The 61,784-nt window shown below is 36.6% G+C and overlaps 2 protein-coding genes across 7 annotated transcripts; one reads left to right on the plus strand and one right to left on the minus strand.

The window, feature by feature from the left end:
* Nucleotides 1-17,804: 17,804 nt before the first annotated feature.
* LOC109155056 (salutaridinol 7-O-acetyltransferase-like) lies at nucleotides 17,805-19,130 on the plus strand. Its single transcript, XM_019302786.1, has one exon. It carries the CDS (start codon nucleotides 17,805-17,807, stop codon nucleotides 19,128-19,130), a length of 1,326 nt encoding a protein of 441 aa, XP_019158331.1.
* A 6,593-nt stretch (nucleotides 19,131-25,723) lies between these two features.
* Nucleotides 25,724-59,877, minus strand: LOC109155094 (sacsin). Of its 6 annotated transcripts, none has more exons than XM_019302823.1 (13): nucleotides 59,396-59,873; nucleotides 56,799-57,522; nucleotides 48,662-54,645; nucleotides 41,166-42,664; nucleotides 40,523-40,786; nucleotides 35,472-35,692; nucleotides 34,924-35,195; nucleotides 31,221-34,257; nucleotides 31,014-31,146; nucleotides 29,512-30,026; nucleotides 28,371-29,261; nucleotides 26,591-26,779; nucleotides 25,724-26,208 (listed from the first exon to the last, which is right to left on the minus strand). In XM_019302823.1, the coding sequence occupies exons 1-13, from the start codon at nucleotides 59,737-59,739 to the stop codon at nucleotides 26,011-26,013; spliced, it is 14,271 nt and encodes a 4,756-aa protein (XP_019158368.1). In that variant the 5' UTR covers nucleotides 59,740-59,873; the 3' UTR covers nucleotides 25,724-26,010. The 6 variants fall into 6 exon arrangements, with proteins under 6 accessions (XP_019158368.1, XP_019158366.1, XP_019158367.1 ...); XM_019302821.1 differs by having other exon boundaries at nucleotides 31,221-34,269; XM_019302822.1 differs by having other exon boundaries at nucleotides 26,591-26,785; nucleotides 59,396-59,871.
* Nucleotides 59,878-61,784: the final 1,907 nt, after the last annotated feature.

Here is a 61,784-nt window from a genome sequence, read left to right on the forward strand (position 1 = left end):
ACAGTTTGGTTTGGCAAGCGGGGTGTGCACTTGACGGAGAGGGGTTTTAATTCGACAATGAGCACAATTCGGGCTGTTGATGAGGCGGCGTACAATTATCTGAACGAAATACCACCGCGGTATTGGACTCTTAGCCATGATGGTGGTTTTCGACATGGTTTAATGACAACTAACAATTCGGAATCTTTCAACAACACGTTAAAAGGTGTTCGATTCCTTCCCGTGTCGGCCATTGTCAAGGTGACGTTAGAGAAATTGGCGTTGCAGTTTGCGGAACGCCGAACAAAGGGATTGATGATGCTTCAAGGCGGCTTGCAATGGCCAAGGAAAATTATCGACGAAATGTTGAAAAGGGATTCACACAAGTTTCGCGCAAAAGTCAAACGTCACGATGACGTTCAGGGGGTTTACGCAATTGCAATACAAGGCGTTGTTACACCTTCGGGCATGCCAAAGTTCGAAACCATTAACATGCATGCGGGATACTGTAGTTGCGGTCAATGGGCAGTTGATGGATTTCCGTGTGTGCACGCTCACGCCGCTTCCCATTATGTAGGAAGAGTCCCTGATAGTATGGTTCTGGAAAAGTATTCCCTTCAAAATTATATTAAATGCTACGAAGGAACAATAATGCCTCTGTTGTCTGAAGAGTATTGGCCGGTGGTGCCGTACAAAGTGTTGCCACCGCAAGGTGTTCCCCAAAGACGGGGTAGGCGTCCCAGTAGAAGAATTCGAAACGAAATGGATCTGGAAGGAAGAAGATGTGGCATTTGCCGATCAGCCAATCATGATGTTAAATTATGTATTCACGTATCGAGCGACGGTCGTGAATAGGAAGCTTATGGTCGTGACTAGGACTACGTTCTCCATTTTCATTTACTTGTAGTAGACCGGTTTGGTTTGTATTTTTTTCGTGCCTTTATTTTTCGCCCGCCATTGCCTTTGTGTAATTTGCGTGTTATTAAATATTATGTTTGTGTTTGTTTAAGAGAATTGCGTTACTATTAAACTAATTTTTCCAAACATTGAAAGTCCTAAGGTGGTGTCATGGATGACACCGTGACAAATGTGACAGCCGATTTCAGTGTCATAATTATGGTGGCACGCCCCCCACATGTGACAGCTAGTACCCGCAGCTTTTTGTACTCTTTTTTTTTTTATTTTTTTTAGTTTTTTATTTAGTTTATTTAAGGAAAAAATATTAATTTTTTAAAGTGATGTGAAATTGGGGCCCACTTCTGAAGGTTGATTGGATTTGCAGGGATGTAGTGTGAATAGTAGATAATTTGCAAATGGGATGATGTGGAAGTGGGACTCATTTTTTAGAGTGGAAGATGTTTGCAGGGATAAGGACAGCCTAAGGAAAATTAATTTTTTAAAATTTTGGGTTTCGCACAGTTCGTTATGATATTTTTTTGGAGTGTCCTTTAATTTTTGGGGGCTTTATGGTAATAAACCACTAGTATATAAGAAAGATTTATGATCGGCAAATGTACAATACATTTACGTTCCACAAGGGGGGCGCCTAGTAGTGCGAGATGGCCTCCGGCGTTGATACTGGACGACTGTTGGTTCGTTGTCTTGCGTAGGATTAACCACTTGAGATTGATCCAGCAGTGCGTCAGCGCTAAACAACTCATGTATTGAAGTGTGGAAAAATGGCTCGTTAGACAACACATGAGCGGAGCCGGGCATTTGACGACCACCGTGTACAGGCATTTGATGGGAGGATTCTCCGACCTCAGAATAAGGCAATGGCATATACGGAGTAAGCATCCTGTTGGGGGAATGTGGTATGGGAAAATGTTGTACTTGAAGTTGTGTGTTGTCGTCCATATATTGGTGTCCAAAAACATTTTCCTCCTGTCCGCCCTCTTGATGTTCATCCTGTTCCTCGGCGGGGACATCATCGCCGTTGTTGTGTAAGTATTTTCCCTAATATAATATATTACAATATATTGTATTAATTAAGTGGTTGTGGTGCAAGTGGAAGATTAAGTCAGTTAGTGGCTTAATCTGTTAGGCAACTCAGGATATTCAGTTTAGGATTAACTGAATATCTGCCTAAGGATATTCAGTTTAGGATTAACTGAATATCTGCCTGATGGCATGTAGGCTTCTAAGCAAAATAGTCCTCCCACAGCTCCCGAGTTCAGAATACACGCACCATCGAGTATTCGGGAGAGAAGTGGTAGACAAAACATTTTCTACAGGTTTACCATTCCAGAGGCAATTTCCACAACTATGGCTAGGGATGTTCAAAGGTCCTAAAGCTTCCGCTGTAACGAGTCAGGTTACTCGTTTATTTCAGTTCGTATTAGACTAAATTTATTATCTAACATTTGATATCAGAGCCCAAATAATCTCTGGCTAGTTATCAATTATATTAAGTTGTAATATAATTTCCTATACGTATACTTGCTTCGTATATGGTATAGGTTTTCAAAATGCTTAAGTTTTTTTTATTCTTTTGATTTTGAATTACGCGATGCTCCTTTGTTGCCGATTACGAGACTGTCTCCCGTTGCCGGATTATTAACGGAGTCCAGGGCAGTGTGCAGCGTCGGTGACCACTGCTGCAGCGAGGCGAGATGGCGAAGGTGACACGAATTTCCGGCAGAAGACGTCTTCTCACTCTCCTCATTCAAGCAGCGCCATGGCGGTGACGTGATTATAGCCGTCGGCGGTGGTGACGTCGCGATGAAGACGACGGCGATGGTGCTCTACATGTTTCGGACGGCGGCCGTTGCGATGCAGATGTGGCGTGACGTTGCACCATTATGTTTTTAGGAAGAGGCTGGAGACGCCATGCGATGATCTTGTGTCTCCGGCTGGGTGTCGCCATGGAAAAGGAACAGCTAGCGATTTTTATTTTCTCTCGCTGTTGTTTTTTTTGTCTCAGCGCCGCATTGAGGGAGGTAGATGGTTGGCGGCATTTATGGATGGTCGCCGGTATCTCTTCCACTTCCGATGTGTAGCAGGCTAGCAGCAGCGCCGTGGGACGCTGTGGGGTGGCAACTTCTCCTCCTAAGCTACGTACAGCATCGATGAAGAAATCAACAGCTTGTTCGTCCGGTGGGTTTGGACGCCGATGAACGGCGCAAGGGAAAGAGATGGTGGCGTCGGCGAACCACGGATTTCCAGTGGTTGTTGGCGTCGCACCTAGGCGGAGGTGCGCTGGGTTCCCTGCTTCTTCGCGTCTCTTCCCTGATTTTCGGAAGATTCTTTGGAAGATGACGGAACAGAGAGTTGCCATCTCCCTCCCTCTTCCTGGTACGTCTCCTTTTTTTTTTTTAAAGGATAAGGAGCAATTGATTTTCTTTACCACATATTTTATTTGCCTTATATGTTTATACTTATATTAATTTTGGTAAATGGTGATTATTTGGACTAATATTATCATATTAATATTACCTTAATTAATATTGTAAATTGCTTAGGCAAATGGTAAATATTAATAATTGCTTAATTTTGAAATAATAATGCTCTTTAGTTATTCTTTAATTTTGGCATTAAAAATTTCAAATTTGTGTTCAGATGTAACATTATTTGTGACTGAATTATTGCCATTATAATAATTATTGTCACAATTAAATTATTATTCAATTTTGAGCAAATATTAAGTATTAAATTTGCTACTTGAATTTTAATTTAGTATTGATGTGCATATTAAATTGTTTGAATTATTGCAATTTATTTAGTATTTATGAGTTAATAATATATTAATTTGCAAAAATTCAAACATGCTCTGTATATTTTTTAAATTATTTTATTATAATTGTACATTTAGAAAAGCATATATTAAGGTTGGATATAGCATATTATTAACTCATAGATTTTATGTTAAATATCGTTCAATTTTGGATCATTAGGTTAATTTTGGACATTATAACCTATTAAGAGAGCTTGTTTGGTTTCTCATTTAATTTTGAGCATATTTTAGTCCTAATTTTTCACTTGGGACTTTAAAACCTATTTTGAACAAGCTATTTAGGACCTATCTTGGTCAGGATGGATCCTACTATTATTTGATTGATATTTTAATAATAATTGTAGCACATTCCTTTTATTTTGATTATAACATGTTTATTAAGTTTTAATTATTACTAACTACCGTATTTTGTTAACGGTATTTATCGTTGGTAATAACATAAAATTTGAATCTATTTCAACACTAGACCATTTATTATTCATGTTATAATTAACTTGGGTCATTAAGGTTCATGGACCTGACTTAAGCAATTTTGTGCTATAATTATTATCATTGCGTGATTTTGAGTCATTAAGGGTTTAAGGATTACAATTACCATTTGAAGTCATTAAGAATTATAATTATTGTCTTGGCCATTAAGAATTATAACTATTGTTTATGTTGATTATGTTTTAATCTATTAATAGTTTTAAGGGCCTTAACAATAATATTATGTTTTCTTAATGGTAAGCAATGTACATAGTTATGTTGCCTTTACATTTTTTGGTAATTTGGTTATACCTTAATTTTTATCTCCGACTCATTACAGTATTGATTAATTATTATGTGGTAAATTGAGATTAGTATTTAGCATCCCTTAATTACAGTTTTACATTTATTGTGGTTATTGTTAATTTACATTAATGATTACTGTTATATTAAGTTGAGGGGCTAATCTCATTTATTACCTTTTATAATAATTATTAATTCATGGTAATCCACTATTTTGGTACATTGGTAAGATTACCCATGTCACTTCATTTTCTTACCAATAAACTGTTGCGTACCATTGGGCGATTCAACTAAACTCTCCGTGAAGATGGGAGATTTTGGAGGCATTCTTCGCTATCGCTGTTAGTGCTATCGATAGATGCAGTTTGCATCATTAAGGTACGCAAATCATTAATTACAGTTTATAATTATTGGTAACTACTGTTATAGCTGTTAACCATTTTGAAATAGTCACATTTTATCCTTGAGAATATGGAAATATTAAGTTTACTATGTTTGTCATTATTAAATGTTAATGGTGATTATAATGCTCCTTATTACTATCAAAATTTTAATTAATGATAACATCATTTTTATGGTATTAAGTCATGAATTGTTTTCAAATTGATTTATGTGACATTTATTTTCGGACTTAAGTTTTATTAAATTTTGAAGTGATATCCGAAAATGTTTTAAAGGTTAACAAGTTTTAACTATTGTTTTTTCATATTTAGTCTCCAAATTAACATAATACTATTATTATGGCTATTTATTGCCTTTTTGGTTTATTTGCAATTTTATGCCATTAATAATACTATTAATTGAGTTTTGGAGTGTGGTTTTGAATCAATTCAGATTTTGGAAAAACATGTTTTCTTGGCAATCTATCACATAATTTATTTAGTATTTGAACTATGATTTTAGATGTCATTGCCCACATTTAGTTAAGTATGAATAATTGAATACACATTTGGTGTCTTTCATACTCTTTAAATTGTTTTATGCTTTTAATCAAAAGTGCATAATATTAAGTTTAATTATGCAACTAGAATTTGTGAGATTTTTTATTTATTAATAAAACATATACTATGGCTTGATATTTGTGAATTTAGCCTGTTTCTCACAAAGTTGATTTTATGCAATTAAAACTTTTCCACGTGGGCTTATAGTTTTTAACCTTTCAAAGTATATATCTATTATATTATTATTCAAATTTTGGATTTCTTTTGGTTAGAAGTCATACTTGTTTTGAATATTAATTGTATACTTGAGGTTATTGCTCATATTAAAATTGTTTTCAGTTATGCAATTTATTTGGAATATATGATTTTATTATTTAATTTTATGCATATCTGTTCTAAGCATAATATTTTATTTTAGATTATGCGATTTATTATGCCTTTAGAAAGCATAGTTTGAGAATGGATTTAGTTCCTTATTAAGTTGAACTTTATGCATAAAATTAACTGCGGTAGTGCCTGAATTTAAGCACGTTTAGTCCGTTGATTTAGTTCATCGATTTAAAGCCTTATCCATAAGTGAATCTACAATTTTATAGATCTCCCAAACGATTTTACTTCAAACATGAGAACGCATGACTTAGGGAAGTTTCTTGGGAGGAATACTAGTTCTATGGCCCTAGCTTAAAAGCCTTGTTGCTACTAGTCCCCTTGCGACGCTGCTCTGTCTAAGGAGTTGGTATTTAACCGAGCTTCGTCTCGACCAACTTTCCTGGGAGTATACCTAATAATTGTATATCATGTGTTGGTTTAATTTGTTTGTTAATTAGGCTTTAAATTCCCCTTTTGCCAAGTGATAACAATTTTAGATTAATTAAAGAGTAGCCACAGCATCTTTAATTTACTAAAAATTGTCTAAAGTTCAAATCACATAAAGATGGCAATGATAAATGCCTAGTGATCCTATAATTTTAATTAGTTGGGGAGTAGCCACAGCATCCTTAATCAGTTAAAATTATATATTGAGTTGTTAGGTCACATAAAATTTGATAAATGTCTAGTGATCTTATAATTCTAATTAGTTGGGGAGTAGCCACAGCATCCTTAATCAGTTAAAATTATATATTGAGTTGTTAAGGTCACATAAAGTTTTAGACATATCAATTGTGATTAATTGTATGTAATATGATGGAATTTAGCCCACAGGCAATTTTGTTATATTTGTATGATTAATTAGGATGAAATATTGAACTATGATCATAATTTAGCCCACAGGCAATTATGTATCGGAATGTACTTTAGTAGTTTTATCAGTGATGATATGAATAAAGAATTTTAATTACTTTATGAATAATTCTCATCTCTATCATGAAGCTTAATTTTATGATGTAAACTTTAGGTCATATATCTTAATTTGCCCACAGGGATTAAGATAAGGAACATGATCTCTTAAGTTTTTTTGTCATAATGGTTGTAATGAATCTAATTGAATTAAAACTTCAGCCCACAGGCAAGTTTTTATGTCACTTGATTCTTTAACTCATTTGATAATTGTTTCATCATAAAATTTCAGTTGGATCTTATTGAGTAAAACTTTAGCCCACAGGCAAGTTTTATGTCACTAGATTCTTCTGGCCATTTAGTAATTGAGATAAAATACTATCATAAGTGATTAATTGAATTTAATAGAATTAAAACTTTAGCCCACAAGCAAGTTTTATGTCAATAAATTCATCAACCCATTAGATAATAACTTTATCCCAATTTCTTAGAATTTATAAATTTAGTTCAATTATAATTCTAAGTTTCATGGTGTGCATTGGCAAAACATGTATTTAGTCACTTCCCAAAATTCAGATACGCCTTTTATTAATTATTTTTCACGAAGCTTACTTGGTTATTTGGACTAACTATAGTAAGTTGCGTGGTATGATATACCTCTTATGGATTCCAATAATAAAATATATCTTCTGAGCCGAATTCCAACTTGGTTTTGGAGGGCGTATTTTATTATTTTAGTATGTCCAACTATGGTGGAGAATCGTGTCCTCATTAATCATTCATTTAGTTGGACTATAATTGGAACCAAATATTGATTATTTAGTGTGCCCAACTAATGGTGGAGAATTATATCTTCATTATTTAGTTGGTCAAATCAATTATGAGTGTTATATCATTAATTTGGCTAAAGAATATCTTAATCAGTGGGAGTGATCATTAAAATACTCCATTAAAGCTGATGGATTTAATTGTTTTCATACATTCCAAATTGGATTGTGCGTCTAGCAATAAGTCCAAAAGTTTTCACAAGTATTAATTTAGTCTTTTGTTCTTATAATTCATAAGTTCATTTCATTGAACGTTTGGTTGTACAACATATTTATGAAAATGTTGTAACAATATTAATGAATTTATTAGAACGAAAACATTTAATTTGTGGTGCATTGCCAATTAATAAATTCTTTAGCAATTAATAGAGTCTTTAGGTTCTTCAAAATTGATCCTGGGCCTTTTTGATTTGTAAGGCTCAAAACAATTTTGCAAGACCTATAAGTGAGACTCGTTATGTTCAATTAATTTCGAGGTGAACCTTGAGACTATTTGGGAAGTTGGTGTATGTTTAAGATTCCAAATTATGGACTTAGACTTTTTTGGTTTGTTGTTTAAGTTATTGGAATGTTTCTATGACTTGACTATCCTTTGGCTATCTTAATGAGTGGGAGTGACAAACGTGTCAACTCCAAGCTCTTAGTCGTTAGAGGTAGTGTTTATGTTAACTTATAAACAAGTCATAGAATATAGTTAGCATTATGCTAACATTAAGAGAACTCTACTTAAGGCATGTTTCTAAGATTTTGGAGATCATACAGTGAATTTGGATGGTTTCTTCATTCAGTTGTGCACATAATATATTTTGAGAAACATCCATTAAGGGACTAAGAATAAACGTAGGGTTTGTTCATAAAGAACCTAAGTTAGGGAATTTAAAATACATGTGATCATAAAAGATATTACTCACTTGATTAGTAGATGATGTATTACTATGGTTCATGTATTTTGTTCTTTAATGAAGGTTGTGCCAGTACTTGCACCAAGTGGGAGAATGTAAGTATTTTCCCTAATATAATATATTACAATATATTGTATTAATTAAGTGGTTGTGGTGCAAGTGGAAGATTAAGTCAGTTAGTGGCTTAATCTGTTAGGCAACTCAGGATATTCAGTTTAGGATTAACTGAATATCTGCCTACATTGATGGCATGTAGGCTTCTAAGCAAAATAGTCCTCCCACAGCTCCCGGGTTCAGAATACGCGCACCATCGAGTATTCGGGAGAGAAGTGGTAGACAAAACACTTTCTACAGGTTTACCATTCCAGAGGCAATTTCCACAACTATGGCTAGGGATGTTCAAAGGTCCTAAAGCTTCCGCTGTAACGAGTCAGGTTACTCGTTTATTTTAGTTCATGTTAGACTAAATTTATTATCTAACATGTTGTTCATCGAGGGAACCTCCTAACGACGATGACCACCCTGAGGTCGATGTCCGCGCCTGTTCACGTTCCTTCTTCGGTCAGCGTGTCGCACTTGCTGAACCGGGTGGTAAAATATTTCCTCGTAATTCTCCGGGCGAGGAAAATCCATTAGGTAGCCATCGTTTAGACGATTCAGTTCTAACCGGGCAGTTTGTTAGACTTCATTCATAAATCGTTCGTATTCTCCGTGCTCAGTCGCCATTTCTCCACATATGTGGATGTGGCGCAAAGCTTCCACCTACGAATAATGTTTTTCATTGGGTAAGAAAGTGACAAACATAAACCCAGATTATTAAAAATATAATGCTAGGATATTTTCAGTGTCACCGTAGCCGCGTATGACGGTGATGCGTGAATGTATCATTCCGGATGTTGATGATCGGGATTTCCAATCAAACGTCTTCCGACCCTATAGAACCAATGTTCGTAGGCCAAACTACAGTATGGACCTAACGGGCCATGTGGGGCAATTGCAATGACGTTGTTGTAACGGTTTTCCCAGACAGCAACATGTACATGGTGGTGAGTTGCCCAATCATTAATCCTGGAACGACCGTCGAAATTGTGCAAATTGGGGTCGTACATAACATGGTCAGGAATGTCTTGGTACCCGCCAAACTGTCTGAGAACCCTATCCGGATAATGCCACTCGATGGCAAAAAAAAAATAGTAACAGAACACGTGCGGTCCATATTTGCCGTCCGGCCCGAGAACAAAGGGGCAACGTCTCTACATTGTACGGCATCCAAACAAACTACAATCAAAATAAATCAGTTACAAATTACGTACATACACACAGGTGTAACCTGTATGTTTATATATTTAAACAAATATACGTATATATGTACATATATACATACGTATACACATATATGTATATATATACGGGTATACGTATATTTATATACATATAACTTTTGATTTACATACGTTATCAGTTTGACATCTATCAAACAAATCCCGGTATGTCCTCAGCGTGTGGGTTGATGTAAATGTCCACCTGTGTCGGCAATGCCACCTACAGACGAAAATTGAGGTTATTATGTATTTTACGCATTTACTAATTCGATAAAATGCATACCGTGCACCATACGGTCCATCGTTTAGGTTGGCGGCTGGAATAACGTTACAGGGGCGTGTACAAGGCAAACGCTCCCATGCTCACAACTGCAACAAAGTAAGGCATCCCTCAGCGATAGAATGCTCAAAATTAGCTGCGCGGCAAAGTGATCTGTATAGGAATGCAAGCACTGCGGATCCCCAACTATATTGACCGGCAGTAGGAAGGTCTTCTAACATATCTAGTAGATATAATTTTATTTTGTTTTTAGTAGTTTCAGGAAATAAGACCCCGCCCATAAATAACAAAATAATGCCGCGCACATATTGTTGTAACGCTTCATCAGTTGCCTCGTCAATGTTTATGGTTGCCACGTGTTGTTCTAAGACCACCTTATTTAAAAGGCTACCGGAGAAAGCATCCTCGCTGAGTGGAGTAAAACCTAAAAACTCTTGGATTTGAAAAAAACGTTCAGGTACAGTTCTTTCAGTTTTACCAACTACTGGCCTCCCATCAATATTTAGTCCTAATAGGACTTCCACATCTTGTAGAGTAATTGATACCTCGCCAAAAGGCATATGGAACGCATGTACCTCGGGCCTCCACCTCTCGATTAATGCTGTGATGAGGTGGTGGTCGAGTTTCAAGTTACCAAAGCGTGTCATAATGTGGAAAAAACCAGCTTCCCGTAACAAATTATGAACGCGTGGGTTGACACGAAAGTTTCTAAACACACCACCAGCATTACGCACACACGTCAATTGCGCTGGGTATTGTTGATTTACCCATACCGACTCCGATCGGTGCAACTGTTGGTATGTTAACAAGGTGGGATCAATGGGACCAGGATGTAGATAATTGCGAGCCATTTTTTATCTGACTGAGAATTCAAATTCGAAATTTAGAGATTAAAAAGTGCAGAAGAAGATTGTTGTGGTTAAAGATTACACAAGTTGTAGTCCAACAATATTTATATATGCACCAAAATATCTGGTCTTAAATGCTAACTGACGTGACCATTTAAAATGTCACGTCAGTCAGCTTCGTCATAATGGCATGCCTACTTACGCATGCCATTACAGTCCATGGCGCCGACTGCCGTGTTGACTGACACGCTGCGTCAGTCAACACGGCAGTCTATGCGGTTTGACTGATGCAGCGACTGACACGCTGCGTCAGTCGATGTGACCAGACGCTGTGAACGGCGCTGGTCACATCTCTTCTTTAACAGCGTGACTCAGTCACGCTGTTATAATGTTAATTTTGTTTTTTTTTTTTAATTTCGTATTACTTATTATTGAATGCGTACACGGTTAAAAATACTACTCTAATTTATTTGATTTATTTGTCCACAATTTCGATACAAATTCAATTTTAAGAGGCACAACAAAGATGTAACACACTACACATAATAAATGTTCGTTTATTATATTAGTATAAATTATGTTTACAATTAACAATGTTTACAATTAACTACGTAAGGTACAGTATATGAAAGACAACAATGTTGGGTTGTTACCAAACACCATATTTGACGTTATCTAACTCAGGAACGACCAACGTCTATTCCATAAGCTATAATATAAAAAATGTTTTTAGCAAACAACAAGCAAGCAATTGACCCCCCGTTGATTTGCTAACAAGGTTTAATTCTCACGACATATTTAATACACATAAAAAAATGTCGCGAGAATTAAATGGGACTCATTCTTCATTCGCGAGAGTTAAATGAGACTCATTTCACGTACTCTTTACCTACATTCAAAACCAAACACATCACCACAAAGAAATACTCACATACATTTATGCACAGGGATACTTAGAAAGTATGTGTACTAACCATGTTTTTTTTTTTTGTTTTGCAAGGAGGGGGTTGGAATATGAATAAGCTGAAGTGATTGATACATATGCGATGTGAAGTCCGAAAATTTGCCATCAACCCATTACAACCCAACATCAATGTTATTCAAGTGATATAGGGTTGATGTAGTGTTTGCTCCCACTTACTTATAGGGGTGTCTAGCAAAACGCAGGTGGGGACTGCGTTTCTTTTTCTTCTTCGGAGAACGTAATGTAAAAAAATGATGTGAGTTTTGTTATTCAATTTACCTTTAATTTTTTACCAAAGGTGGCTACAAACCGTGCAACAACTAGAACGTTCCAACCGTGGAAAACGGTGCCACGCATGGTCTCTTTTTTACTACACAATCAACTTTGTTTTTTTGTTTTTTTTTTATAATATAATATCAAACTGGGACCATTTATAAAAGTTAAAAAATATCGCCATTAGGATTACAATTCACGCGTTTCTAAAATGACAACTAATTTTTATATTCACATAAAAAATTCGCAAGACACACAACATTTATACATGTTCATCACTTTTTGGGTTCAGTTGTGACTATCAATAAATTAAAGAAACAAATGTTTACATATGACATTGCATCCCATCAACACACACGCACATTTTGTGGCTCCTTCAATTGTACAGCAAGAAGTACTGCATTACACACTACGTCGAACAATATAACATAATGGCAAAAAATGTCTACAACAATAGGTAATGGGTTCAGTTGTGACTACAATTGACACCCATTTCCAAATTTGATAAATATGAATACTGGCTAGAATAATTGGTGCAAAAGAAGACCAATCAACCTAACCAGCCTCATTTACATATAAATTTTTTAAATGACAATTTCGCGACAATTTTCCAATTTAACAATTGAATTATGTCGCGAAATTTAGTTGGAATTCGTCTACATATCGCGAGGCTTAATTGTGGACCTTTGAAACGCTACTCCGGCATGGAATTATCGCTACAAATTACAACACAAAAAATTATGTACATTAAATTCAAAATAGACAACCACATTTTATATATACATATGTATACGTTTGCGGTGTGTGCGTGAGTTTATACATGTATATATATATATATATATATATATATATATATATATATATATATATATATATATATATATACATAAACAACATTCTTACCATAAACTTTTTCCTTTTTTCCTTCCACAATGATGATACAACACATAACACTAACTTTAACATGTTTTCGTATTCTTTTTTGTGGGTGTTTGGCATACTGTACGTACATTTCAACATCAATGCACTATAAAAAGTTGTAAACCGAACATTAGGAAACCATATTTATAGGACAAAAGGGAAAAATGCAAATATGCGTTTTCCACAAAAACGCATGTCATACTTGCGTTTATCCCCGACCTCAAAATCAAGTGCAAAAACCGATACGACACCGCACCGTGAGTATATATTTCGTCTTACATGGGGGGCACCGTTACACTGCTTAGCTTATCGTCCTCTAGTACACATTCGCACTCGGCTACATTATTCTCTTTCGGTTAGTAATGGATCTTTTTGATGATTTTGAAATACTACCGGACATGACTTCCAGGTTCGTTCATCGTCTTCTGTACCATGCAATCAGCATACACGGAAGGAAGATACGGTATGCGCATGTTGATCGGAGGACATGCAATACTTTTGTATGTTATCCAACACGTGGATGGGGAACATATCTACTGATGTTGGGTATAACGGTGCCCGAAACACGAATCTTTGCAAATCAAAATCAAGCACAAGGATATGCGCTCCGAATATTTGAAATTCTACATCAACTCTACTACCCTCCGCGTAAGATTTACATTAAGTTGGTAAATAATAAACACCGGTGTTGCCTTCGTTTATCTGAATATGCATGTATTTATTTTCTTCGAAGCGTGCAACGATGTAATGCATATGCCAGATGTCACTGAGTCCGCAACTGCTTGGTTTACCATCCAAGTCTCTTTTGAACTGCCCATGGTAATACTTTACCAAAATACTCTTACCGTTTCTCTTCGTGATTTAACTTCTGTCTTTGTAACAAATTGCTTTACAATTATATACTAGCGAATTCCCAATTGTATGCATCGCCATCTAATGCAACATATGACGACAAAAGCAATACTATAGCATCATAGCGCATGGATAGAAGTTTGGATAGACGATATGCAATTTACAACGGGAATCAGCGATTTTAAGATCGAAAATGATTTATACCCTAGAGACATTGTCTTATTTCGACATACAGGTTACTTCATTTTCGAATGCTACTTGTTTAGCGTCGACTCTTACAGTCCAAAGCGAGAGTTCAATCAATTTGGCCCCAAAAGAAATACTCGACAGTTCGATACTGGTAAGTTTACAATTGCAACCCAACACGTCAATGTTATATTTGACTGTTACATACTAAAACTAACGTCCTAAATACAGTGTCTATCAACGTCCCAGCGCGGTCAGCAATACCGCCAACATATGACTTTGAACAATTAGAGCGTTGTAGATCTTTGTATCACAATTTCGGTACGCTATTCGCAGTAAGAATCACTAACGCAGTCTCAACCCTAACTTAGATACCTTATCTAGTACTAACAATTCTATTCTTTCAAAAATGCAGCGTGAGCAGTTGAGTGAATTTCTCCGAGACTCAATCGAAGTCGATAGACCCCTAATATTCGTCCTAGGACATAGAAAACTTAAACTGTACTACGACTACAGTTTAGTATTCCATGACGAACAATGGGAGCAAATATATGATCATTTTCACTTAGATGGCTGTGACCGAGTTGTGTTCTTCAACGTCGACCAACATGTCATACTAATGCTACCAATTGCTATCGCCTGTAACGTAGAGAAGATTTATCCATGGTCAATCAACTACAATATTATCGATAATGAATTTGGAGAAATTCACCAGTTATCAACGTCAATGTAATGATTTTTAGTAATAAAACATTGCAGTTAAATCACCAACGTTATGATACCTATTCTATACTTCTTTAAATCACAGTATGTTTTCTAATCTAACATTAAGCCACCATATGACAGCAAATTATTGTGTGGACCGTGGTCCACACAATGTTACGTGGACCATTAAAAATTAAATTTTTTTTTACTAAATGTACATTATTATTGTCATGAATGTACATTATACAATACAATGTACACTCACAATAAAAATACTGTACATTATCCCCTAAATATAATGTCCATTATTTCTGTACTGAATGTAAATTTTTTTTTTTTCAATATACATTATTTTTATATTGAATATGCAATAATTAATCGAACATTATTCAATAATTATACGCCCATTTTTTTATCAATACAATTAACAAAAACGCTATTGGGCCTTGCGTTTTCAACCAATCTAAAACTCATGCCTGACTTGCGTTTTAGATGTACTACCCGGCCATACCAGCACAGGTGTCTATGGCCTGTCAGTCCTGGCTGTCAATGAATAAAACGCAACTACTAGTTGCGTTTTCTAGTCTGGCAGATTAGGCTTGGCCTATCAAATCACAAGGTCTATGAACATAAGAGAAACGCAACTTGGAGTTGCGTTTTCTCTAGGCTGATGTGACTTGACACACCTGCAACACGGCCCACATGCCCAAAGTGTACCATAACTAAAACGAAAGATGGGCCTGCGTTTAACAACAAAACGCATGACACACTTGCGTTTTCAAAGTAATTTTTCCCACATCACTTCCCTATAAATATTGACCTGATACATTTCGCGGATTCACATTGAAACCCCAAAATTTATTCTTATTAAACATTACTTACTTTATCTATCCAATACGAGATGGGAAGTTTGTTTTCTTCAATCCAACTATCTCATGCCCAATACTACATACCAACATTTTTTGTCGGTATTTCTACATTGCCAAAAGAATTCCAACTAAATTTCGCGATTTGGGTTTCCGTTTAAGGGGCTTGCCCATATTTGCCGCCGTAGAGCTCTACTCAAAGGAAGTTGAATGTCTTCCATTACGAACGACGTATTTCCTTGAGGAGCCAGCTACACTCCGGCTTGCCCAGTCAGCAAGTAAGGTTGATCATATACTACCTAAAGCGGAACTACACCAGAGCAACTTAGGCTTGCGACTGACCAATTGGTCCAATTGGGGACCTCTTGAACCTAAACTCCACAGAGGCAGCACGCAACAACCGTTTATACGACAAAATGTGTTTCGAGTAGATAAAATAGAATACACTACCTGTACATTTAAATGTATGAATTTACGATGAATATCATTTTTATTTTTTTCTAAAAAGCAAGGTTTTTGACATTATTTCATTTTTTTTTTTCGGCAAACACAATAGGTTACCCGTCGTTCAACGCTACGAAAATAATTCACCCAACATTCCACTGAAAAGTGAAAATACTTTGGGAAATTATATTAAAACTAATACGTCCTTCAAATTATTTTATACTACAGAACATACCTTCACGGATATTTCATAACAACCGTCTTTATCGATTAACTTTGGCCAACATCAAAATTAATGAATTTCATTAAACAAATTACAAATACAATATCAATATATTGCCATGTTTATCCGCATAAGCAAGGAATCAATCCGTGATGGACAAACACATATTTGAACGCATGCTAACCCAACTCACCTAACACATCTTTTATTATCATTTGCCCATTTTTAATTCTTACACCATACCAACGTAATTCCAAAAATCAAACGCCAAGATAAAAATGGGATTTGAACCCTAGACAACTACATATTTGAACACATGCTAACCCAAGTCACCTAACACATCTTTTGTTACCATTTGCCCAATTTTTTATACTTACACCACACCAACATAATTACACCATACCAACGTAATTCCAAAAATCAAACGCCAAGATAAAAATGGGATTTGAACCCTAGACAACTACATATTTGAACACATGCTAACCCAAGTCACCTAACACATCTTTTGTTACCATTTGCCCAATTTTTTGTTAACATTTGCCCAATTTTTTATACTTACACCACACCAACATAATTCCAAAAATCAAACGCCAAGATATAAATAAGGATTCGAACCCTGGAGACAACCACATATTTGAACACATGCTCAACCAACTAAACAACACATCTTTCATTTAAATTACCGCATTTATTAATACTTATAGTATAACTCAAAAAACATCAAATAATAACTACATACACTTAAGAGGATTTGAACCTTGACAAAGGTCAATGGTTCAACTAAGGTTCTACCAATTACACTAACCCAACTATTATTAACAAATGCTCCATTTTTAATACTAATTACTAAACTATTTAAATTACAATTAAGTCAACAATACACAACGCAACTCCCACTTGCGTTTTAGGTTGGTTCGACCGGAAAATTTTGAACACATAAAAAATGCAATTACAATTTGCGTTTTGACTATTCGAACCAAAAACTCATATGCGACTTGCGTTTTGTGGTTCTCGCCGTCCTTCAAATTCGCCGGAAACGGCCGGTACAAAAAAAAGTCAAAAACGCAATTTAGTTTTGCGTTTTACGTAAAATGCAAAACTAAGTTGCGTTTTGGGGGATACCGTATGCGTTGGAAAACGCAAGAGCGTAATGCGTTTTACGTATACGAATACGTAAACGCAACTACCTCTTGCGTTTTACAGAAATACACGAAAAAAAAAATATACACCAAAAACGCAACTCCCAAAGGAGTTTTACATATTGTTGTTAAAAAAAAAAAATACGACACATATTGAAAATTTGGGCTTGTTGACTGCCTATTCTAGTCATTGATCCTATAAATCATACACAATTATTAATTAGAACCCATATGAATCATGCATGCATACAAGTGCGCTATAAGCAACCAGCTCGCTATAAATTGTTGTGACTTGATACGACTCTTATCCTCTACAAGCCTATATTTCGAAGAATCTGTCCCGGTCATCAATGGCGCTAAAAGTTGAAATTCATCAGAAAGAGAATGTGAGGCCATTTTCCCCAACTCCTCATTCCCTGAGAAACTATAAGCTCTCTCAGATTGATCAAATAGAAGGAACTCATTACACCTCCATGTTGTTCTTCTACAACTCCGGTGGCGCTCATCACCATGACTATGATGAGCTGAAACAATCACTGTCGAAGACGTTGTCCGTCTTTTACCCGGTGGCCGGAAGGGTGAAAGATGGAATGACAATCGAATGCACCGACGAGGGTGTCGATTTTGTGCGGGTGAATGTTACAAACTATGATTTGTCTGATTTACTCCAGATTTGTACGGTTGACCATCTCCGGCAGCTGCTTCCGTTTGATCCCTATCCAATGGATTTTGATCCTTCCCAGCCGATGTTAGGTGTTCAGGTGAACAAATTCCGGTGCGGCGGAACGGCGGTGGCGATTTGCCTTTGGCACGGCGTGGCTGATGCTGCTGCGATTGGTGGATTCGTACAGACCTGGTCGGCAATCAACCGGGGTGAAGGAGGCGGCGGAGGTAATCTCGTGGTGGATGCCACCGCAATTTTCCCGCCCGCTCTAAACTTCGACTTCTCCGCTCCAACATTCGCCGCCGCGAAATTGATAAAAACGAGCGGAGGAAAATACTCAAAGAAACGATTTGTGTTCCGCAAGGAGGAGATTGAGCGGATGAGGGACGAGTATATCCTTCCAGATCGCCGTCGTCCGAGTTCGGTGGAGGCATTGTCGGCGTTCTTATGGGCTGCCGTGATAAGGGCTAACCAAAACGCCAAGATGCACATTCTGATACAAGTCACGGACTTGCGAAAGAGGCTCAATCCGTCATTCCAATCTATGTGCTTAGGTAACTTCGTCTATGTGACCGCTGCACGGTGGATGAGCGACGGGGCAGGCGGCGTTACTGCCCAATCTCTTGTAGGGAAAATCCGAGAATCTATCAAGAAAGTGACGGGCGAGCACGTGAGCAAAATTGAAGTTCAAGGTGGGTTGACGACCGAAGTAGAAAAGATCGCAGCTTTTGGTGTTGATGCGATTAAGTTTTTCGGCATCAGTAGTCTTTGCGGCTTTCCATTTCATGAGTTTGATTTTGGGTGGAGTAAGCCGATTTGGTTTTTAGCGGCTCCATTTAATCTAACGGACGGCGCTAATTTGTACAAGACTGGTGATGGGGGCATAGAAGCGATAATTGGATTGATACCACAGGTTATGTCCAGTTTAGATAAGGACAAAGAGTTTCTTGATCGTGTATCTTCTATCCAAACCATGTCCTCGGAGCTGCCTACTTTACCCAGCAACTATTAATTTCAATAGTATCAATGTTTAATATCTAGTAATAATGTCACGTATGTTATATCCTTCGGTATTTGGATGTAGTACCAATAATAATACCAATGGTTGTGTATATCCATGAGGAATTGATGAGATGATGCATGTCTCATCTGTTTTAATTTTATTAGAAGTTTTGAGTTTTACCTAAAACTCATGAAAAATTGTATTGTTACCCTGTGAGGTATAAGACCTCAATTTCGAGCCTAGTGCTCTAGTTATTATATCAATAATAACAAGATTAGTATGTCAATGGGCAATTGATCGATGGTATGATATGACTCTCGTTCACCTTTACAAAAGGTTTCAAAATTTACCATAAAACTCATGAAGGTGTGCTTTTTTTTTTTCTTTTTTTTTTTTTTTTACCTTTGGAGCCTCGGCTCGATCTCGAGTTCAAGTCTTGTACTCAATTTACTCTCGCCATGCGATATATTATATTATATTATATTATATTATATTATATATATATATATATATATATATATATATATATATATATATATATAAATAAATAAGGAGAGAGAGAGTGAGTTTTTATAGTAGTTCGGCGAACTCAGTCTACTCCAGTGTTCTCTTTTAAACTCCAAAGGATATTTGCACTAATCCCTTTAGTACAAAAAGAACACTCACGCCTTGAACAGCAAGTTGCCATTGAGTTTCTTAGGTTTTTCAACTCCCATATAATTTATTTTGCCTCTTTCTACTTCTATCGAGTAGAAATACAATAATTTCAACGAAAAGTTTCTTTGATCCTCCAACTAGAAAACTAATTACAGTAATTAGCTCTTGATGTTGGTCTTGATCTTCACATTAAGCAGTACAAGCTTCTATACTAGATTTGGCATTTTTGCTTTAACTCTCTCACACTAGTCATGTAAATGAAACTTGAAAGCTTTTAAATCAATTGAGTATTTTTCTCTTAATTGACCAGCACCTTATTTAGTTTTGAGTGAAGGTATTTATAGGAGTTTTGAAATGAATCCGTTGGAGAGAAACTCATTTCAAACGTCTCTTAACCATCAGGTAATTAATGACCAGCGAACAATTCGAAAGGTTACTTTATGTGTCAGATTTTCCAGCCGTTAGACCACCTTTTTAGCTAAACTTTAATTTTTCCTATGCTCCTTTTATCTAGGCTTTTAAGGAAAATCTGTGTACCTAGTACTCATTATTTGGTCAAAATTTCTCAAATAACTTGCATGTTTAAGGTTTCGAACTGTTTGTTCAAAAATGTCTCAAGTAGTCCTTCCGAACATTTAACTCTTACCATATATTAGTCATTGGACCCAAGTTTTGACGAGTGTACAGTGACAATACCGAAACCATTTGCACCCTACCAACCATTGACAATTAACCCGAACACCTTGGGCCTAACCTAGGCCTCTCCTAACTACCATGGCCTAACCTAGGCCACCATTAAATTACAAAATACATTATAAATCAAAATACTATGTTCATGATAAATTACTAGATAATATAATACTCATTTAGTTCTCTCCAGGGGCGGAGCCACCTGCATGGTGCAGGGGGTCCTACCCCATGCCCCCCCCCCCCTCCCCCTCTAAATTTTTTTTTAATAGTATTGTTGGTTTTAGGGTTTTCAGGCCCAAGGAGGTCCAACACAACCGTAGTTGGTGGATTCACCGTTTTAATAAAAAAAAAATGGACTTAAAAGAAATTAGACACAATAATTTTGACGTGGAAACCGAAAGGTGAAAACCACGGGCCTTTTTGAGCGGTGCCAAGCCTAAATTCACTATTCTGTAGGATTTTTTGTACAAGTTGTATGACTATTTTGTATATAGAAATATTGTGTAGGGAAAGAGCTATACTTTGTATATAGAGAGAGAGTCTTCCTCTTGATCTTCTTGTTGGGAGAATGGTGGAGTCTTCCCATGTGTGATGAATGGAGTCTTCTTGAGTGAGAGTGGAAGAATGCTACTTCCTAGTAAGAGGAAGGATGATGGAGTCTTCTTGTTTGGAAGAGTGGAGAGTGGTTGTGGGAGAGTGACATGCCTCCTCTTGTGGTAAAAAGAATAGTGTCCTCCGATGTAATGATGAATGAGATGCCCCCTTTTGTGCTCTTCTTCTTCTTCTTATAGCTAGCATAGGCTTCAAGATTATAGTCGTTGAGTAAGATTTATTAGGCTTTATGAGTGATAATGATGGCTTAATTTGGTAATAAATAGGGGGTTAGGAATTGAGAGGGTATGGAAATTAGAAATAAGGTGGGTAGTTAGTGGGTTTGAATAGGGAAATAAATGTGTGATAATGGGGTATTTTGACCGGGCTTAGATGGGCCAATCGGGGCTAGGCGGTCTAACTGGGCCCAAATATTGGGTATCCGCAAATTATGCTGTGGACTCGTGTCCACGAGTCCAAAACGACGTCGTTTTCAGGAAAAACGCGGGCATTCCAGTTTTTTTTTAAAAAAAATTGATTTTGTCTCGCCTTTAACGGCATAAACGGCGTTATTCGTTTGTGTCATTATGAATGTACAGTTATGAAATTATGAATGTACAGTTATGGAATTATAAATGTAAGTTATAAAATTATGAACATAGAGCTCTGACATTATGAACTTACAATTATGAACATATATAGTGATAAAATTATGAACATAGAGCTTCGAAAATTATGAATGTACAGTTATGGAATTATGAATGTACAGTTAGGGAATTATGAATATACAGTTATAGAATTATGAATGTACAGTTATGGAATTATGAACACAGAGCTCTGACATTATGAACTTACAATATGAACATATAGTGATAAAATTATGAACATAGAGCTTTAAAATTGTAAACATAGAGCTTCAAAAATTATGAATTTACAATTATTGAATTATGAATGTACAGTTACAGAATTATAAATGTACAGTTATGGAAGTATGAATGTACAGTTATGGAATTATGAACAAAGAGCTGACATTATGAACTTACAATTATGAACATATAGTGATAAAATTATGAACATATACTCCTATAACGAAGCGGTCTGAAATTTAAAAAAAAAAAAAAAAGTGGAAGATAATGGTGCCACTAACGGCACCGTTATTGTGTCCACAATGCATTGTGGACACGGGTCCATAGTATAACGATTGTTGGGTACCCATCAAGTATAATACATAATTTTTTGTGTCCTCCTACCTCAAAATATTTGGCCCTTCCCAATCAATCTTGCAAACTAAATTTCCTATTTTCTAGCCTTTTTCACAATATAAATTCTTATCTTCTTCAACGAGTAACATGGTCATTTTTTCCTTTGAATCTTTTGATGAATTACTATATTGTATATTTTCATTTCTTTTCATGCAGTATTCTATGAATAAATGTATTAATGGTGGCTTCTGTCTTCCATGTCAAAGAAGAATGTGATTACATAAACAAAAAATTAGATATATAAGATATAGATATTAATTTGAAACAAAGAATTAATTAATATTGAGAAGAAAATATTAGTCTGCTACTCGATTTTAGTAGATTTATAATGCTGAATAATGTATCTTGAAATATGTTAAATAAATATTAATATATTTAATTATTCATACTTAAATCCTAATTGATCCCTCGCACAATCTAATCTTGGCTCCACCCCTGATTCTCTCGTATTCTAAAATCTTTCTAAGATTGCAACAATCGAAGTATAATAAAAAATATTTTATTTCAATATACAATACTAAGCAATCATTTAACATATTTGATATTAACTAATTAATTTTAAAACATATTATCATAAATATACGACAAACTATAAAATAACTTACTTTATAACTCTCACAATTTGATATGAATCACAAACTATCACATATTATAAATTTATCAAATGCACGATTTACAATACTAATTAGATAATTAATTACTTATGAATAAATATTACAAATTAATTTTTACAAATACCATAGAATATTATTAGAACTAAGGATTATATTGAAAATAAATTTAAAAAATTGGGGATGTATTTAAAATTATTTTAAAAAAATACATAACAATGTACTAGATGTTTTAAACTAAAAAAATAATAATAATGCTACGTAATAAATAACAGGCGGAGTGGGGGGAATACTTGGATATAAATCGTAGAGCATTTTATACTCCTTGTGATAGGCATAGTCTTAACTTGACTTTGTGTGACGTTGCAAATAGTTGTGGCAAAGCAATGAATTTCTTTGGAGTAGTGCAACGTATTTATACAATATTTGATAGTTCCACAAAGAGGTGGCATATCTTGAAAAGTAATGTAACAAATCTAACTCTTAAGCCATTGTCATCTACTCGATGGGAAAGTGGTGTGGAAAGTGTTAAAGCAATTAGATATCAAGTCACTGATATTTGAGACTCGATCAAGTATGTTGCAAGAGAGACTCCATGGATTAGCTTTAATCTCTATTGAAAATGACATTTTGAAAGAAGTTGATATCAAAAGTTTGGTGGATGATTTTGCGTCTAAGTGTGCACAATGCATGTCACTTTTTAAATGAAATTTTAGAAGTAATTTTTTTTATACAATATTTATATTTTGAATTTTTGACACAACTTTTTTGAACAACTATTATTTATATATAAGAATTACTCTAAAAAAGGGGGACCAAATTAAGATATTACACAGGACCCCAATTTGTATTGGAACGGCCCTAGCATTTGGTATAAGAGAAATACTTGAGCGTAGCCGTAACACATTTCCCTTTTGGTTAGTAAATGCTTCAACCATGTTATTAGTGAACTTTTCAATTAAAAAAAAAAAAAGAATAATTGTAAGGAAAATTTTGTTATGGGAATGAGGGTATTACTATAGTTTCATTTGACATTATACATAGAGTAACGTAGTCTTATTACAGTGAGACTTGTTAATGATTTTCATTTTATACACACTGTAGTCTTATTACAACATCACTAAATTGTAATTCTAATTCAACTACAGTTTCATTGGACAATATACACTCAAATATGTAAAATTGTTATTCAATTTCATTTTATATACACGGTAGTGTCATTACAACACAACTAAAGTATAATTTTGATATAACGAACTACAGTTTCATTTGAAAATATACACTCAATATGTGAGACATATTATTTGGTTTCTTTTTTTACATATTGTAGTTTCATTTCAGCAAAACTAAACTATCATTTTAATTCAACTACAGTTTTATTTGACAATATATACTCAATATGTGAGACATGTTATTCAATTTAATTTTATACATATTGCAATTTTATTTCAACACAATTAAAATATCATTTCAATTCAACTACAATTTCATTGAAAATATAAACAAAATATGCGAGACAAGTTATTTAGTTTCATTTTAGATACATTATAATTTTCATTTTATTCTAAACACGTCAAAAATATAAAATTTGTTAAAATTTAACAACTGTTGTTTACCTTCCAAAAAAAAAAAACAACTGTTGTTTCTTTACGTCATTTTCAGACCATTGTACACACAAGCAGAGCCCAAACCAGAACCTGGTCCCTCAAGAGAAGAATTTAAAATAGGAGCCTCACCTGCTACCACATGATTTCCCAAACCAGCGTGTGCAGTGGGGGTAGATGGGGCAGGATTTTGACCCTTTTCTCTGTTATATATATTTGCTTTCAATTACTCAATATAATTTTGAGAGTAAACTTCAATTTTAGTCATGTGACTATTGAATTTTGTTAATTACAATCTACGATTTTTAAAACTGTTAATTTAGTACCTTAACTATTTAATTTTTATCAAATCCAAATTATCGGTCAAATCTTATCGGAAAATTTTAATTAACCAATTAATTTTTAATCTAAGATCAATTTTGTCTTAACCATTATCCCCCTCCTCCTCCAGCACTCCATCGTCAACCTCCATTCCCGAAGACCTCCGTAGAGGTCGTCACGGTCGTCACCAGTTGGCGAAAAGAGCCAGTCAGCACCCGACTATGCAGTATCACACTCGCGAAGCGACCTCACCTACAATATCCGTCATATACACTGTTGACTTTTCAATCTTCTGATTGATTGAAAATGGAGGAGAAATACAAATCGCTACACATAATTCATAAGCCTGCAAATTCTTGGGTCGTTACCATATACCTGAACCGAGCCGCACACTTCAATGCTCTGTCACGCGACTTCTTCACAGAGTTCCCTAAAGCCCTTGCATCGCTCGACGAAAGCCCCAACATCGCTGTCATTGTCCAAGCCGAAGCCGAGAAACACTTCTGCACTGGTATTGAGGTCGAGTGTTGAATCCCAATCATCTGAACCTGCCCGCATGCGCGAGAAGCTCCGCTCTGACGTGACGACCTCCACGAAGGTCGCTAGGAATGGAGGATGGAGATTTTAGTTGGAGTGCTGGCAAGGATGGAGGGGGATGATGGCTAAAGACAAAATTACCCCTTAAGTTAAAGATTAATTGGCTAATTAAAATTTCTAGTGAGATTTAGCAGGCAATTTGGTCGAAGCGACTAAAATTAATAAAAATTTGAATAATTAAGATACTGAATTAACAGTTTTAAAAGTCGTGAATTATAATTAACAAGACCCCAATAGTCAGAGGACCAAAATTAAAATTTACTCTGAAATTTTTCAAAAAATAAACACTTAATTTTTTTTTTTCTATACAGGATTTAGCTATACAGAATGATGTCGAATCCCAATTTTCTGCCAGGGATTAGCGAGTAAAATAAATGTATTCAATTGCTTATAAGTTGTCCTGTGTAGGAGTGAGCATAAGCCAAAATCTGATGTGGCAGGCAGGAATTTGAAATCCTTTGGAACGTCATGTAATGAGAACCAAATAAAGGTATATAACATTCTAAATTGAGATGACTTGAACCAAGAGTAGCCTGTTCTTTTTGGTAAAGATGATTTAGGGGCGGAAAATTCTCATAACCTTCGCGACTTGGAGTCTGCAGAATGGGCACCGGGAAACTGCAGATGAGCATCTTCGGCAAAGCACATGACCACAGGGCACTATACTAACGTCTACTTCATTACTGAGACAGATCCGACACACCCATGCCGATTTAGCTGTCTCGGCTTCTTTAGACGCCGTGTCGGACTTCTCCTGCGAAGCAATATGATATGTTAGTACCATTTATCGATTTTCTCTTTAGAACTAAACAAAATTGGAATGAATGGCAAACAGTTCTCAATATTGTAGCCTGTCCAACATGAAATGACACAGGGTAAGGGTATAAAGCTTCTGCTGTAGCTGTAAAGGCCACTTCAGATTTTTCCTCACTAAAATCTTTGCAACATTTTATGGTCCACAGAATAGCAGCTTAAATCAGCATAATATATAAGCATAATACCGTTGACAATTTTACCCTACCTGAATCAACTAATAGCCACAAATAATTTTTTGTCCAACTCTTTATCCCTATAGGTAGTTTAACCAATTTCTCATCCAAATTTCAAAGATTGCTTAATAATTAAATTTTAACCACCTGTTCAAGCAAAAGAGCTGCCTGAGACTCCTTCAGTTGTTCTTGCAGTGTTATTGTGGATTGTAGTAATGATTGCTTCTCCACATCCATATTGATCCCTGCAGTAGAAAGCATCTCATGAACTGCCTGGACCAATTCTTCAGCAGAAACTCGGCCATATTGTAGTTCCTGTGTCTGCTGCTGCTTCCCCTGCCCCTATCACAAACAATCAATTTTTTTTTTGAGAAGTAATTTTAAGAGAATAAAACAGAGCATGTGTAAAGGTAGAGAAATGGCAATAAAAGGAAGTGCAAGTTGCCTTATCAAATTTCATGCAATGCACAATGTGCCAACATTATTACATTTAAAAGGTTAACTTTCGGCACATATGCAATTGACATTTAAGTACATTATATTGATAACTTCAATCAAGCTCAATAACATTGAAACAATACATTGGTTTTGAATGCACAGAGCAATTTCATTTGACCATTGTGCAGAAATATGATTAGAGGATATCTTTCTTTCTGTGTTGACTAGTATACATTACGAGTGGAAACATGTGGACAAAGTTTACCAAAAACATTGTATTGTTCAGCCGTATACCAAACCATGAGTATGGCAATTCTAGCCCTAATTTAGAAACCCTTCCAAATTTTGCCCATTTCAGCCGATAACATCAGCCCATATACGACCAAAATAAAAAGGGATAAGGGTCAAATATGCCTTCCTACTACTTCAAAAATTGAAGTTAGCACCCTGAACTAAAAAAAGCTCCAATAAACCACCACAACTGCAAAAAATAAAAAATAAAAAAAATAAAGGTGCAAATCCCATTATTTGCTGACCTGTAATTTCTTTTGTTGATGTGGAGGTTAAGAAATAAAAATTTTAAACAATGGATTAAAGATTAAACAAGTTCTTAGAAATTTTTTTAAAATAATTTTTATTTTTTATCTTCATGAATTCTCCAGTGAAATAGCTTTCTAAATCTGACGACTTCAACATCACTGTTCAAGGTCAATGATTTTTTTATTTTTTTTTTTGAGCAGAAAATATGAAGGCAGCCAATCTGGATGGCAGTTGCCTTCTTCATATGGTCTCGGATGAAAGAGGCATTGCCTCTTTCGATCTAAGCTATGGAGATCCAATAGTCTTCCACTTTGTTAAAGTCATGGTATTTTCTTTCCTTCATCACATTGTTTCTTCTTGAATGAGGTAGAGATGATGTAGATATTTTGATTCCAAATGATGGACAATTAGGAAAAATATTACAAGTCAGCAGCCATGTCATGATTACCTAATGTCACAGGAGAGTAACCTACAAATAATGAGATTTGCATTTTTTTTTTCTCGCAATTGTGGTAGTCAATTGGAGTTTGTTTAGTTCAAGGTGTTAATTGCATGTTTTTAATAGTAGCAAGAGGGTCAATTTGATCTGTATCCCAAATAAAAATGGTTCAAAGCACACTAAAAACAGGTTGCATAAAATGTAGGTCTAAACTTTAACCTCTTGATTCATAATAGCATAAAACCCTTTTGATTCCCATAACTAGCCATAGTTAATTTGGGCAGGTTGGGAAATGTGCCCATTTTCAACAACACATTTCTGAGCCATCTAACTGCCTATTTCCAACTTAAGTACTTAACAAGGATAAAATATACTGAATTCAGGCATAAAATAACCATATATTGTATTATAGTAGTCTCTTTATGAAATACTTAACCATTAATATCAATTCACCTGGTCAACACTGAAATATTGATGTTTATAATTATCATAGGGTGACAAGGAACAAACCTGAGAAAAGCTGGACTTGACTATTCCAGAACTTTCAGCACCTGCATTTAAAATGGTGGGCTGGTATTCCACCAAAGCAGAAGTCTCACTAGCAACAGAAACACATCTGAATGAGAAGACATTTGAAGACAGAATAGGTTGTATCACCCCTGACATTGTTTCCACCTTGAACCTGTAGATTGCTTGCCCTGCTTTTGGTCTCACATCCTCTGGAACTCGACCATACTTTAACTTTTCTCCATTTCCAGATCTCCAAGCAATTATTTCTCCAGCATAAAACGGTCTTAGAGGGTGAAATTGAACCTGAACAGCATCTTGGGGCAATAATTCCTTGCCCAGAAAATCATCTTTATCGCCTCCAACCCCATTTACACTCATTTGAGAACATAGTTTCAAGGCATCAACCATTGCAGTCTCAGAACCCTCAGGACAAAGAAATAGAGAACCAATTGGGAGTGGGAATGGGGAGTCCAGAACGCTGCTTACAACGATTGCAACAACATCAGTGAAGGATACATACCTTGGTGGTTCAGCAATTAGAACACACGTCTTAAATCGATCAACAAAGTACAGAGCCCTGTGACGAGTACCCTTCCACTCTGGGAAAATAGATTCCTCCTTAACACGAGTGATATCCAATGACTTTGGTTGCAACACAAAACGAGTATATAAGCACTGAACAAAATGCACCTTGTCCGCAATGGATTCCAATGTCCTTTTTATATCTTCCAAGACTGGGCAAACAAATCCTTGAATATTAGAGGATATACTACAAACAACACTCCACACAGCAGCTTGAAAGGATTTACATAATAACTTCTGTTTGACGACTGCAACTGGGACCGAGTTAATATACTCCAATGTTTCAAAATGTTCCATGCCATCCAGTTCCTAGAAATTAGTTTATATTAGATGGTATACCAGTAGCAAAAGAGCAACATCATAAGGTGAACTGAAAGACAGTGAATCACTTCAAAATGGAAACCAAGTAATCACATACACAGTGTGTGTGTGTGTGTGTGTGTGTGTGTGTGTTTGGGAGCATTTGCATTCAAATTTGTTAGTGCGCACATCTGCATTAAACTGTAAAATGAGGCAGAAGCAAGAGTCCTGATAAGAAAATTGTAGTCATTCAAGATACCTCAATAACAACATCAGAGAGCCTTTTAATACCAAAGGCAATACATATTCTCTCTGGGAGATCTTGGTGAGCAAATCTTAGCCTGGTAGTGTCGATATATTTCACATAGCGTGAACCATAAGAGTCAATATACACACATGACTTTGCATGAACAAGTCTGCAACCATCGTCTGGGACTATTGCGTCAGAATCCCAGGTAGTTGCTGCAGCAGAATTTCTTTCATCACAAATGAAATGCACAATTTCCAATACAGCTCGAAATTCATTAGGATTTAGCCGCTGATAACCACATGCTTTTTGAAGACTTAAAAGAAGGTTTTTAGCTGAATTGACTGAGAGTGTATCTTGAAGGCCCAAGTCTCTAAGAATGTTGACAAAAGTTAGGTAGAGCGCAGGAAGTTCAAATGCAAACGGGGAAAGATTTACTGTCAAACGTGCAAAAAGTGAGCTTGCTGTCACCAAGCGTGTGCCATTTGCAGCTGGAATGAAAGCAACTTGGCACAAAGCCTCTCTGTCTAGTAGTTTACAAAAAAAAAAAAAAAAAAAAAAAAAAAAAAAAAAAAAAAACGAAAGAATGCGTTATGAACTACCAAAAGAAAAAGAGAAAGGATTAATTCTAATTCTGGTCCCTTAACAATTACATTTTTCCACATTTGATCGAGTTCAAAATCGATAAGATTTGGGCCCCTGGACTATTGAAAATGTCACTTTTAGCCAATAGTCAAGGACCAAATTTGGCAGATTTGAACTCTAGGAACAGAAGTGGAAAAAACACAAGGGATAAAAATTGGAATTAACTCTAAAAAATAAATTTATAGCATGATCAGCTACCCAGAAATATTATAGGCAGCAGAATAAAGTAATCAAAGAAAAACTATATTTTAATATGTCAAATGGAAGAAAAATTCAAGTCAACAACACAATATTGAAAAGAAAAATAAAAAAATATTTTAGTTGATTAAAATTTTCAGTTAAACATGCAAATAATATATCACTTGATTCCTAGGGGTCTCTTGTTATTCTTAGATGTCTCTTATGCTTATTCTTTAATGTAGATATAAATAGATATAACTAGATTGACACAAGCAAATCTAGTCTCTCTCATTTTCTACATGATACCAAAGCGCTGCATCAATTCCAGCCTATTCTTCATGAAAGAACTATAGAGGTTGATTGCGACTTTTTCCTAGGGAATTTTGCTTCTGAAGTTATTATACGATATATATTGGCAGATCCATCTCTTCTAAAAATCCATAGTTGAATAATTTGTTACAAGCTTGAAGTGCAGATTTGCATGCTTCACAGCTTGTGGGAGAGTTAAAACATGTGAAGGATATATTACTTTTTAAGTGTATCATGTTAATTCTAGGTCTCTTGGACTCATTCTTGTAACTTGTAACTGGTCAAAAATATACTTTCAGATGTTCTTTTATACATGCTCAAAGCAGAAGTCCTCCTATTCATATCCACATAGATGAACATATTGACTAAAAGAAAGCCACCTGAAGAAGAGAGGGAGCCCCAGACTTTGTCCAGATACTTCAACACATCAATAGAAGCTTCATCTATAGTCTTCAAACCTGATGCAGTTGGCCAGTGAGAAAGCGTGTCTTCACCACTATTTCTTCCAATGATCTGTGGCATATATTTGTAATTGTTCATATGGTTATCACAGGATTATTGAATAAGTACTAGAAGAAAAGGCCTACCTGAAGGTGCAATAAAACAGTTGAAAAGGGCGGAGGACTCCTCAAATTGAGAGCTCCCCAGGAGTATTCAGGTGGAACAACACAGTTTCTAGAAAGGATTGGAGTACAACTCCAAGCAAGTGGCCAATCCTTCAATAAGATAGATTCACTGTAAGAGCATAGTACTCTCTTCCCACACCTCTTGCCACCACTACCTGGAAGACCCTTTTCAGCAGGAACACAGACAATCTTTCCAAGAAGGTTGCAAAACTGGCTACTATATAGAACAGCAAAGTTTGAAATTATAGATTTTACCAAACTTTCAGCCAACAACCATACTTCAGAAGATACTTCATCCTGTGAGTTGAATAGTTCAATTTCAAATTCATCAGGAGCATGTTTAACACATTGGCTTCCAAGTGATTCGATTCTCTTGGCGCATTCAAGCACACTGTCAGAATCAGCTGAATTTCGGAGACCCACTTTCCTTAAAATGCGTAACCACCCATCAGAAATGAACCTTTCCCCAGGAAATTTCCTTCCAACACCAGAGAACACTGATGCTAAAAGAGCATCACCAGGATCAAACAGATCTTTGGGTTTGCACAGTTCCAATGACATCTCATCAGCGCTTTTAACAAAATGTGTTTCCTTAAGAGCTTCAACAATTGATGAATCTTCTTGTAGATCCTGCCAATTCATGTACAGATAAATTAAAATGTCCTCCTGCTCAGACTGAGGCTTTCTGTTGAATTCAGGTAATCCAAATTTTACCAAAATTTGTTGATCATGCAACTCAGGGATGCCAAGAGCTCTAAGTAAACAAATCTCACTAGAATCTGAGGAGTGTGATAGACAATGTTCATCATATGGCTTAAGAAATGTACTAGAAGGAACCATACACAAATCGTTCCCCTGCAATCTGGTGTATGATCCAGTAACTGTCTTATATATTGGAAGATCACGCAGTACCTCAACTTCCTCTCTTCCGTACCCAGAGCCATTAGAGGAGAAATCAGAAGCAAATAGTCTAAAAAGTTCATCACGTTCAGAATCTGAAAAGGACTTGGGATCAGAAAAATAGCTAGCACTTTTAGCTGCTGCAAACTTAGTAGCTAAAATTTGACCTAATGATTGTCCATCCCTAGGTAAGCATTGGCATGGAGCAGCACAATCCATGAAGGCAACATCAAATATTGGTATATTGCACTGGTTCAGCAAAGACAATAACCAAGGGTACTTTTCCTGAACAATACTAAAGGACAACTTGTACGATTGAATCACATCAGACTCTGAAGATAAACCAGATGTGTTTCTTTCTGCAGTTCCCATTTCCTCAAAGTTAGAGTTTGCATAAATATCACTGGGCGGAATGAACACAAGATGGCGCTCCCTTACACGACATAGAACTGGGCGACCAAGAAAGGCGGGAACAAGGGGCCAATCAGAGAAAAGAGGGAGGTTATCTGAACAATTAAAGGTCTTCCAGAAAAGTCTAATCCACTCAGGAGAAGGGCTCCATTCACTACCAGAAATAGCAGCATTCTCCCATGAAAACCATGGAGCCATTTTTGATTCAGTTACATGACTAACCCAGTTTTCATGAAAAAGAAATCTCATGTGATTAGCCAACAAGGAAGGTGAAAAGCTTTGTATTTTCAATAACAATTGAAGAGAGCTGTTAGATAAAATATTTGCCAAGATTGATCTCTCCAACACTTTAGGATGGATAAACTTTGCAGCCAAAGAAAGCATAAGTGACTGTTGCTCCTTGTTTCCTACCCATATTTCATTAACCCCTAATCTCGTCAAATGGTTTGATCCAGTTGGACAGGGTAAGCCTCTTATTTCAGCAGCCACAGATAGTATTCTCTGGTTGTCCTCATTCCTACTATTGATGCCATCTCTATTGGTGGCTGCAAGATTACTTCTTTGAGACACAGGCACTCCTGTTCTACCAATATCTTCAACTACGACACGGCCAAAATCAAATATGGCCTTTCCTAAGCTTGTCATCATTTCAAGGGCATCTCCTCCTGAACTACTTGAACTTGGGGTGGTACTGTGAATTCTTTGTCCCTGTGGGCTTGATAAAGAGACAGAATTGTCAAACTCTTCTCTAATGATAGGAGAAGCAGAGTTATTCACACCACTCAATCTAACAGGTGCATTTGATTTACAAGGCTCAAAGAGCATGATATCCGCTAAGCAATACTCAAGCACATCAACATATGTATCAACTGACCGAAGAACAATAGATGTTGAGGAAGCTCGAAGAAGGTCCCTCACCATTTTCGGTTTAATTTCCCTCACTATAACTCCTAGTGCCTGAATCTCATTCACCAATTCCCATGGCACTGAGAAGACTGGATAATGTTCCTTCACAAAGGCACAAACAGTAGCTGGAAGCAAACAACCCTCCACAGCACTTCCAGGTTGAGAAAGAAACATCCCCTCTTCAACCTTGACCAGGGTCCCAGAATACAGTTGCCAAACAGGTTGGTCAATAAGGTGAGCATAGAATGGCCTCGTAACTTGTTCTAGTATGCACTCCCAATCTGCTTTAGCAACTTTCACAGTCATAGAATCATTCAGATCTAATTCTTGATTAATCGGTTTATTCCCTCCTGACCTAGGCCAAAAAGAGTAAATTTGATCTCCATAAGCATTCAGAGTCAACCTGACACCATGGACCAAATTTGACTCAAGGATAGAAGTTGATGGATCTCTTCTTAACTTCTGCATTTCCAGGACCAATTTAATATAAGCATCGCGAACACAAGACATCAGCTCTCGATTCCAAGCTTCAATCAACTGATTTCCAGCATCAAACCTTGTGCCAGCTGAGGTTTCCTCATATTGGGACTTGAAGAGGAAGCGCCCTTGGTTGTGACATACAAGGAAATATCCAAGAATAGTGATAGGCAAGTTTACACCTCCAGACAGAGGAAGTGGGGACATGATAGCACTCACGGAACTGGTATCAGTAGGCTTTCCATTTTGTGATATCAGTGCTGCAACTCCAGCAACTGGAGTAAGATTGAATGCCATGTACCGCCTGTGAAAACAACTAAGGTGAAGTTTATCATAAAACACAAGGATAGTTCAGCACACAATAATCTCCCTATCATAGTAATGATACTGGTACCTACAAAAATCTTGAAGCTATTAAAAATATCCTTGTAACTTTTATCTCTAAAAGAATTAAGAGGTTTGGCATCACTGACACGAGAGTGCACCAACCTGCAGTTTGTCAAGTGCTTGCTTGAGCTACTGAGCTCAAACTTCACTCTCATATATCACACAGAAAAGCTAAGCTGGATTAAAGAAACCAATTCAATCTGCCTTCATTGGACAGGTATAGAAAACAATTAATATAGACTACAGAGAACTTTGGTTAACCAACACATAATCCTGCATAATCTAATACACATCCAAACTAGGTACAAAATCATAAACAGGGAGGATACAATAACTTCTTGAATATTCAATATTTAATTACCTCTATGACTAATGTTTTAGGAGCAACTCCATTCTGAATCAAATTTTACTGGCTTCTTAAGTATTACATTCAAGTAAAAAGAGAAAAACTTTGTATTGATTATTTGAAGAATAATATTTAGGCATGTCAAGACATTTACAAGGTTTCTATATTTATATAGTGCATGACTTCCATGTGCATCAATAAGCAGATATATGTTTGATTCTGTCCTTTCCAACATACCTATCAAGTGCCATATTTCTTGTTTGTCCTGAGCCAAGACTAAGTGCAACAAGCCAACGGTTAGCTACTCTATTCAGTCCTTTCTGCACAGTCACATCTATGACTTGCAACTTGGTTGAAGCACTAGAACTGCCAAATAAACTTGCTAGTTGGAATTTTTTCCACTTCCTCTCTGAGAAAGGATTTCTCCCAATACCAAACAAGGGATCCACATCAATTGAATAATCCAAGGTTCTCTGAGGGCTGTCTTTCTCCCATGTTGACAGTGTGACCTAAAAATGTAATTTAAAGAAAAACGAACAACATTACACAGATGACATTAACAAAGAAGAATTGAAGAACTAACTATGCATAAATTAACAGAAAAAAGTTACAAATTCTTTTAAACAATATAAGGAATAAAATGCATTGACGCAGCTTTAGTTTTTATCTTTTGGCACTTTTTCCCGTTTAGCCTCAAACCTTTGATAAGTAACCTACCAGAATAAGTAATTAGCATGTGAAATATGTGCGTACTCCTACCAAGTGCATTCAAGATGTTGGCTAACCTGCAAAACTGACTTCAAAAACAATATAGAAGCTGAAGAATGCTTGATAAATTTGTCAAACACCAATGTAACCCTTTCCAAGCCAGATTCAATTCCTTCCTTCATGACTTCTGAAGAAAGTGGCATGCGTATGATAGTAGAATTTGATATTGACCATTGCATATTTTCACCAATCAGCAAAGGGCTGAATTGATCATGAAACCGTTCCACTAAATTAGTACCTGTAAGAAAGAAGAAAGGTTAATTCAATCATTCAATGGCTTCAACATAAGGGGTAGTTAAGGCTGGATAAGAAATCCCTCAATAAGGACGGATAAAGCCCAATGCAATGCGTTTGCTTGACAAGATAGTAAGGAGGATATCCCATCAGACTAGTCAGAATTTCTGAATGTTGTCCTTTACGCTATGCTAAAAAATAATGCATCCATACCTTCTATTCTAAAAAATGATGCATGCAGTATATTAAAGCAATGACTATAGTACTTGTTTTTTTTAAATACTTCTGCATCAAATAAATAATGATGCAATTTACTAATTATTTTTATAAAGAGAAAGTAATTAAACATTAAATATTAAATTACTCTCTCCAATTTTATTTGTCCAACTATCCACTTTATTTCGTCCCAAAATTATGTCACTTTTCTAAATTAAAGAACACTAACTTTTTACATTTTCCAATTTACCCTTTATACTTGTTATGGAGTGTATATATATTAGACAAAGAAGCCAAAGGAAAAAGGAAGAAATAATCTTGGTAATGTAATTTTGTTTTGGCTTGTGAAATATTTCCTGTAACAAATGATCATAAATTTATGGCTCTTAATCTATGTTTGTTTCCATAATTATTTTTGTGCGTCTAGAAATGTTTTTAGACTTAGTTTGTATTTATCGCATACTTGAGAATATTTTCAACAGGAATGAATTCAAGATTAGCCTCAAATGCGTTTAGGAAATTCTTGTCTTAAAACAATTCTTCTAGGTCATATGTTCATGTTAAACTCATCTAAGGCTAGTCAAAATAAAATAAATATTCAAAATTAATTTTTTTTTATGACTAAGCCAAATGACTAGTATAGGTTTTGGCATCATCAAAAAAGGGAGAAATTGTTAGGAATAAATTGTAATTAGATTTTGATGAGCCAAAATGTATTTTAGGATGAAAAATTTAGTCTCCTATTTATTTTATATTTTATTTTGAGTATGAGCCAATTTTAACAACTCCAGGAAAATTAATTCAAAAAGAGATGAGCAATGGTATTGAAGGTATAAAACTAAGGAAGAAGAAGAAGAAGAATATGACTACGTGATGAAGATGAAGTCACAGTTTCACTATTATGATTAAGAAGCCAAGGTTTTAAATTTCAGCTAAGGAAGTGGATGTAAAATAATGGAGCCACGGTTTTAATACAAAAAGCTAAGGTTTATCTATTAAGCCAAGGTTTCAACTTAAGCTAAGGAAATAAGGTAAAGTGTTTGAATCCTGCAAGAAGCAAAATAAAGAAGAGGTCACGCTTTGCATTAAAAGAGTTGAAGAGGTCACGCTATGATCGAACAAAGGAGGAGGTCACGCTATTGGAGGTCACGGTTTGATCTAAGAAGGAGGTTATGCTTTGAAGGAGGTCACACTCTTACTTCAAGAAAGGAGGTCACACTTTACTTCAAAGGAGGAGGTCACGCTTTAGGAGGCCACGCTATTAGGAGGCCACGCTATTAGAGGTCACGCGGAGAAGTGTTAGACAAGTACTATTGCTCGTAGGTAAACTGTGTATCTGTATTTACTGTGATGAATGTACAGAAGACAAAGGAGCTATATATACAAGCTAAGGAAAGAACTAAGCCACTTATTTCAAATTTCAAACCAAAAGGGTTGAGAGTAATTCTCTCAACCGGAACCTAACTTCTCTAACAAGAAGAAAAGGCCACGGTTTTGATCAGGAACGAAAGCCATGGTTTTTGAGAAAGAAAACCAGCCAAGGATTTAATAAGGCCAAGGTCTTAACTAATGAGCTTAGTCTCTATTCAATAACAAGCCACAATCCAAAGAACTGACAAATTCATTTTAGAAGAGGCCAGGCGTGAATCAACAAATCAAAGATGGAATTTGAAGAGATGTTCTAAGAAGAAGATGATCAGCTGATGAACGCTCCTGATGAAGAGGCCAGGAGTGAAAGTTCCTGATGAACATTGGAGATAATCTTCAAGCCACATTCTTAGCAACATATTAAGCTCTCCAACACAAATTTCAAGGAAGATAACTTGCCAAATCAGTAAAAATCTCACAAAGTCAAAAAGAATATCCTAACATCTGATCAAGCAGCAGAAGCAAAATTTCAACACATCAAGTCACTGCAAATCAGATCCAATTTCAAAATTTTTTAATTTGAAATTGTTATCTCCAACGGACAATTTCAAAATTCTCAACTATAAATAGAGATGAAGACTTGAAGAGAAGTACACAAATGATAAGATATAAGTGCCACACAAAAGAGGTATACACGAGAGCAAGTTGAAGAAAATCTTCCAAAAATATTTCTCACTCTTCATCTACAAGAGAGACTCACCACTCACAGATCAAAACCTCAGGAAGTCTCCACGTTGGAAAAGAGAAGAGAAAACATTGTTTTTTATAACAAGTGATTTCCCTAATGAGTGTAGGTAGAGGGCTAAGTAGCAAAGGAGTTTGTGAAAACCCTGGGAGTGCAAGCTTGGTGCAGAGGCACTCTAAGTTGGATTTAGTGCTAGCTTAGTGTTCAAAGCACTAAAAGGAGAAGCTGTAGAAGTGCTGAGTTGGAGAACTAGCACTTGTTAATTCACTATTGTATCTTGGTAACTGAAATAGTGAATTCTTCCTGGAGATAGGAGTAGAGTGGAGGTAGGCTAAGTTTGGCCGAACCACTTAAAAATCTCGTCTCTCTTTACCGCCTTTATTTACTGCTTGCATACACCTTCATATACTCATAATCATTCACAATCATCACACAGAACACTTTAATTATATTTATTACGCTGTGCACTCTAAGTTATATCTTACTCTTAAGCATTGAATATTTTCATACTTATCATTATTTCTGTTGAAGAAGATCATATTGTATTATCTCTTACACTACATAAGCAAACAAATAGACTGACTACAATATATATAGGCAGTAGAGGAATACTAATAGAACCTAGGGATACTAACAGACATCTAAGAAACCTACATATACATAGGAATACTAACAGCTGTCTAGGAAAACAAGAAATAATAAAAGCACAATAAATCTCAACAATTTCTTAGAGCCATTTTCAAAGTGATAGCTTTTAAATTGCTTGAAAAGTCTATTCACCCCCCCCCCCCCTCTCCCTCCCCTCTAGACTTTTCACCACCCTACCGGGACCAACAGGTTATCAGGAGGGTATATTGGGAACTTTAGCTATAACGTTTATAAAGGGCTCTCAATGCTATATTTATAATAATGCGCACATCATAATGGACCAAAACTAGGGCTACAACAACTAAAGCAGTGTTATTCAAAGACTCCCCGTAAAGCTAGAGCATATAGATCATATGCATCAAGTTTGTCACAAATATAATTATTGCAAGGACCCTTGAGCAAAGATCTTTCAATAGTTTATCAGTAGCATAACTAGTGGTCAAAAACATTGTCATACTCCCCCTTACTCAAAACTTGGGAGTTGGGAAAATGGAAGTCCCTAGAGAACAATAGTACCATATATGAATGGCTTCAGCAAAACATGGCATTATGCACACAAAGTCATGAAGGATGGATGTTTGACAAAATGGCCACAAAAAAACATGGCACTATGTGAACTCTGGATTTACGTTGGCTGTAGCTAAGAGCCTAAGACAAGCTGCCAATGGGTTCTGGTGTGTGTTGTGCATGTGGAGGAATGGGACCAGACTTTAGACATAACTTTCCTGGCTGAATCCAACAGTGCTGATGATGACACAATCGAAACACCAAAAAAGGATATTTGAGCAAAAATTACATTGGGTGGTGGAGTGTTGAGACAGCTAATGAGATTCAGAGCACCGTGGTAGGAATGGTTTCCTGTGTAGACCACTGAAAAGTGACCAATCTAAGTGTTAAGAGTCCACATCTATAAAATAAGAGAGAACATATGGGTTTATAAGGCCATGGGTTAGACTAGCTAATTGGTTGGATTCAATCTTTTAGTGTGGTTTGGCTCATGTGCATTATAGCCCAATTGAGTGACCATGGCCTCTTAAATTATAACATGGTATCAGAGCCTACTCGGTCCACTTTGGGTTCCCCCGGTTATGGGTATTGGTGGCGTCCAAGCTTAAGCCTGCTTGTTCGGTCCACTTTGGTGGCGTCTGGAGCTTTCGTTTCAGGGGAGGATCTGGTCCAATTTCAAGTGGTCAACCGGTTAGATTCAAAATGGCCCGGTTGTCCACTTGAGGAGGAGTGTCAAGAGTCCCACATCTATAAAATAAGAGGGAACATATGGGTTTATAAGGCCATGGGTTAGACTAGCTAATTAGTTGGATTCAATCTTTTAGTGTGGTTTGGCCCATGTGCATTATAGCCCAGTTGAGTGACCATGGCCCAATCTTAAATTATAACACTGAGAAAAGGTTGGTTGTGGCTCCTATAGCCAACTATAGCATATCATTGTTACTTTGGAAGAAGAAGGGGGTAGAGAATTAAAGACGAGAAAGAAATGGCTCAAATACCACATTGAGGGTTTGAAGGTAAAGAGGGCAGCAAAGAGCTACCACCCGGCGGAGATGTGGAAGCTATGTGTAGAACAAGTGGAATGAAGAGATGAAGAGAAAAATGTTGAGAGTCTAGGCTCTAAGTGTTATAATTTAGAGTAATATGTTCATCATAATTGGTCAAAACTAGGGCTACAATATTGTAACATGCACCATCAATCAATAGTTCTAATTTCTCTAACTTCTTAAATTTTAACTATTAAACCATGAGTGCACAAACAAGTGAAGTTATCAATGAAATGATAAATATATGAAAGATAATCATCTGCATGATTAGGACAAGATATTGCATGGGAAGTGAGAGACCAACCTTGAAGAGAGAACACTTTTGCCGTAGATGCACGATTTGCAGGCAAGGGAAGAGCTAAACCTCTTGGATCAAACATGTACAGGCAGCCATCAGAAACAACTAACAGAAAGTCAGTTATGGAAAAACAGCTAAGCAGTCCCAGTCCATAATTAACTGTATTGCCAAGCAGACTCCATGGAGGAAGATATTGAAGGCCAGCCACTTCATCTCTACTTAAATTGGCCCCTTCAAGGATCGCTATCAGAGCCGGCCCTTGAAAATCACCTACAAAGTAAACATTATCCACCACCTCAGATCATTGTCAGGTAACGACATAACAATGCCAGAAAATGTCAAAGAGTTGGATATATACTATTTACTTGTACAAAAAAAGCTTGTACTATAAATACACACACACACACGTGTGTGTAAGGGGGTGGGGAGAGGGTGGGCAACTGCCCCCATTGTCCCCCATCTCCCTCCGCCCCTGTTCATATAGCCATTCAATGCAATCAATCAATAACAATAAATAAAAGTGAGTATTGCTAATAATCATGGGAGTTTCTTCAACATTTAGAAGGATGCAGGAATATTCGTAATTATTATTTATTGTTTCAGTTTTATAAATGCAATACATGAGTAGGTTGAGAATAGAAGATATTACCAAGATTATGTTGCAATAGGGACTGACGTGGATGCTCTCTTTTGTCAAGAATCAAGTGCAGCCTTTTTGATTTGCAGCAATCTGCCAACTCAAGTAGATCAAACAAAAGGAAGCCACTGTTTCCATACAACTCCACAAGGTCACATATTTTAGAGTAGTCCATGCATGGAAAATCTTTCATCATTTCTTCACTACCTATAGAGACAGAACGAAGTGATTGAATGCCCAATCTATTAGCAAGGTCATGGCTGATGCAAGGATGTACAAATCGTTGTCCAACAAGGGTGTCGTTCTCCATCCATGGAGCATCATTATAAACAAGTTCTCCAATTTTCACAAGAACACCAGAAGAATCAGGGATTATTAATGGACTAGTTGAACCTTCAAAGATCGGAGTGTCTAATGAGAAATCAGCAACAGCTTCCAGGATGCAATGAACAAAATTCAATTGATCATTTGAAAGGGCGCAACCTTTCACATCATTTTGTAACCTTTGCAGAACATGTAAGTAATCAAAAATATTAAAACTATGTCTAACACCTAATTCCAATAGCAAATCTCTGAATTCTGTTAGCTCTGATGGCACAACATATAAGTACGGACTAAATTTCAAGGGTGAATCAAATGCAAGGACATCAGTGGATACAAAATCATCTCCTATCCAGACCCAATGAATGCCACCCAATGCAGATTTAAGAAATTTGAAGTCCTCAGTACCAATATATTCTTGCATCTGTGAATAAACTGAATATACATGCTTCTGCAATTCAGCATCAAGATTAGGTATTGTGTGTGAATTTGCATGGATCTCAGCATAAGAGTTGGATAAACCAATTAACTGTGCAGACAAAATCTGCACATTTAATCGATCCATCCAACCAAGATTATGTTGGAGCAAATCTGAACATTCACCATCCAAGATATGCATCATTGAAGACAACATCCACATCTGAGACTTCGGCCTAACACTAGTTGGCATTGCTATGCTCTGCCCAACTGCAAACCACGGAAGTCCACCTATAGGCGGTTCATCATATACTGGACACCAGCTGATAGATCTTAATTCAGACCAAAACTGCTCTTGAGGCATATCATCAACCCAGTGGCTGAAGAGAGAACCAAAGCTAGAGCATTCTCTCTCAAAACCATCAGTAGTGTGCTTCTCTTCATCAAGAATAGCAAGACTTCCAATCTGACATTCCATAGCATCTTTAGGCTTTCCAAAACTCTGTCCCACTTCATTGGAGGAGAGTTTCAATGCCACTATATCCAACAAGTTAAGCAGCCTCCTAGCATACACTATAGCTTCAGAGGCATTTAAATCATGTAACATTGAGACTGACCTTGCACAGTCAAGCAATCCAGTAAATCCCAATGTTTTCCTAAGTCCAAGCTTTGCAAGAATTTCTAGTATCTCAGGATCTGAAAATTTCTCATCAGGAAAGTATGCTCCTACATAGAGCAGCATTTTAAGCTCAGAAACACGAGGATCATAAAGCCTGCAGAAACAGAGTATAAAAAGAGCATCTTAAACTAAATGCCAGTACATACCAATGCTATCTAAGTGTTGAGAGGCTGCAGATACACTTGCACACATATCACTTCAACATAAACATATAAATTAATAGAGCGCACTCGAAGAAAGAAGAAAAAAATCACATCTATAACCAATATAAATGTACTTTATGCTTTTTTCTTATGACTAAAACACCATGCACTTTTTCTTTTTGTGCTTTTGATTTCATTAATGAATCATTAATTATTTGAAGACACTTTCCAAATGGAAACTCTATTAAGTGTAAGAATATCCTTCTTACAAAGTTTAGGAACATAAGTCCTAAAATAAGCGAAAACCAAGAAGCTTGTTCTTTCAGAAGTTTGTCTTATAAAAACTGTTCTCCTTCCCTCTTTAAATGTTTGTTCATCTCTCCATTCGCAAATGGGGTACAAAGAATGAAATGGTCTCAAGAAGCTTATTCTTTCAGATAGAGAAGAAATCCTTTGGAATCCAACACCAGGGGTGCTGTTAAGTAGAGGATGTCAATGTGTGGGACCAAAGGATATCAGAGGGCTATTGAGTTGGCAGGGGTGGAACTTGAATGGATAAGCTGAGCTTTGCCAGAAATCAGGGAATGGAGGGCACCTTCGGGGAGCAGGATGGGTTATGCTTTGGTGCCCCACCCCCACACACCCCACCCCCAAAAAAAAAAAAAACAAAAAAACAAAAAAAAAATCCCCTCCTAGACTCCTAGTATTTGCAATTCCATAGAATGTGGAAGGAAAAGTTGGACATGTGAAGACCAAATTACCCTTTTTACTCCCTAATCCTAATTCATTCTAATTTATTACTCCGTATTATTTATTAAAAATATTATTATACTTTATAATTTATTATAAACCATGGAATGTAATTCATTTTAATTTATAATTTTTATTATTATTATTATTATTATTATTATTATTATTATTATTATTATTATTATTATTATGCATGGGCATTTTGGTCTTTATACTACTTATTTCCTTTCAATACCCACGTAAACCAAACAATAAAATAAAAATTCCTAGTAATTCTATTCCAACCAACCAAACAATGGAATTTGAGTTCATACTTCATTCCCCCATTACTCCTCTCCCGTAGAATTGCAATTCTTTCCTTTTTTTTTGATAACTATAATCTATCCTATATATAGTATCTGCTCAACATGATTACGCCAACATCCTTGATTGGGATGGGACTCGAACCTGTGACCTTCCGTTTGCAATTCTTTAACCCCCCTACTAGTTCCTTCATTGCAACCAAATGCCCCGTAATAGAAATTATGAAACGTTCCATTATAGTGGGTAAGAAATACTTTTCAGTGAAAATAGATTTGGGAAGAGGGGAATTCATTAAGCCCCAATTTGGATGGAGTTGTCTTCCATCAATGAAGTTTAAAAAAAAAAAAAAAAAATTAAAAAAAATTAAAAAAAAAAATTAAAAAAAAAAGAGATAAAAATGGAGTTTCAATGCAAAAAAAGAGAAGCATGGAAACTAGCACCGTACTCGTTAGCGAAAAAACAGTGGTCCCAAGTGTGTTGGTCACCCGATTTAAATTTGAAGTTGGAACAAGATAGAGAACATGCATGTGACACACCAAGACAGACCACTGGTTGCTTCATCTAGCTAATTGTGGTTGGAATTACACTTCTGCTCCTTTAAGTGATGGCTTAGGTTTGGGAATTGGGGTAATGACCATCTAGACCAAGCCCAATGTTGTTCTGAAAGGTCAGCCTAAAGACCCTTAGTTAACGAAATAGCAAGCCAACATTTTCAACCTCAATTTCAATCTGAAGTTGACATGGATGTCTTCAAAAACTGAATGGAGTCTAGAGAGGGTGTAATACAAGCTAAACCTACAACTGCCAAGGAAGTTGTTGCTAGAATGCCAATGACAATGACAACCACTTTGAGGAAATTAAGGCATCATTCAAAGAAATGTGGGCAAAGCAAAGACTACCATTTGACCATTTCTCATTTGGCAACGAGCAAGCCAAGACAATTTCAGACATTTACTCTAAAGCAAAACCAACGAACATGATGTGACTTCAGAATCAGCCACTTTATACCAGTCCTCTTCAATAAATTAATCCAAAACCCAACACCAAGTTGGAACCAAATAAAATTTGGATAAAATTGAGAATTTGGGGTAATATTGATAGAGGGCAAGACTAAGCAAGAGAGACAAGGCAAAGTGATTGGCAAATGGCATATAAGGTGGATTTTTTAAAACGTGAGAAGAAAACCAACCAGGATTATTGCCTCTTATGAGGCTTCATTAAAAGGCTTGTTCTCTTTTAAGTGCATGACTCCATCCAGTGTTGCACAAATCGGCCTATGTGGCTGCCTAGGCGCAACATAGGCGCTAGGTGCCCCTATGTGGATGTGTATTCTGATGTAGATGTCCCATTTAGGCAATCGTTAGACTAGTCAACCGAGTTGACCGACTAGACCGATTAATAGAACAAGTAAGCCTTTTTTCCTTTGTGCGCTGCCGCTACCTTCACCGGAGTTCACACCCTTGCAGTTGCCCATCATAGTCGTAGGCTCGTAGCTACTCACCTCACCCATCACCTTTGTAGAGCCCCTTGCCTTGTCAAACGGTTGGATTTCCTTCGTGTTTCAAAGCCCATTGTTGTAGCTCGTTATCACTGCTTGGAAGTCATCTCTTCCACTCATCGCCAACTGAAGTTGAAGAGAGATAGTAATGCTTCATAGGTGGAAATATGAAATCTTGGAACTTGAAATTAGGGTTATTCTTTTGTTCGAAATTACAGTTAGAGATTTTTATGAGATAAGAATTTAATTTGTTGAGTTTTTTACTATATCCTTAGATTTAGTTGTTACCATAATAGGCCTATAGATGTAGGCTTTTCATTGTACGTTATTGGTTATTGATTAGACTAATCATATAAATTTTCCTACTTTTATATTAATTCTCCTTCTACTGCTATTTTATTATTCTATTCTTGCCTTTCTGGCGGGTGGTATCATTAGCCACCCGTCGGACCCTATTTAAATTTTAACATGGTATCAGAGCAATAACCTTCAATCAAGAACTTTCAAGTGTCTAATCTCAGTGTTTTCCAAGGGTCTTTGTTTTGGCATTTCGGTGTTGTTCGTGGCCATATTACTTCCCAAGGGCAATGAGTTTCCTGTGGGTTTTTTTTTTTGGCATTACCATGATTGTTTCGGTATGCCGTATTGTTTTCCCAAGGAGTTCAATTCTGAGATTGTTGGCTAGTACATTTTGTTTATTGCTGATTAAGGGTGAGTTGGCTACATATTATGTTAATCTGTAAGCTTTTCGCATCCATATGCTCTAGCTTAAGGGGGCGTGTTAGAAATTACCGTTAGAGATTTTTATGAGGTAGAATTTAGTTTGTTGCGTTTTTTACTATATTCTTAGATTTAGTTGTTATCATAGTAAGCCTATAAATACAGGTTTTCCATTGTACGTTATTGGTTATTGATCAGACTAGTCATATAAATTTTCTTACTTTTATATTAATTCTCCTTCTACTGCTATTTTATTATTCTATTCTTGCCTTTCCAGAGGGTGGTATCATTAGCTACCCGTCGGACCCTATTTAAATTTTAACATTTTTTAGCTTTGGAAAGTTTGTGCTTGGACTAAACTTTTAAAGTTTGGGCTAGACTTTAAGTTTTGGGCTAGGGTTAGGCTTTAATGCATTATTGTTTTATCAAATGTAATTAATAATTTTATATATATATATATATTGAAGAAACTAGGCGGCGACTTGGCGGCTGGCACTCATCCACCGCCCGATGAGCGCCTAGCGCCTTTTACAACCTTGACCCCATCTTAGCTTTGGTTTTTGGAGTAAATACGTTTTAATAGCTTTGGGACAAACAAAAACTTATGCTTCATTCTTAGAAAAAATAAATGAGTAAATTGGGGGAAAACGAAAATGCTTCACATGGAAAAGATTTTCCAATGTAAGTTTTTCATGTGTTTAGTTATATTTTATGATCTTCAATGAAAATAGCATGTGTTTCTATAAACTCCATAAGGAAAAAGGAATAATGGAGAGAGAACAGATTACTGCCGTCTACAGTTGCCACTGTCAGGGCTCCCAGAGAAGTGTGTTGTAAAGGGGCGGGTCTTTGATGGAGTGGGCCACCATTACTAAAAGTCACCTATAATGGTTGTTGTGATAATAGAGGGAGTTGGGGAGGGGGAAGCATAAAGGTGGGTATTTGGGAGAATAAAGAAAATTCCCAACGCATCCGTAAAACAATTTAGAAGGTTTTCAGGCATACAAGTTTTTACACTAAAAAGGGAAAAAATTATTTCCAGGAGGATATTTTATGAGCATTTACATCAAGTAACCAATATATAAACCATAAAATATTTAATGCATAAACAATATTATGCTTTATTCTATATTAAGTGAAAGGGTTGTTCATGAATATAAGTCTTCCACATCATAGTATTCGAGTGCCACTTCGTTCGTGAAAAGATACAAGGTTTAATATCCACTGGATTTGTTAAGACGGGAGAACAATTAGGGGACCTATTCACAAAGGCCCTAAAAGGAACTCGAATTAGTTTTTTAGGTAACAAGTTGGGCATGATAAACATCTATGCTCCAACATGAGGGGGTGCAAGGTTATCAAGGCGGACTTTCTAGGCGAGATGCCACCGACTGCCTAGTCGACTAGTCGACTAGGCGACCGCCTAGGCGATGAGTATTAAATAAATAAAAAGTATATATATATATTGAAAATATCTTGTCTTGGGCAGCCTTTTTGCTGGCCTATTTACTTGAAGTAGATGAATAGTTTTTCCTAGAATAGTGAAAAGTCTAGTATTTATTGTATATTGAAAATATCTTGTCTTGGGCAGCCTTTTCACAACCCTATTTACTTCAAGTTGTCTTGGTGGTGAGAAGTCTAGTATATATTGATAACATGCCAGAGTGAGGTAGTGGGTTTTGCTCGGAACGGGAGGACGACGCCGGAGCTTGAACCGCGCCGCCATCAGAGCCTCCATGCACCGCCACTGTGCCGCTGCTCCGACACCACGCGCCGGTGCGTGAGGCAGATTCCGGCGACTTCTCCGGCCGAAAATTACACCGGTCAACTCGCCTTAGTGTGTAGGTTCTGCCCATGTATGTTTTGTGGAATTTTGGGTTGTATTCTACACTTAGGTGAGGCGAGCGCATTAGGCGTTCGGTCTTGACCGACCGGACGCCTAGGCGTCGACTAGGCCACACGAGGGGGTGTGTTATGAAATATATAGGTATCATGAAACATATATATATATATATATATATATATATATATATATATTTATTTATTTATTTATATTTATATATGTGTGTGTATGTATATATTAGGTAGCCTGGAGATTTATAAGGATTTGAGTAGGTGGTCATAAGGAAAGAATTTGTCTTGTTTCCTTCTTAGAAGTCTTCTAGCATGTATATATAGGGTTGAATGTTTCTCCTTTCTAGGGATGATAATACACACGAATTCAGAAACCTTCTCTTTACTTTCGTAACAAAGAAAACATGAAAAACATGGAAACATGTGAACCACATAATTCACATGTAGATAGGGTGTATAAAGAATCCAGAACTATCTTGTAGATATTATTTATAGGCGGAAATTTGAGCAGGTTAAAATCCAAACTGCACACTTTTCAACCTGTCTAACCTGCCTAGTTTATACTGCAAATAAAAAATGGGCAGCCTAAGAAAGGACCAAATATGGACTTTATTCTATGAAACTTAACTCATTCAATATTAATTTATTCAAAATATCATTATGTTGTTTGGTTAACAATATTGGAAATTTTTTTTTATAAACAATCAAGTTTTAATATAAATTATTAACATTTTATAGTGAGTCAAAAATGGGAGACAGCCCTAACTCAATGACCATAAGAACATTAGGAGCCAGGTGTGATTAAATTGTACGCATAACGCACCTGAATGGCTCTTTCAAGGATCCATTGCAAGTTGAAACAAACGCTACCTTAGAAATTTCTGCTTTGAAAGAGTCATCCTTTTCCATCAAGAAATTGATGTCCTGTAAAATAGCTGAAAGAAATCCTTCCTTCAAAACGAACTCCACCATGCGATTGAGTACGTAATCTTTGTAGAATACAACCTTTGTGGGCTCACTGATCTCAAAGTACTTGTTGAGGATAATTCTATCTTTTTCGGATTCCATCCTTAAAAAATCATCATTCAAGAAATCCTCAAATACATCAGTAGGGGCAAGCCATTTGGTTGACCTGCTTAGAGATACAAACTTTCTGCTCTTGAATGACTCAAACATTGGGATGTGTTTGATGGTGTTCATATGAGTACTATTGATTGAGCCTTCAGAGAACCACTTGGACTGGAGAATATAGCTTCTAAGTTCATGCAGCTCCCCTTCCAATGCATCACTAAAGAGCCCCTCTACATTGTCTGGCTTCCCAGCTATTGCAAGTAATGCTTTTAAGATACCAGCAGCAGTAGGAGGCTGGACATACAGTTCCAACTGTGGATGCTCTATTGGCAGGTTACGCATCAATACAAAGCATCCAACACGCAACAACAGTGAGGACATGTTCTCACTCCAACCTCCGACCATGATCACATTAGAATTTTCAACAAGCCGCAAGAGATAACTATTTTCAATAGGCAAAATAGGCCAATTACAAAACAAAGAGAGATCATCACAATGACACTTGAGATAGTTCCACAATAGTTTCATCCATTCCATGCTTGGATGTCCCCCAGAACTAGGTACCCATATTACTTGTTTAGCTTGCTGCCACTCTACTGGCAGTAATCTTACAAGGAGTTTCGCAAGCAAAGGGCATGTCAAGAAAGTAACATTGAAATTCTCACTTTGAGCTATTTCACATAACTTCCCGTGAAGAAATTCAGAAATGCTTGAATCTGTAAGTTGGTTAGGAAGAGAATCCTTGAGGAGATCATATCCATCTCCATGTGCAATATAAATTCGTTCACTGGCCCCTCTCTTCTCGAATTTTGTGAACAAACCATTGGATAGAGGTAAAAGAGGTAAACCATAAAAACTTTCAGATTGAAATGGACTTTGCAAATCAAGCAAGCAATATTCCAAGGTCAAAATCATTGCATTTCTATCTCGAAATTCACGTTGCTTCCTAATTAGAAGAGTCCGTAGCAACTGAGGTGTAAGGAAATTAAGTGATGGGCAAATTTCCATAAAGTTATCCACAATAGCCTTAGGAATAGATGCAATAGGTAAACCAGCATCTGACAATGCTTCAACAAGTTCCAATGCCTTAGAAAAGGAGAAATCAGGAAATATTGCTTGCTTCGTTGATATCCAGTGCCCCCCTCTTGCTCTTGTATGCAATACGCGGAGATTAGCATCTGTGATATAATTATAGAATTTCCGCACCATTGATGTCCATGGTTCAAATCCCACCACCATTGGCCAAAAGGTGAAAAACAAATCACATGGACCAATTTCTGATGCAACTTTTTCAATCAAATGGCCATATGCTGGAGCAGCAACATCTTCAAGTAGATATGTATTCCAGTCTGAGCGCTTTTTCCCACCCCCTGCCATGTCATTGCCAAACCATATATCCCTTCTGTTTGATGATAACTCAAAGTAAGCATTAACATGCACAGGGAGGCCAGTACATATTGGGAGTGGCAGAAAACAGAAGGCACGGCCCTCAAAAGTCTTTATTGCTTCAGCAGAAGCTAGGGAGCCAACAAGCATGTCAGGAGTAATGACAACAGTTTCCTCAAAAGAGTTATCACTCCCAAGCATTTCTTTTACAATATTTACAGACTGCAAACAAGTAGCAACACAAGCCCAGGGAACAAATTTATTCATCTCACCAAACCTTTCCTGGTGACTCCTACTGCGTATATTACCCAAGCACTCACTAGCCAACCACAAATACGACCGACCACCAGAAGAACCCTTTTCTGACAGCAAAATCTTCTGGCACTTCCATTGAAACTTTGTGTCTATAGATTTGCATAATTGGTTAAGGAACTGAACTTTATCCATGCCAGGCTGATTCCTAGACATCAGGCCAAACACTTTATCAAACGAATCACTTTCTCCTTCAGGCTCACTAACATATTGCTTTTGAACTGAATGTATCAATTGCATTTCACTATTAGCCCCTTCTTTCACAAAAATGGAGATATTTTTCACATTTCGTAAGAAAAGCAAAGTCTCAGAAACAACTTCAGAAAAGGAAGAGAAAAGTGTTAGGACATCATCTGGTTCATACACTTCCTTCTTGATTTGGCTTCTCAAAGCAACAGTAGCACTCCGAAGAGGGAAACGGAAAAGGGTACCACGGAATGGATTTTGGAGGTCACAGCCAAAATGAAGAAATGGAGAGAATTGGTCAGGGAATTGTTCTAATATCCTTCTTCCCACAAATTTGATTCGCAAACCAGGGTGGGAAGGAGAGATTCCAGGTAAACTACAGGCATGAGGATCAAACATGACAACATTTTCCCCAGAAACAAAAGTAGGAATATCTGTGAAGTGATAAACAGAATTAAATCCCAATCCAAATCTTCCAATAGCAAATGGTTTCTCCAGTTTACTTTCTTGACCAATACGAGAGATTGCATACAAATCTTGGGGACTGAAAACTGAGTTGTTGAAGCAGTACAAAGCAGGGCCCTGCCAATCTGCCATCTCAGGAGAAAGAACAGATGAAGTCCCATACTGACTTTTATCCAATAAAAATGCCACCTTGGAGGCATTCGCATCCTCAGCATTTTGCACTAGTTCAAAGAGAACCCCAGGGCCATCGGCATACATTTCAAGGATATGTCTCAGCCTAGTTGTCAATGATTCATGCTGACCAAATGCTTCAGCAGCACCAGACAAACTTAAATTCATAGAGTCTGCACTCTCTGCAAGAAGCATCCTCCGAAAAGATCGAACTCCAAGTTTCTCGGCTACATCATTAGAAATGTTTCCATGCACAAATCTTTGAATAGTTTGTTTTGCATGTAAGGCCATGGCAGATCCATTAGAAGAGTCAGGATCATCTGAATCAAGCAACCAGGGAGCATCATTATAGACCAGATCTGTAGCATTAAATAATCGACATGACACATCTGGGAGATAGATTTTAATTTGATCTTCATAAAACTGTACATCAGACAGATGTTGTGCAATCAATATGGCAGCCCTAATTTCCTCAGTGTCTAAGGGAAGGGAGCCTTTTCTACTAGCCATTCGACATAATATATTAGCATAATCGCTAGGCCTCAACGACTCCTGGACCCCAAGCTCAAAAAATAAGTCTTTGAAAACTGCTAGATCAATGGGTATAACACGCATGTAAGGAGCCAAATGAAGTGGACCATTAAGGACAACCTCATCTGGAGTTGCAAATCCATCACCGACCCAGATCCATCGGCAACCCTCTAAAATAGCCTTTACAATGTCCATCTCATCTGAACCAATCATGGCTGTTAGTATAGAGTATACCCTTGGCATTGCTAAAGCTAATTCCTGACGAAGCTCTGGATCAGAAACAATCTCATTGTTTTTTCCAAGTTCAAGCAGTTGGGCAGCAATTACACTTCCTCCAGGTGGAGAGGACCAACCAAGCTGATTAGACAAAATTGAAGAGGAGCATTCTCCATCCAGTATTCGCATGCTGGCAGAAACAAGCCACAAGTCTGCATATGGTCTTACAATCTTAGGAGGAGCAACCATGGATGATACAGCAGGCCAAGGCAAAGACTGGTAGGGAGAATGAATAAGAACAGGACACCAAGAAATAAGGCGAAGATCATTCCAGAACTTTTCTAAGTCAGATCTTATATGGCGAGGTTTAAGCACATTAGCAGCTCTGGCAAACATTCTGTTCATTGTTCGTTGATCATCCTTGGGATGATCTGGTAGCAACTTCATTGCATTCACTTCAAGATATGAAAGAAGTACTTTGCCTCTTGATTGAGCCATTTCTTGATTCTTTTGCATTAACAGCTCCACTTGTTGAGCACTCTGTATGATGGTCTCAGTAGATACAGTAGTCCTAAGACCCAAACCTTTTAACATATCTAAAACATCATCGTCATTGAAAGCACCAGAAGGAAAGCAATCAGAATCTTCAAGTAGAGAAAACAGTTCTTCATTTCTTGGATCATATAGCACTGCTGGACTCTTCAGAGAGCCACTAGATGTGGGAATAAAGTTCAAATTTTTCAGCATTTCTCTAAAAGATGCATCTTCAGAACATAGCTGCGGTAAATCTTTCAGAACTGACAGCATGATGCTGTCACGAACAGTAGGATCTAACCCACTAATCCTGGTTAATACACGTCTCTTATAAAATTCCGGTTTCCCCATTCGTTTAATTCCAAAGTATCTATTTAGCACCTCTTCTTCAGTACTAGACAAACTGCTAATGAATTCACCAGAAAGGAGGCACTCAGGACAATCCAGGGGACGCAAGTATTTTTGAGGATTTACTAAATCAGAGAACTGAATACTTTCAGATGATTCCCCACCGTAAACTCTGTAAATAGGTAGCCTCTTGCAATTCCATATGTCAGAATCATCCATACACTTCCCAATGTACCACTTTGGATCCAAAAGAAACCTACGCAGTTCATCTCTTTCTCCCACTTCCAGGTTCTGAAGAAATGTCAGTCTGCTGTCATCACTTGAAGAGGCAACATCAAAGATAGACTTCAAAACACCAACACAATCAGCTTCATAGACATAATGGAACAAGTCAGGGTGCTCAACACCATATTCGGTATTTAGCATATTGCATCCAATATCAAATAGAATCTGCCGCATTTGTTCAGACAATTTGTCTGGATTCAACAATTTTGAATGTTTTGATGGCTTAAACAAATAGCAAGAGAGTGATGGTAATATAGGCCAATCACCAAAAGAAGATAATTTTTCACATTCAACCCTGATATAGCGCCAGAAAAGCACAAACCATGAAGAAGTTGGATGTTTAGCTGTACGAGAGTCTGGCTCCCAAAGAACTTTAGGTTTGTATCTCCATTCAGCAGGAAAAAGTTCTTGTAATAATTTAAGGAATTCATCAACATTAAAAACAAAGATGTTTGCCCCTGATGCATTTGCAACAGCCAACAGTCTGTTTAATATGTGGCCAGGAATTTTATAGTCAATAATGTTATCGGCAACATTTTGTAGAAGCATATGCTCCAATTCATTGCAAATAAAATAAGAGACCCCATCATTAGGTTCAGAAAATGACCCGAAGTCACCATTTGCTAAAGGAAGCAAAGGCAAGCCAGACACATGCTTGCCAACATCTGCATCAACCAGATCCTCAATGCAATATTCCAGTAGCATGAGCCTGTACGATCTGTCAATCAAGTTGATACATTTGCAACCCTTAAGATACTGGCGTACAGAATCTGGAGTAACTACCAGCCACTGGACACCACAGCCATGGGTCACTAGCATATTAAATAAACCATTCGGCAAATGAACAACAGGCATGCCTAGCTCTACAAGAGCGTTCTCAAGCTCTTTACTTGAGAAGTCCTCATTATAAAGAAAAGCTTCTCTCCCCGATACCCATTTCCCTCCTTCAACAGCAGAGAAGAAGACAGGTAAGTCGCTGATGCTTTTGTAAATATGCTCAACTAAAATACTCCATGGCTCATTGAATGACCCATTGGGCCACAAAGAATAATAAACCTTAGTTGGACCAAGTATCTCTTGAATGCTTAGGAGTAATTGACCAAAACAAGGAGCAACAACATCTTCCAAGAGAAGTCTGTTCCAGAGAGAACGAATTCTTCCAGATCTATCCATATCAGCTCCATACCAAATGCCACGTCGATTTGATGAAACTTCAAAGAATCCATTTATTTGTACCCGCAATCCAGTTTTGACAGGTAAAGGGAGGAAACAGAAAGCCCGACCTTGCAGGAGAATATCATCCTGTTAGAACAAGATCAGAGAATTACTAACAGGTCACAAAAGCAGGACATAAAACTAACAGCAGAACTAACACATCATTCTTTACAGTGAGTCCATGGAAAGACTAGCAACCAAGGAAAACAACAATAAACCTAAAATCACAGAGTGTATAGAAAATTATGCAAAGAAAAAACCAACACTCATGGCAAGTCTCGTTTTTATATAAAACCAAGTATAAAACATGTAAAAACTGAATAAATATTTCACCAATTCCACTTCCATGCTCCTATGAAAGCTTAATGGGGAAATTTTCTCTCCTAATAATCTAATATCACTACCATATTTAAACAAACCAGAAATCAACCACTACCGAAAAAGTGTATGAACCATATCAATTGCATTAGAAGAAAGAGTATGAACTATAGACTTTCATACATGATAAATCAGAGATGTGACTTCTTTATTATAGTCAATATAGCTCAACTTTCTTGCCCTATAAGTTAGTCACGTGAGTTGATTCATTTGAAAGATACTCTTTCCACTCCACACTGAGCAGACTACTCCACTAAACTGCAAGTTTATCCAAATTAATCAAATTTCAGTTAATAATTTGACCCAAAAAAATATTTTTTTTTTAATTATATTTGGATAATTCCCCTGTTCTCTTAAATCAACCAAAAAACTAGTATTTACAGAAAAGTCTTCAGTATTAAGCATAAATTGCAGCTGCATTTCTTATAATCTAATGTAATTAACTACACGTCTCCTTCAAAAAAAAAAAAAAGTTACTACACGTCTACACCAGCTCTTCTAGTCTGGCATAGTTAAACAAACAACCATGTATTGTGTATTTGAGTTTACTTTTTATGTCTTCATAAGTGAACGAATAAAATAAAATTAGTGTTTCTAAGCCAGATATCTTTGTCAACTACTCCTTTTAGAAGACTGAATTAGTAGCAATTGCATCTATTACCAACTCTTTTTCTCATCATCCCTTGCCTTTTGTCAAAGGTTCTTTAATAGATCCTTCATTTTCATTTTTTTCAATGCGCAATAACTTCTTCATTTGATAAAACAAATTTAATTGCTCCTTGAGGGGAAATATCATTTATTCTTTTGAATTTGATTTTATATCTGAATGCAACTTCATTGATATTCTACGACAGCATACTTTTCAAATAAGCCTACGGATTATAACATGAAGTAGGGCTTATTGGCTATTGGCATTATTTTAAGACTGAGCATAACTACTTGTGATGAAGTCATTACTGGAACTTAGAGGTCTGTGCAATAGGAATTCTAGGTGTAATTCACAAACCTAACAGATTATACACTTTCTATATGTAATTTAGGCAAGTTAGACAGTTTGTAACTGTAATTTGCCATGACATCAAATACATAGCTACCTAAATCAGGTCAAAGAGAGCAGTGAGCAACAAGCAGATTATGAAATATTATTATCAATACAATACAGAACAAAATTGCAAATAGACATGATAAAAGGAATAAGGTTTGGTGTAGTTCCTGCACAGTTTTGGAGATACCATTTATTCCCTATTTACTTCTTGTTGGGGATAATAGGCCCAGATAGACCAAGCCAGGCATCATGGTCCAATCCAAGTATCATGGCTCAATCCTAAGGACACACCCCAACCCAACTACTTTGATCCAATTCAAATGCCCTTAGCCCAAGTAATGCCACAAGAGGACGCACCCATTGGTAGATTTACAGGAATCCTGAGAGAAGTCCAACCAAGGCCTATAACAAACACTAGGAGATAGTGGAAGGGTGACGTGGGGCGGTGGGGGCATGCCCTAACTACCTGCTAATACCCCACCATAGTTAAACAGTCAGGGGCACTCACTAGTCATTTACTGATTTACCTCACAAGTTGTACTCCTGAAAGCTAGCATATTCCCCACATTGTAATCCATTAACTGCAACCAAGGGCCACGCACCCATGTCTACATACAATTTCACCCATTATTCTCTCTCTTTGAATTAATTTATACCACCACTTGTCTTCCAAACTTTAGGGTTCAAATATTTTAGTTTTCCCCCTTTCAAAAAAAAAAAAAAAAGAAGAGTGAGGATTGAGGAGTGCATGAGTGGGAGGTGGGGGTATGGGATATTCAGATATGCAAGAATTTAATAAAGAAATGTTGCACATTACATTGGATGAATTATCTGATACACATGCTGCAACCGATGCCCAAGGCAGAAGATGGATATCAAAGTCTTTTGATGCAGTAGCAGCAAAGGATCCAATTCTGCTTGTTGGTGATGCCATTTTTTGCACTATATAGAAAGTGTCAATTCTCTGCTGAGACAATTTTCCAGTAAATGCCTCGCTTACAAAATTTAGCTTAAACCTATCAGGAGCTTCTCTAAAATCAGTTGCTTTTGATAACCTCAAAACTGTCTGGCGATGCCAAACCATATCACCCTCATCTGAGTTCACTGAGCAGGAGTAAGTCTTTCTAGGTTCAGGCATGTCAGTATCCCACTCATACATTTCTATAGAAAGTAGACTTTTAAGAAACAGCAGAGAGAACACTCCTTCCTCATAAAGCTGAACAAACATGGAAGAGATGTCATCTTCCAAGTACGATTGAGTTGAGAGTTTACTAACAGCAGCTTGATTTGCATTCCTCAAAGGGAAACGAAATAAAGTTCCAGGGAAAGGACTTTTCATGTCACAACCAAAAACACAATATGGATTTAACTGATCTTTATACAATGAGATGACTGAAGAAGTAACAAAATCGATACGCTTTCCAGGATTTGCAGTAGATACATTTGGAAGGTAAGCACCCTGAGGGTCAAATAGTACAACATATTTGCCACTGACAAAGGATGGCAAATCTGTTAGATGGTAGACTGAGTTGAAACCAACCCTGAAAGGCAACAGCATCAAAGAGCACATGAGATTAATAGATGCACAGAGAATGATAAAAACAAAACAAAAATAATAATAATAATAATAATAATAATAATAATAATAATAATAATGTTTTGATTAAACAAAAGCGCAGTTAGAGCCAGGACAGGGTCCTTAAATGAATCAAAGGGATAAAATTAAACAGTTGCCATTCACATAAACTGCAGCATTTTAAATAAAATAGAAATGATGTCCATATTCCTTTTCTCCTAACCCCCATTATCCCTCTCTAGGATAACAAATATCATTGCTTCAGTATTGTAACTTAAGGTTATGGGGCACATTGGCACCAAGATTCACCATGTAAAATAACATTGACAAACATATATCCAAGGATAGGCACTTTCTACCTAATGTCAACTATAATACAAGCAATGAAGCATCTAAAAATGCTCAGAATAGGATAACATGGCATTTTCACACATGGAAGGCCTAACTCAGAGATCAGCATACATATACTAACTGGCTCCAAAAAGGTAAGGAATACTGTAAACAAGCTGGGAGAGAATCAAAGAAATCCCAAATATACTTTTTTGTTGAAAATGCAGCATGGATTAGACACCACTATTCTTAAAGAAATGCAAAAGAAAGAAGAGGGCATGCTTTCCTTAATATTTAGAAATGTGAATTTGAAATTTTCATAATAAAGCCTCTCTTACAAGTTACAAGTCAAGGATAAAGGAAGGAAGCTTCTGAACAGACCTACAGCTAAAGACAACCCTATCCCACAAAAATCTGGGGATGACATAAATTAATCTTATGAACCCTTAAACAAGCTGATGCTAGGATAGAAAGATAAGAGATGGGTAGTTGAGGTGAGAGAGAGAGAGAGAGAGAGAGAGAGAGAGAGAGAGAGAGAGAAGTACAATAGATATTCTTCACCTAGTCAAAATCCTAAAACTGTAATAAATCACGCATTCCATGTTTGATGGACAGACAAAAATGTTTCACTGCCCCCAAAACAACAAAAATCCTAAACCAAACTCTTTTACCATGCAGTTTGCTCTCGCACGCATATTCCACTTAGGACAATTACATGATTTAAAGAAAATTCTATGGTGCAAATGGCACTTGTAATTTTGCACCAGGTACAAGTGTACAACCATGTAAGCATTTAGGGTTGTACGGGGTATTGTGGGAACAAGAGTTGGGTACTATGGGAACAAGAGTTGGATACTATGGGAACAAGAGTTGACAATACCCCATACAACCTCAAAAGTATACATGATTGTACTGTGGCACCATAGCACCAGTCCTAATCGACAAGGTAGACTTTCCCTATAATTTAATAGCATTAAAGCAACCCAAGAAGTGACGTTAGAGAACACTTTTGGCTCAACACATCAAAAACATGAGCCAGCCATCTTTTCATAGCTCAACAGAAAAAACTGATTGTCAATGATCTTTCTAGTTTTTTAAGAATATAAGTAAGCAACATATTAGTTGGCAGAATAACATAAATTAGTTGGATTTTGCTGCTCTGTTCGTGTTCATTTATACTAACTAAGAAACATCAATCAATATTCAAGGATCAGCTACTTTATAATGCAGATTAAACCACTTTATGTATGCCTCATTAATTAATTGTAATAAGTACAATCAACAAGTTCTTGGTTTAGTCATTCGTAGTTCCTGAAGCCAAAATGCGGAATTGAACCAATGGAGCAAAAACACATGAAGTAAACAATACGTATGTATACTTATATTTGTACATATGTTAATGCATACATTTACATATGTATGGGTGTGAATGCATACATAAATATTGCATTTTCAACCTTGCGTATAAACTAAATTGAAACGATAGTGGTGGTAATTAAGAAAATTACCCGAAGCGGCCGGTTTTCCAAGCCTGGCCGTGCTTTGTACTACCGCCGATCCTCGAGATACTAAGAAAATCCTCCTCCGTGAAAACGGCGTTGTTATAAGCCAGCAGCGCAGGGCCCTGCCATTGAGCCAGCCGATCAGAGAGCAGAGACTCGGTGCCATGAGAGCGGCGATCGAGGCACAGACAAATTTTGGTAGCGCCGGCGTCGTCGGCGTTCTGTATAAGCTCTTTCAATACAGTGGTGCCTTCCGGATAATTCAGTAACACCTCCCGGATCCTCCGTGTCAGATCGACTTTCTGACCGAAGTCTTCCATAATGGCCGACTCCGACGGCGTGATGTCCATCTCCGACGAATTACTCTGTGTCGGTTGGTCGTACCGGAAAACTAGTGTTTCGAGTCATTAGCAAAGAAGTCTGCCAATTATGGACTAGCCATCTTCATTGATAAGAATTCTCGAAAAAACCTGGACCATAGTCAAAACTCAAAAATGAGGGTATGCAAGTGTATCCCATTTTTAAGAGTAGGTCACGCATTTACATAATCAACCTCAAAAGAATAAAGGTCAAATAGGCCGCTAAACTGCATACCAAAATACAATTATGTCATTAAATTTAAAAATAATGTAATTAAGTCTCTGAACAACACAAAATTATGTAATTAAGTCCAAAATAACTTGTTTACCAGAAATGACAACACAAAATTATGTAATTAAGTCCAAAATAACTTGTTTACCTGAAATGGCAGTTACTAATTTTAAAAATACTTTTTAAATATAATTTTAAAAAAAAAAAAAAAAAACTGGAACTGATGGAGGCGAAGGTCTCCGACAGTTTCGTCTCCAGCTATGGAGACGAAGGTTCCTCTCCCTGGCCATGGAGACGAAGCCTTCGTCTCCACGGCTGGAGACCATCTCTTCGTCTCCGGCTATGGAGACGAATAGACCTTCATCTCTATGGCCAGGGAGACGAACGTCTTCGTCTCCATGGCTGGAGACGAAGACTGTCGGAGACGATTCGTCTCCGGCAGTTCTAGTTTTTTTTTAATTAATTATTTTATTTAAAAAATTATGTTTAAAATTGGTAACCGCCACGTTAGCACAATTCGATGGCCTATTTGACCTTTATTCCAACTTAAAATTACTTCACTATTCTCATAAGGGACGATTCCCCTTAGGCCAGTTCTCATGGCCTCCCGGAGCGAATAGGGACTAGTCGTGTAGATTTGTACCGTCGAATAGAGAAAAGATCCGGACCACTTCGTGATTTACACTAAAAATCACTTCAGTATTTTCTCTATATTCCTGCAATATTCTTTTACTTTCAAAAATGATCTCACCTTTGCATCACAATTATAAATTCATATATTTTTCATTAAATAAATACATATAATAATAATAATAATAATAATAATAATAATAATAATAATAATAATAATAAAATATTAAAAAGTAACTTTTGCTGCCATATTAAAAAATAATTTTTTGTCACCTCACATAGCAAGTGATAAACTTGCTCGGTTGAGGTTAGTTTTAGCCTGCCTTAAAAAAGTAATACTTGAAAGGAGAAAAATGTAGAGATCTCAAATCGAAGTTGGGCTGTTTTGTTTGATTTTTGTAAAAAAATGACGAAACAAATTGTCGCCCATTGCAAATGTTGTCTTCCGTCGCACAAATTCGTCGTAAGAAAACGACGGAAAAAAATTCCGTAGTAATTCCATCTCTAGATATTCCGTCGCAAAATTTATTTTCCGTCACAAAATTTCATCGTAAAATAATAACGTAACTAATCATTGTCGTGATTCCATCGCATTTTGGATGACAAAAATCTTTTCGTCGCCATAATTACAATGAATATTCCATCGCTAAAATTATATTTCATCGCAATTATGCTAAATTATAATTTTAATATTTTTGTAATTATTATTATTTTGTAAAATTCTAATATTTGTATTTAAAATGTTAATGTGCAAACTAAAATGTAATATAATTTGTTGTACTTAATACCAAAGTGATGTATAAACAACAATATAGTAATTCATAAAAGAAAAATCAAATCAAGGTGAATTCGATCGTGATGAGGGTGATGATGAAATACCAGCTTTCTCACTCTCAAGAGCATTTATTTTTTGCTGCATAAGAACCATAGAAGCCTTTAAGTTTTCAATCTCATCTAGGACCTTTGCAGAATTAGCATTCCCTGATGGCTGCGAGGTTGATTCTATATTGTTCGATGTGTTAGCATTTATTGGACTACGAATGAATGTACCATATGAGCCAAGTCCATAAACTCTTCTTTTTTTTATCATGTCCGCCAACTGCATCATAGTACAATTAACTCTCTTCTGCTTATTCTCCATTCTGTGTTAATACCTCCCATTGCAATGCAATTT

Source organism: Ipomoea nil, unplaced genomic scaffold (assembly GCF_001879475.1).
Source record: "Ipomoea nil cultivar Tokyo-kokei standard unplaced genomic scaffold, Asagao_1.1 scaffold2690, whole genome shotgun sequence".
Lineage (NCBI taxonomy): Eukaryota > Viridiplantae > Streptophyta > Magnoliopsida > Solanales > Convolvulaceae > Ipomoea > Ipomoea nil.

Excerpts from the sequence above, each read along its gene's own strand:
- LOC109155094 (XM_019302820.1), bottom strand. The coding sequence starts at position 59,739 with ATGGACATCACGCCGTCGGAGTCGGCCATTATGGAAGACTTCGGTCAG. Across the intron at positions 40,787-41,165 it reads CCTATTGCAACATAATCTTG|GTGATTTTCAAGGGCCGGCT; the intron begins GTAATATCTTCT and ends TTTACTTTGTAG. Across the intron at positions 34,270-34,923 it reads AGAAATATGGCACTTGATAG|TTGTTTTCACAGGCGGTACA; the intron begins GTATGTTGGAAA and ends ACTTCACCTTAG.
- LOC109155056 (XM_019302786.1), top strand. The coding sequence starts at position 17,805 with ATGGCGCTAAAAGTTGAAATTCATCAGAAAGAGAATGTGAGGCCATTT.